At 32.5% G+C, this 67,737-nt stretch overlaps 1 protein-coding gene across 1 annotated transcript; it reads left to right on the plus strand.

The window, feature by feature from the left end:
* The first annotated feature begins 3,600 nt into the window (after nt 1-3,600).
* On the plus strand, nt 3,601-41,271 carry LOC132717713 (uncharacterized). Its single transcript, XM_060701262.1, has 9 exons — nt 3,601-4,448; nt 9,658-9,763; nt 10,388-10,445; nt 13,996-14,310; nt 28,030-28,356; nt 33,926-34,032; nt 34,558-34,795; nt 39,050-39,172; nt 39,623-41,271. Exons 2-9 carry the CDS (start codon nt 9,758-9,760, stop codon nt 39,661-39,663), a joined length of 1,215 nt encoding a protein of 404 aa, XP_060557245.1. The 5' UTR covers nt 3,601-4,448; nt 9,658-9,757; the 3' UTR covers nt 39,664-41,271.
* The last annotated feature ends 26,466 nt before the right edge of the window (nt 41,272-67,737 follow it).

Below are 67,737 nucleotides of genomic sequence, written 5' to 3' on the forward strand. Positions count from 1 at the left end.
GGTAAATGTGTGCAAAATAAGATGTATGCTAAAACAAATTGACCACAGATTGCATTAAATACCAAAGCAAAGATTAGGAACAAGATTGGCCATTTTTACTACTACAACATCTAAAATTCGTTTATTTTACACAGCTTTTTTCGAGCTTTCCATTGTTGACATATCAGAGTAAAAGGTGAAAGCAAATGAATCCTGCAAAGTCATCATTGTTTATAAGGTTAGATACAAGTGAGCGTATGTGTTCAAACATGTAACCCAACCCTTGCAATAAATAACTTCAGTTACCGATTTGTATTTGTTTTCCATACTTGATGTAAGTCTAATACTTATTTATTCATTGATTAGATTACGAAATTGTGAACAATAAAACACGTGTTTTAATTCTTTTTATTCATTTCAAGACACTTCAGTTTTGGCAAAAAAATATGTCTTATCCAAGATATTGTAAATTATCAAATTATATCAGAATGGATTGAAATCAGCTATATCTCTATTACAGTACCACAAAACGCTTGTCACATATATTGGTTGTTTATATTTATTTGTACACTGATTAACGTTACTATGAGGAGTGTTTTTTCTCAACCCGGATGTCTTAAAACATGTAAGGTTGTCTTTCATATTTTTTTTCATTCTTATCGTATGTGAATCATGTCCACGGTTCAACTGTAAGAGAATTTCATTACAATAGAACAAGCCTAAAAGACAAGACGTTTGTTTTCTGTCTCTTGGTGATCTTATTTATATTGCTTTAATCGAAACGAGTGTAAAAGAAAGAGACATGGCATTTTTTAATAGAACTGAAGTTGGACTGAAGGACATATCCACGAGAGCAACAGTTCCAAATGACCCACCAGCAAAATTGATGTACTATTTAAACTGTATGTGTACAGTACTAAAACTGGATGATGACGATGATATCAACAGACTCCGACGCTATAACAACTACTATACCCTCAACCGTACCGATACAAGCGTTCTCCTTCATCTGTGTATACTTTTGAAACCGGACGTGCTCCTAAACAAATGCATTTTTCAGAACGACAGATTATGCGGGGATATGGGAAACAAATTCTATGATCTGGAGACCGTGCGGAATAATTTATTAGTAGCTGGGAGCGTTATGATTGGTGGGAGGCAAAAACGGGTGACGTGATAATTGGGTAAACCCAATGCAAGTTCTCCTCCATCGGCAAAGGCAAGAGAGAGCTGCAGCACTCAGACAACAACAGACAAGTAATGCATGCGTTATTCTTTGACATGTAATACTATAATGTATATAGAACATGTTTGTGACATCGTTTCTACTAAAACTTCTGTGTTATTTGCTATTCTTTTTACAGACAATCTTCATTCAATTGATAATCGGACTTATATAAAGTGACTTACGTGAAATAGCCTGAGTATGTTTCATGTTAAAATGAAATAATTTTAAGTTACTTACCTCATTATGTAATATAACACGATTCTGTGATAACACTGTATATGATATAATAATTACAATTTTTTTTAACGTATCATAATTATGACAAAGTTGATTTTGATGAAACATGATTGGTCTCACTCCAATAATCAAATAATATTTCCTGCCAAGTTATAATAATATTAGTTAAATCAAATCAAGAATATAAGTACAACATCATGTCAGCATTCCAAAAATTCCAAATTTTACAGGAGGGATGAAGGTTACGGTTGAATGTAAACTTTCTTCAATCAAGAAGCTATATTGACTGATATTGAGGTTTCTTTCAGGTGATACAAAATTCTATACCAATGTTAATATGTTTTGAATATTCTTCCAGTTTAAATTCGTGTTTAAAATATCTTGCATAAGATTACAAAAGATGAAACTTTTCACAACTATGAACCGTGAATATTATATTAAGAACTTTTAACTCAAATAATAAAGAAGATGCATGTGAATGAAATTAAATGTGCCAATTCAGATGTAATAAGCAAGTATAAATTTCTCTTATATAGTTTTTTGTTACTGGCTTACCATCCACTGAAATTTCAAATTAATTCTAATCACCTTTGAAGTTTCAAGAATATGTCTCGAATACTTCTGAGTTATGCTTCAGAAAAAAAAACTTCAACAAAAATAAACACATGAATTACATCAAAAGGCAATTACTATAAAATATAAAGATTATAGTTATTGTTCTTACTCACTGCACTCATCCTAAATGAGATTTATCCACCTATAAAGTTTCAAGTTGATATGTCATACGTTTTGTGATATGCCGCGGCTAAATTACAAATAAAAAAGAATAATAAGTCTAAACAATTTATAATAATAATTATCTTTCTTGTGCGAAAATGTTGGGCAGAAAGTTTGACGGGAAAACTATAATAATATGGTCCCTGCCTTTTTGGCTCTAGATAGCCGGACAGACCCCCACAAATCTGTTCAACAATTAACCCTCTTCCAAGAAAAAGAAATATAAATTATAGATTGCCTGTCCCGGAAATTTCTTATTTGTGTAAATAAATAAACTCAACTCCAACATGTATTGGTTTGAAATTGGATAGTCCAGGGACGTAACTTTTAAGGCTATATTGCAAACAAGCAATATATTTATTTTGATACATTTCCCTTGAAACGTTAGATGATCACAAACTATAATCTCGATATAATACGTTTGACTTAATGAGCATTGACATAGAATTATAAATAAATCCAAACTATAAACAACATATGTAGTCGATTGATAAAATATGATGAATATATTAATGTTGTACTTTGACCTAAAATAGAGAAAAACATAATCCCCAAAGAAGATACAACACGGCAAAATTGATTGAGCCTGTTCATGGACGGTACCTAGCACCGGCTTAAGCAGAATTCAACATTTAAGCACGAAAATAGGGACATTTGGAATTAAGATGAAAATCCGCAGATGTTTTCATACGTCGGTTATCATCAAAACTTCAATGTGACACAGTAATGCAATTGCATGAAAAGCGGCGTATGGCCGCCAGGTAAAAGAATGCGTGTGCCCTTAACTAGAAAACGATGGGCGGAACTAAATAAAATTGAATTTTGAAAGGGATCTGAACTTATGAAGCCTGCATATCACAGGCAACACATCTAAAGACAAATTTAAAAAGCAGACAATGCATCCTAAGAGTGATTATAGAGTATTCAAATAGGAACACTGGAACCACCCAAGTAGAAATAGCCAATTGAAGGAAAGACATACAACATCACATGTATACACAACAACAATGTCGTGCTGAACGATGTTCAAGGATCGAAAACATTTTGTTTGTTTGTTTGTTTTGGGTTTTACGTCACATCGACACAGTATAGGTCATATCGCGACGTTCCAGCTTTACGAGTGGAGGAAGACCTCAGGTGCCCTTCCGTGCATTATTTCAGGCACGAACGGGCACCTGAGTAGAACCACTCGGCCACGGACGCCCCTCGATAACATAACATCTTTTATTAAATATATGGGGAGACTTTTTACAGTCGCCACACGTCACAAATAACACTGATGTCACACTCAAATAGAAATATGCAGAATCCCTAAAGAAGGTCCAACACGACAAAATTGAAAATGCTCCAGGCTCGGTACACTCCCCAGCAGTACTTATGCAGCGCCCCTCTGTGTCCCTCAGATGAATGTCTTTGTTGTATCATACTGTTTTGTTGACACATTTGTATGTGTCCCATGTTCTTTCCCCGTTTTGCGGTCCTCCTGGGCTCCTTGCCACTAGTTCTTCTTGCATGGTCATGAGGGGTTGGGTTAATTGAACGTTTGTTGATCTTGTTTACGATATTTGATTGAGCCTGTTCATGGTCGGTACTGGAAAGTGCAACTTACCGTCCACGCCTATAACACCAATTTATATATATTGATTAACATAATTTAGACCGTATTGTACGCAATGTTATAAAAGAACTAACCAAACAAATCCCAGTATTTACTTACTATGTGTTTTAATGTTTAAATTGTAAGACGTCGTAACAGAAATGAAGTCTCCGTTTGATTTATTCATTCGAAAAGAGATACATGTTTAAATTTAGCCTTGACATGGGCTGTTAAATAGTACTGGTTATATGTATCTATTTTCAGTACGCACTATGACGTGAAACGAAAAGGATGTAGAAAGTTTATAAATAATTGTGTGTGTTTGAATATTGGAATAAAAATACAGGGTTTTTCTAGTAATAAATATGTGCCGATATAATGTGTCCTGACAGCAAAAAAGAAAAAATAGTACAAGAAGAAGAAGAAAAAAAGAATAAGAAAGTAGAGATAATAATCAAATTAAAAAATACGCAATTTTAAATTTAATTACTTAAACAGTGTGAAATTAATTGAAGTAAAGATAACACTATAACAGTACATACTACCTATTTAATTTCTACAAGACAGCGATAGATTGAACAAATTGACGGCAGCTATATGGTGATTCTTCATTAAACTATACTTTTAAAGGTAAGACATTCAAAATTAATAATAAAACCAATGTATGCCAGAAATATATACGATTTGATCAGAAAATACGTAATATTTTAATATCCCATAATGCATGTTCATAAATAAACTGAGACACGTGCAAATGAAAAAATACGCACGTGTATTATGACTGTGAAACAGGTAAAAATACTGGAACAAAGATCAACAATGCAAAGCGGCATTAAGAGAATGCAGGCCACGGCAAACCCCAGTCACACTGGGCTACCGCAAAGGCACTCAGAATGGAACTGAACAAAAAGCACGAGAGGGCATTGGGAATGAAGTAGTCGTACCAATAAATTATAACAATTGACAACTAAATAAAGAAACGCCTAAATATCAAAGCAATATAAAAATAATTTTAAACGCAAGTGAAGTAACACAATTGTATAGAATCTTCAAGTAAATATATGTTACTTATCAATATCGTTGAATCCTTTGGTAGTTTAATATTTGACTAAAACAATAAAGTTTGCATTAAAAATGCGCTTTAACAAGATATTTTTGTGTATTGAAACTTTATTTGGAACATACAAATTAAAACATTTACACAGTACTGATAGATACATATTTTGTCTTTTTTTGGTGAACTCAAAAAGTTACAGATGTGACTAAATGAGCTTTAAAACCGCCCTGGATTGTCAGTTTTCAAATCTCAAAATATGTACATAACTTCAATAACGTATTACTATTGACATTGCTTTAAGGAATGTGTATATTAAAGAATTTTAAAAAAACCATCAAACCCACTTAAATTTTTGTTAAATTTATATTCATGACTAGATGGTCATTTTGTCAAATTTGCAACCAATTTTCTCGCTTGCACCAAGTGTGAAACCACTTCACGCCCTTTCCCTACATATCAAGTCTGCTTGACTAGTAACTTGTAACTTGCTACCGTAAAAGTGGGCAAGGCCACCGCGTCACTCTATAATTGTCCTTATTTAGAAGTATTTATCTGTTTATTAGAAATAGATCAGATATAATTAATCAAGCAAAACATAAATATATCTGAACACCAGATTGTTCTGAGATAATTTTTTAAATGATTAAGAATACACAGTCAATCAGTATTACTAAGCTTTTAATAGTTAACAAACTTCTAATGGGCAATCAAATGATATAAAAAGTACATTGAATGAGAGGGTACGATGATTTTTTTGAAGCTGATGCTAAATTTTGAATTCATTTTTCAAAAACATAAAATATACCTACATTGGCAAAAAATGACATCGTAACTAGCACAGAGAGATACATCTTAACCATTGTTTAAACTTTGTAGATCATATAACAAGGAGTGATAAGGAACCTAGCAAGATTAAATATCTCGATTAGAATCAGATACTTCTGGTACTCAAGGTCAAAGCGAGGAAAATGCATCGGTTGGGTTAGCATAAAACTTTATATCATTCAAAGTCATTCAAAGGCTCAATATGCCTCAATACTAATTCACATTAATTATACTAGTTGTCAACAAAGCAATAGTAGCAAAAGATATGTCATGAATATGGCTAAACTGTAACAAGATAACGAAAAAATAAAGCTTAAGAAATAGGATTATTAGCATTTCTGAGGCATAATGGATATTTAAAATACAATGTATATTGATAGATACAAATCCTGATTAACGCTTTAAGAAGATGTGTACGATTATTCTTATATTAGTAATTCACCTAGTAAAAAATATATTTTAGATTTCATATTCTTGAAAAGTTCTTTTACATTCAGCTTTAATCTGCAAAGTGTATAAATTGTGTTAAGGGCGTAAGCTTCCACACAAAGGGTGAAGTTACATAATGAGTAACTAACGATAACACAATGCAGCTTTTCAGCACAAAAATAGGTCATTTCGTTCATAACATGGGTTTCATGTCGATCCCCATTTTTTTGCTGTCCAGATGACCAAAATGAGTTTTGTAAGTGTCAATGTCTGCATCCTACTAGCTGGAAATGGAAAGTACAAATTCTGTTTGAATGACAGTCTCCCTAAGGGTCATTTAAACATCAACATAAAATCAACGACAGTGGCTTTAATATAAAAGGATATTTCCCGTGTTCCGGTTAACAACTAAAATACTTTACATTTTAAATGTCCAGAATTCCACAGGCTCTTACTATAAATTTAATGTTGATTTCCACTCCTTTAAGACAGACCATATAATTCTACTACTGGGTTATTAGTCTCTAAGCGTATGTTGTCAATATTTCATATGGGATTTGTACCGATTTATCCACTGCTAATAATTATAAGTCATCGATTTATTATTTGTCTAAGAATCAAGCCTTCGATGACAGGGGCAGCAGCAGTGATGTTCATTTTGGTGTGATCTTGGTATTATGCTCAGAGCTACTTGTGGCAAAAGATTGATAATTTGGTAGCATTATGCTTGACGATAGAATAGCAAAAGCTTAACAAATATTATTTAGCATGATAAAAGGCAGTCACAGACTGCCAATCCCCAGACAAACAAACAAAAAGTACCCACAATTATTAATTGTTTGATTAAATAAGGCTATGGCCCAATTTTTTCAAGGCATTTCGCATGCTTGCTTTTACAGTTGAACGCAACGCTTTCGCCCTTTGATTGCATCTGATGGACTAAGTGAGGGACGACTCATTGGTGACTTTACACTGAAGTTCCATGACATGACAGAACTAGAACCTGTGTGTAAAATTCATAGGTCATTCGCCTGCTCCGTTTTTTTCAGAATAATTATTCTTTTCTATTCAACGGTTACCAATCAAATTGGTCTTAGAAAATACGATTTTCATTTCTAGTATATTTCATAATCTTTCTGTTTTAGTGTCCATCTAATCTATGCAGTTCATTTATTTTTTTTGGAGTGAATTGTTTTTAATTTTCGTCGTCTGTGTTGTTGGTGATTTTTTTGTTGCTATGCCTCCCTTTAAGACGTCGGGACGGACTTCTTTTAGTTATATATTGCGACTCATTATTGTTGTGTTAACATGTTATGTGGTACTTTTAGTTTCTTCTTTTTGGCCATTTTTAACTTGGGTGGTTCCAGTATTCCTACTTGAATACTGTATTATCACCCTTAGGATATGTTGCCTGCTTTTTAAATTTATCTTTTGACGTCTTATCTGTGATATGCAGGTTTCATAACCTCGGATCCCCTTTCAAAATTCCATTTTATTTAGTTATGCCCATTGTTTTCTCGTTTGGGGCAAAAGCATTCTTTTACTTGGGGACCATACGCCGCTTTTTATGAAATGACACTACTGTGTCACTGTGAAGGTTCTATGATATCCGCCGTATGAACACATCTGCAGATGTCTCTAAATTCAAAATGTCACCATTAAATGTTGAATTCTGCTTAAGCCGGTGCTAGGGGCGTGGACGGTAACTTGCACTTTCAAGTACCGTCCATGAACAGACTCAATCAAACCGAGCCTGCAACATTGTCAATTTTGTTGTGTTGGAATTTCTTTAGGGATTCTGTTTTACTCTATTTTATTTGATAGCCAGGAAAGTAGGCAGTCAAACACATAAACATAAAATCAAACCAACACCATCCAAACAAGTATAAACAGCAGTTATTGTCAATGAACGTGCTTATAAATCAGATTTTTATCGTCTTGAATGGTTAGAAAAGTTTTATTTTGAGATAGAAAAATGTACAATACATTTAGTTATGAAATGATAAACAGGTATATACCATAATGGAAAACAAGATATTGAGTATCAGATATACAGTGGTATTCTTGTTTCAACTTGAATCGTTGTATTTGTATTTTAATCGACAATAAAAACTTGATTTTTTTTTTCATTCTTCAATGTTTTGAAATACTTTATGCAAGGAAATATTCATTTTAAAACGATACTGGAATAGCTGCATATGAATCTTCTAAGGTAAAAAAGATCACATATCAATTCTAATTTTGTTAAACTTAATCACGATGATCACCGTGTATATCCAGTAACGCAGGAATGTGCAAATAACGTAAAAGTAACGCCGAATCTTTGCAACGCTATTGCCAAAACGAATAACACAGTAAGCAAACGCACTAAAATATTTAATTCTAAATCATATTTTAAGAAATGAATTAGCACAAACGGCTATACTTTACCCAGCATTACATTTTGTTAGGAATATGTTTGCCTTTTTAAATCATTCGTGAGAAAGTCAACTTGATTACCGTTTTGAAGGTGACTTTTGTGTTTCGTCAAAAAATATGTACATTTGACACATTTAAAACATTATTTTTTTTCAAATTCTATACATGTATACCTAAAACATTTGTCAAACTACAAGTATCGTATAATAATATAAGGAAGCTCGTAAAATAAGATTTGGCTACTTTTAATGACATAACCGCCGTTGCTTCAGTGCTTCATTCACGAATCCGGCTTTACCTCGTAAAAATGGTCTCAATTACGTTGTATCTGTTAATTAAGTGTAATATGACACGACTAGATTGGAAAATGCTTCAGGTACAACGCATATAAAAATCATAAATTAATATGTATGTTATTGCATTTGAAGAATTAAGATGTCAACGAAACTAAAAATCGCCATCAATACGCTAGTCAGGTCGTCGTTTTCACGAATGATCTTGAAAAATAAACATTTTCAGGGAAATAGTTTTGATAAGGTTTAAAGTTTAATGTCTAAGCAACCGTATGCGCTTATTCATGTCTTCCAATTTTGTGTACAATGAAAATTATTGGTCCATTTTGTTATCGCGATGCTCGTTTTAGCCACTAAATTGTACAATTATGCGTTACATTTGGACTATTCCTACATTGTTTGCACAATCCTGCGTTACTGGATATACACGGTGGTGATGGGTTAAGCATAATTATTGGTTATGTGATATGACACAATTATTCACAAAGCTTAAATAGGGTAAAGATCGAATTAAAGACATTTCTGCAACGTTTATAACCGTTAAATAAATACTGTTTCTTAAGATATTTCTGTAGACACATGCACTACCGCTCAAAAAAAATAAGTAATAATACCAGCCTGAATTATTACACAGCTATGGAGTTTGCTCCTGTTTTCTATGGCGGTTCACTTACTTTATATTCTGTTTGTAACCATTTCATGACATTTGTTCTCAACAGTTGATAATTCAAAAAGAATAGCCGAAACAAAATCGTTTAAAATACGATCACCATAATAACGCCAATATACATGTGAATTATAAAACTTTATATTTCAGAATATCACATTTGGTAAATTCCATAGGTCAAAGTCTGTACATAATCCGAGGCACTTATCATATTCTGTCCAGCTGCCTTTATTTTGCTCCAGTCCCGAAAATGAATGTAAGTATTTAAGAACATGTACAGTTATTAATCTCGACTTACTACTTCATAGTTCATCATATAGACCAACTGTTCTGAAATATAACAATTTACCTATATGTGCTTTCATAATTACTTCTAAATCGTGTTCACGCTTTAACGCCTGGTCAATTTTTACTTAAATTATAATAACACATTATTTCGGAATTTTGTATTTTCTGTCTGAACTTTGAAACTTATGGGATAACATTTACAGGAGTACATATAGGGCATAAAATTGGATATAACATTAAACGCCCTTCCAGCCATATTACATTTTCATTACAAGTTATTACAATGTGTTCTTTAACTTTTATATTATAGTCTGTAATTGACTGAATTAACAGTAGAATATGATGTTTTATTACAGAGGCTCGATATTTAATTTAATTGTTTATGGCCATGTTTGCAGTTCATGACCATGTTTGCAGTTCATGATAACTATTAAAGTTTTTTTCCAATTTTCAAAAAGTTACATAAGAGACGTATGGCAAACAACATAAATATATTAAGATTGACTTCTGATTGAAATAACCTATTAGCATGTATGTAACAAACAAAATATATTCAGCCATACAACCGTTGGACCCGTATTTTACTTTTCAGAGTAAAGCAATCTTTTCACTGCTAGTATTGCCATTAGCACTTGCTGCCATTAAAACAGGTAATATTTATTTTCCTTAAATATTAATATTAAATATCAAAGTATCAACGTTATCAAAACCTAAGAATATGATTTTTTTTAAAGCAAATTTTTTTTTGTTTAGAAATATCATCGTTCACACATTTCACAGACAAACCAAACACGATTAACGTTTTCGCTAACAATAAGATGTCTAGCAGAAAGACGTAATTTTAAGTGATTTTACTTGTTTTATTTCTTAACCCCTGTTCGCTTTTACCCAGTGTACATCAAGGGGCAGGAGGTGAAGTGGTCGCACACTTAGAAGGGAAGCCGGAGAGGGCACAAAAGTCGGGACATGGAGTGGTTCTACCAATAAATTATAACAATTGACAACTAAATTAGGAAACCCTTAAAATCGTCATAGCATATAGAAATAATTTTAAACGCAAGTGAAGTAATACAATTGTATAAAATTTGTAAGGAAATAAAATTATGTGACTAATCAATATCGTTGAATCCTTTGGCCGTTTGAAATTCGACTTAAATAATAAGTTTGCAACCATAAATGCTTGAAGTACAAGTATGCAACCAAAATGCGATTGAAAAAAACAGTTTTGTTTATTCAAACTTAATTTGGAACATACAAATTAAAACAGTTACATAGTATTGATAGATACATATTTTGTCTTGTTTCAAAACTTAAGCTGAGGATAAAAAAGCTAATCACTTCAATAACTTCGCCATATCAGTTAATAGGAAGCTTAAAACCTCTAACCGAGTGTCTTATTTAAATTGCTTTAAGGAATGGGCGTATTAAAGAATTTCTATATAACATACAACCCCACTTACCTGCGGAAAATACGCGCGAGCTTTGTAAATATTTATGACTCGGGAAGCCATTTTGTTAAGTTTGCAACCATTTTTTTTCGCTTTCAAGTTTGCAACAAATACGTCCTGCCCTTTGATAAAGGTGGTATAATCATAATCAAATCGTTAAACCTTCTTCTATGGAACGCCATAGCTGCCTCATGTTGTTACATTTCGTTTTCTTTTTCCCTAAAAGCGTCTTATTATGTATAATAGAAGTGTTGGCTTGCCAACGTTTTATGAGAACCTGTCTTAACGAAGTCTTATTAGGTCAAATGTTCATTTTCTCTTGTCAAAACGTAGTGCTGACTTGTCTAAACACTGTTCTATTATTTCAAAACGTCATGTTATCATGTGCAAATCCGGTGTCAACATGCCGAATGGATCCTCGTATGTTATGGCACTGTTGTATTATGTTACACTGTCGTTTCGTCTTGTCCAAATGTGTTATTGGCTTGTCTAAACACCGTCACATTTCGTCAGACTGCCATGTCATTGTGTGCTGCAAATTCGGTGTTATCTTGCTAAGAGGATGTCTTTTATGTCAAAATAGCATGCTGTCTTGTCCAACTGTGGTGGTAATTTGTCTAGAAATTGTCTTATCATGTGAAACAGTAGTGTTATCTTGTCGGAACATAGTGTCAACTTGTCAAACTCATGTCTTATTATGTCGGGTTGTAGTGATATCTTGTTCAACCGTTATATTAACCTGGCTGAGTGCTGTCATGTTTTGTCAAACTGTTATGTTGCTTTGTATGAGGTGGTGTTATTCTGTCTTATTGTGCCAAAACATCATTCTTTCTTGTCTAAAACTGTTTTAACATGAGTGTCTAAAACATACTTATTATGTGACTTGCCAATGAATTTTGTTTGCTTAAAAAAACGTTATTTGATTATGTCAAACAATATTGTTGACTTTTTTAAAGATGGTATTGACATGTCTAAACACTGCTTTATTTTCTCAGATCGCCATGCTATTTTATCCAAACTTTAACCGGCTTAAACACCGTCCTTTTACGTGAAATAATGGTGGTATCTTTCCAAACTATGGTTTTGAACTGTTAAAACGCTATTTTGATTTGTCAAACTGTCATGATATTGTGTCCAAATGCAGATTCAACTTGTCTATATTCGTCTTATTGTGTCAAATAGTCATATCATCTTGTCGAAACATGGTGATGACTTGTCTTAAATTACTATCTTTTTGCCAGTGTCATTTCATTTTGTCAAGGTTCGGTGTTAATTTTACTAAACTTTTATGGTGAAGTATCATTTTTTCTTTTCAAATGTGGTGTTTTCTTGTTGAAACACAGTATCATTATGTAGTACAGTGGCGATAACTTGCCGGTTTATGACGTTAACATGTCTAAATACCGTCTCATTATGTCAGATAATCGTTTTATCCTGTCCAGATGCGATGTTGTCAAAATTTAGTATCACGTGACAAGAGCCTGTGCGGAGCGTGAAAAGATAGAGCAAAAAGATAACGGGACAGTTTAGCAAAATCAGAGAGCGCTTTATCTAGACAGAGCTAAATTTGAACAACATTACACAAATATCAGACATAATAAGACTGTTTCTGTGTTTTACAAGAAAACATCAAATTTCGACAATATAACACTTCTGTTTTACATTTTAAGAAAGAGTTTAGACAAGTCATTACCACATTTCGACAAGATACCGCAATATTTTGACTTTATAACACTGAGTTTTATTATGACGTTAACATGTCTAAATACCGACTCATTATGTCAGATAATCGTGTTATCCTGTCCAGATGCGATGTTGTCAAAATTTAGTATCACGTGACAAGAGCCTGCGCGGAGCGTGAAAAGATAGAGCAAAAAGATAACGGGACAGTTTAGCAAAATCAGACAGCACTTTCTCAAGACAGAGCTAAATTTGAACAAAATTACACAAATATCAGGCATAATAAGACTGTTTCTGTGTTTTACAAGAAAAACATCAAATTTCGACAATATAACACTTCTGTTTTACATTATAAGAAAGAGTTTAGACAAGTCATTACCACATTTCGACAAGATACCGCAATATTTTGACTTTATAACACTGAGTTTTAACCAGTCAAAACCGCTTTTTAACAAAATAGCATAAAGTTTATCAAAATAAGGCATGATTTAGCCCAGTCAACAGACTCAACACCCCATTTCGGCAAGGTAATTCGAATATTTGATATAAAAAGACAACTAAGTAGTGTACGTTGGCAAATTAACACAGTTGTTTGACACAATAAGACAATGTTAAGGCATTTAAACACCGGATTTTGACAAAATAGCATGGCAGTTTGATAAAAATAAAGCTGTGCTTTTACAAGTCAACACTATATTACCACAATAGAACACTACTGTTTAGAATGATCAGACAGTCTTTAGACAAAAAAGCTCCACAATTTGACCAAATAGCGCGACTAGTTGACATAATATGACACATTTCAGACAAGCCAAAACGACATTTTGACATAACACTTCTGTTTGGAAAAAATAAACAATCTTTACACAAGTCAACATCACATTTTAAAGAGATTAGACTTCTGTTTAGACAATAAGGCATTGTTTAGACAAGTCGACAAATTACAATGGCCTTACAACGCTTATATTTGACATTATAAGACGCTTTCTGAGCAAAATAAAAAGAAATGTAACACCATGAGGCAGCTATTGCGTTCCATATTCTTCCAACGATCTTTCATTTTAATTTGCAGATGTTGTTGTACAAAAGGCAAGCAGTTTGACTGACGACACTCAATATGGTTGTGGCAGAAATATAACATTCATTTGCTCTTTTACGAAGGTCACATCCGCTATCTCATGGAGATATTCAGACGAAGAAACACGAATTGCTCAATGTATAAGAAAAGTTTGTGATGTCAATCCTGTTTATGATAAAGACTTCGAAATTTCAGTCGATATGACAGAAGGTATTTTTAATTTGACGATAATAAAAGTGAAAAACATCGGGAAAAGGTTGGTGTGTTCAGACGGATCACACAGTGATTCTCAAATTATCAGCATCAATGGTAAGACAAATATATCTACTAAATTCCTTTCATTTGTAAAAAAAATGTGTGTTGTTTGTTAACTCACGTAAGCTGGCTCAGGAGTAGATTTAAGAATCGGTGAATGTCCAGCGTCCGTCGTCTGTCGTCCGTCGTTTGTCAACATTTAGTTTGTTTACAATCTAGTGGTTACATTTTTGCCTCAGTTGTCACCAAACTTGGACAGGATTTTGTCCAAGTAATTGCTCGGACGAGATAGAACATGGGTAATCTCGCAGGATGAAAAACTAGGTCACATGAGCTAAAAATATAAAAATCTTGTTAGCATTCTAGCTGCTACTATTTTGGTCCGGATATTCTGAAAATTGGTCAGAAAGATTGTTTTGATGTTATCTAGCTCAAGTGTAAATGTCACCTGGCGTCAAAAACTAGATCACACAGCCCAAATATGGAAACACCTTGTTTACACTTTAGAGGTAATATGTGCAACCAAAACATCCTTAAAATTTGTCAGAAAGGTTGTTTTGGTAATTTACTAGCTCATGTTTGATAATTTTCTAGCTCATATTCGAAAATGGATTATCCTAGGTAAAACATTAGGTCGCACAGACCAAATATGGAGAAATAGAGAAAAACAGAATCCCTAAAGAAAGCCCAACACGGCAAAATTGTAAAATATTGCAGGCTCGGTTTGATTGAGCCTGGTCATGGACTATACTGTCAAGTGTAAACTATTGTCAACGCCCCCTAGCACCGGCTTAAGCAGAATTCAACATTTAAACACAAAAGAAATGAAATTTGAATTTAGAAACATTCGCACATGTGTTCATACTGCGGTTATCAATGAAACCTACAATGTTACACAGTAGTGTTTTGGTCTAAATGTCCTTGAAATTGGTCTAAAATGATTTCTAGATCAACTTCAGAAACTGTATTGTAATATCATTTGAGCAAAAAGTATTTAATACAATCATGTGAATCTTAGTAAGAAAACAATCATGAAATGAAAGTTTGTGTTCAAATATTGTGTATTAATTGCCTGTTATAAGATTTTATAACTTTGGTTCTTCGTTGAAACATTACGAAGATCCTGAAAGATTTAAGCTTTCACTGTTTGAAATGGTAAATGGTTGCACCTGTAATTAAATACATGTTTATGAATTTAAATGCATGCTTGCTAATAATACCCTTTCAATAACACAAGAACAAAACATTATGATATATACAATGGAATGTATAGATCAAAACAATCTGCAACACATATCAGACTGAATGTTAAAAAATAAAATCTTCTTGCCTGTATTTTTATTAATCCATTATTTGTCTGCTTTTAAATTCCTATCATTTCTCCAGTGCCAGTCTTTCCAGATATCCTGGATTATCCAGGAAACAGTGGATAACTAACCAGTAACAGATAAAAAATTCTTTACTATCGCTTTAAGTTAAGCAGGTGGCACTGAGTCTATCAAATTTATTTTGAAATTATAATACTTTCAGAATTCATGCAAAGACCATAATCACATTTGAAAACTTAAAACGTAGATATATACTAGAAATGTGTCCATAGGACACGGGTACGGGTGCCCCCACACATCACTGTTTAGTCAATCTTATGACTCTAGGTCAAATATTTTTAGGCTTGATGTGCCACAAGTTGAAAACTAAAATTCTTTTACTAAGTAAAGGGCAAGAACTTTACAAATACTGAACAATTCCAAGTGAACCCCAAGGTGCATTAGTACACATGCTGACCAACATTCTTGTAAACTTTCAGGCCTACAGGTCAAATACTTTGATCTATGCATAAACAAGTTGAAAACTACAAATTTAAACTAAGTCAAGGGCAAACACTGTTAGACTAACAAAACTGAAAAAACGCATGCAAAATACCAGGTGCATAGCTTCACAGTGAGGTTGATCATTATTCCTGCAAAGTTGATTGATTCTAACTCAAGCACTCAAGGAACAAATAACACAACATAATGAAACGGTTTTTACTAAGTCAAGGGCAATAACTCTACAAATACTTGATAAATGCACAAGCGACATCCAAGGTGCACAACTACATATTCTGACCAACATTTCCGTTAAGGTTCATGAATCTAGGTTAAATACATTTTGAGGTATGCACAACACATATTGAAAATTGCAAATTTTCACTTAGTCAAGGGCAATATCTCTGACAAAACAAGAGAAACCCCAGATGCGAAACTTTACTTTTTGCGTCCTGTGAATGTTGCCTTTGCCCTGTTGATCTTTATTCTTGTCTTTTTACATGCTGATCAACATTCTTGTCAAATTTCATTACCCTATGTCAAATACTTTTTGTACTACATATGACACATGTTGAAAATTGCAAACTTTTACTTAGTCAAGGATTATAACTCTACAAATACTAAATAAATCTAAACGAAAATACCCATGTGCACAACTACACAATGTTGGTCAACATTCCTGTAAAGTTTCATAACATTAGGTAAAACATTTTTTGAGCTATGTGCATCACAAGTTGAAAATTGTAAATTTTTACTAAGTCAAGGGCAATAACTCTGACAAAACAGAATAAATCTACAAGCAAAACCCCAGGTGCACAAGTTCACATGCTGATCAACATTTCGTAAAGTTTCATGACTCTAGGTTAAATACTTTTTGAGTTATGTACGACACAAGTTGAAAATTGTAAATTTTTACTAAGTCAAGAGCAACTTTAAAAATACTAAATCTATCCACACCAAAATACCCAGGAGCACAATTTCACATGCTGATTAACATTCCTGTAAAGTTTCATGATTCTAGGTCAAATACTTTTGAGCTACGTGCGACACAAAAGGAATGGATGGACGGAAGGACGGACGGACAAGGGTAAATCTAAATGACACCCCCCCCCCCCCGCTAAAGTAAGGGCACAATGAAAAAAAAAAAATACCTGCAAGCATTTATTTTTGGTGCATACATCAACAAGTGGTTATTAAACGTTTCCAACTCTGATGTTGTTTCTGTTGTAAAAAATGATAAACCAGTTTTAGTTCAGCACAAATTGTTTAGAGGGGATAGAAATGGACTTTATTTATTCACCTTAGACTAATTTTTTAGGTTATATAATAATATATCCATTCTTAAAATAATTGACAAAAATGATTTTATCCAAAACAAAACAGTGAGTTGAAAAAGTATTGCATTGTTTAATGGATTTGACTTTGTGACCTAGTTTTGACCCAAGATTACCATAATCTATGCTGAAGCTCAAGTGAGTTATCGTTTACTAAAATATCTTTTTGAAACAGTATCACCTCACATTAAATGGGTTACATGGGTTTAACATGACATAAAGTAATGCCACAAAATGCCATAAAATGGTCATCTAAGAGTAATGACCTACTAAACTAAAATCAAAGGATAGTAGAGAAAATATTTCCAAAGTAATAGATTGGAAACCTATATCAAGTGATTGCGTTAACTTCATGTTGTTATCCTACTGCCCAATATTTTTTTCCAAACATTATTTTTCAGGAAAGTAGCACATTTCGATTTACATTGGTAAATAATTCATTGAGAAATCTGTTTAATTTAACAAAAACAACAAAAAAACAACAACAAAAAAAAACAGGAGGGTCATGATGGCCCTGATTCGCTCTCCAGAAACAACTGTTTTTCAGTGTTGTCAATTATTTTTCATATGAACTTGCTGAAAGTTCAGCTCAACGTTAACTTGCCCCTCTAGTAATATATTTTCATAACAATGATTGTTTTTGTTGTTTTCTGTTGTTGTTGGGGTTTTTTTCATAATAAACAAAAGGGCCACTTAGATGGCCAAAGATCACTAATTTACCCATCATTTCATCATTTACTATATTAATTGAAATATTATACCCTAATATTTTGGAAAGGCTTTGTTAGAAATATCTATGTTACAAATGTGTACCTAATAGACTATGTAGAAATAATGCAGAATAAATGACCACTAGAACAGGTCTTGATAAAAGACTACATAAGAATGCTATAGACAAAGTTTGGTGATCATCCATCAATTATTTCAGTAGAAGATGATGTTCAAAGGTTTTTCTATTTTTAGCTAAAGCGGCACCTAAAAGTGGCCAATCAAATTAATATGAGCAAATTTGATAAAAGACTAACTACGAATGCTACGGACAAAAGTTGGTGATCATCCATCAATTAGTTATGTAGAAACAGGCGTTTAACGGTATATCTATTTTTAGCTTAAGCGGCCCTTAAAAGGAGCCAATCAAATTTATATGAGCAAACTTAATAAAAGACTATTCATCAATTAGTTCTGTAGAAAAAGATGTCTAAAGGTTTTCTATTTTTAGCTCTAGAGACCCCTTAAAGGGGCCAATCAAATTAAAATGAGCAAATTTGATAAAAGACTACTTAAGAATGATATAGACACATTTTAATGATCATCAATCATTTAATTTAGTAGTAGACGATGTTTAAATGTTTTTCTATTTTTAGCTCTGTTGACCCCCTAAAAGGGGCTAATTGAAATGACATTAAGTTTGACTGTCACATGGATGCTACAGACCAAATTTGAGGTAAATCTGCTCATCAGTTTCAGAGATGATTGTTGACGCATGACGACAGACGACGGAGTATCCCCCTTTGATACTAATAGCTCACCCTAGACCTTACGTTCTGGTGAGCTAAAAAAACATGCAAGAAAATAAATTACTTTTACAGCAAACTTATTCAAAATTATGAACAAATAAAAATCCTATCAAGTAAAGTAATATGAAGAAAAAACACTTACTGGCAAGTAACATTATATGGAAATGTTCTCAGAAGCCTTTTATCTGTGATTCGTTTGGTAAATGCTTTGTATAGATTTGATGACTGCTTCAGCCATGGTTTATCTTTTTTCTCTTTCTTCTAAGGGCCCATAATTACATTGGCCAAGTACCCAACTATGACAATGTGTTACATGATTAAGGATCGAGACCCACTTTGTCTAAAATCAGATATATCAACATATTTATATATTTACTTGTTGCTTGCATCAGTCTTCTGAATTTCAGTGTTTGACTGCTTAGCAAATAATGCTTTACACTAAGTCAAAAGTGGGCTATGAAGAATTGAAAATACATGTATTGGTTTCATCTTTATTTTAAAAAAATAAAACTGAATCACAAGTATTTTGTGTAACACAATTTATAAACACAATGTTTTTAGAACTTTTACCTTCATATCAAGGACATTTACAGGTTTCTGCACAATGGAAAAATGATTTGTTACATCCTTCATCCATGGTTTCAACTTTTCGTTTCCTTATGAAGTTGCAATCTGTAACATTGAAAAGTTTTATTTAAATATGCTTCGGCAAGAGCAAAAAAACACAACTCTACTTTTCTCTGTGCTGTATTGATAATGTCATATTTTGTACTTTGGAATGGATTCCATCCTGAGGTAAGTAAAGGTCACCCTCAATTGGGTTGGATTATCTGAACACCAAACGTATCAGATATTTTCTCTTCCATTTTCCACCATATTTTATGTTTTAACTCAAAGAATTGATTTTTTAAAAATGAAATTCATGTCAATTCATCCATTACCAATTTGTGACAGTAATATATGAGTTTACAACTTCATCAAAAAAGCACAGCTGCTTTCTTCGAACAAGAGTGTTACAAAGACAAAGGACATTGTTACCTTGACCTTTGATCCAAAACATGTTACGCAGATAGGACATTTATATGTTAACTAATGTTTGAAGCAGATAGGGCATTAATATGTAAACTGAAGTTTGAAGCTCCATGGGCAATAAATGTACTCATAAAAATGATGCAAGTGTCACACTTGTCAGTGTGATGAACATGGAAAGCATATTCATGAGAAATGAAATCATTCAAAATTTTAAGTTTGAACTTTCAATATCATCCAGAAACCATAAAACTGACAGACTAACCAGTTTACTTCTATCTACTCACCAAAATACTGTTTGTGGAGGTAAAACAGACATCTTTATTCAGACCTTGCTGATTATTTCCCCTAGGTTCTTTGCACATTGCCACATGTCATAACTGTGTATCACATCTGAGCAGGATGCTCCTAAAATATGTTAGGACAATAACTTTAAGGTCAATAATAGACCAATTATTCTCTTTCAGAACAGCTTTTGGGTTTCTTAAAATTAGATGCATATTAAGCATACAACAACCAAAATACTATGATACAATGACACCTAACACAATGTGTCCAGTAAATATGAATAAAGAGTAACCATTCTTTTTATTTTGTTTGTTTGATTGGGTTTTACGTCACACCGACACAGTATATGTCAGATGGCGACGTTCTAGCTTTGCTGGTGGAGGAAGACCTCCGGTGTCCTTCTGTAAATTATTTCAGACACGAACGGGCACCTCAGTAGAACCACCAACATTCTGCAAGCTAGCTGCTTAGCTCACATGAAATAATCTAAAGTCCATGTCGAGATTCGAGCACACAGCTGTTAGGGACAAGTGGTTTGAAGTCAACGACCATAACCACTCGACCTTGGACGCCCCAGCCTTCCTTTTTTATAATGTTGGTATTAATACACGGTTATACGCATAGATCTATAAAAGTTTATGTTAATTTCTGTGTGGATTTTTGTCCAAACAACACATTATGCATTTTTATCTTCATATTATTTGTAATATATACCATAGCTTACAACCATTTTGGATAAATAATAAGAATGCATAAACTAAATTCTTTTGTGATATAATTTGATGGAATTCACTCAAAACGTCCCAAAAAACCTTTTTTGATCATTTCAGCTTCACACTTGTTATTCATAGTAAAATGTCTGATATCAGCTACATGATTCAGAATGAAATTAATATTACAATAAGCATGTACCAACATTTCAAAAATAAAAAAGAACAGTAGGTATTTATTACAAGTTTAACAACATTACTTCAATTATGAGTGAAATATAAGCAGGAATAATGTGATTATATTGATTAAAAAAGATCTTACTTATCATTATACGGAAATCTGTGGATGAGCATCAGTGACCACCTCCTCAATTCTGACTCATTAAGGACTGATGGATTTCATTGAACGTTCAAAACAAGTGGCTTCCATCAGCCAAGACTTTATCCAGGTCTCCCTCGTGTCAACTATTTCAAGAGCAATTTGTCAGCCTGATTCATAACTGTGTAGGTACAGTATTTTTCACAATGGCCAGGCGAATCCATACGTCCATCTCCTACATTTGTATTATGATATGATAAGAAGAGAAGATGTGTCCTTTATCATGAACAAAACACCAATTTTAAATCATTTTTGTGTCCTTTAAAAGGGTTTCCCTGTTGACATGACAATTTAACTTCTGCATTGAAAAATAATCATTGAATGTGTTTTCAGGATTTTTTTATATACTTTATACTTAAACTAAGGGATATTTTTGTTCTAATTATTTGAAAATACCTTGCTTAGGTCATACATTGACATTAGATAATCCATTATCAATCTTGACCATATGTTTACAACAGCTCCATTACAAATCAGCAAGGGTCTTCTTACCATAGACAATCACTTCAACAGCTCTATGTTCTTCCAGGGCACTGCTTCAAATCTTCCCAATACCTGTTTACCACTGAACAAACACACTTGTTTTGCAATCTACTAAATGCGGGTTTTCCTGGGAAACCAAGACCAAGAAACTTTGCAAACAGAGCTATTGTGTGAAGTTGTTGCCAGAGAGAATGTTAGAAGACAATGCCTGAAAATTACACAGGCACACTACATTTGGCTGCACTGGAGAGCCTGGCCATCTGTTGGCTTCATAACCTTCTTTACATACCTAAAATACAACATATAAAACAAACGGAAATAGTTTTATAATACAAAACATGATACACATTGCCATAATAAATTGTTAAGATAATTTCATAGCATATAGACCTAACTGTTTCTGTGCACTGCTGAATATTTCTTATTTTAAAAAAAACTGGTTATTGCTCCGCGCCCACATGCGCGGAGCTTTTTGTGTTACCTGTTTTTTGTCCATGGGCCCGGATTTTATCAAATAACCCCTTCGATTTACAGCTAAAAATAAATTCGGATTCAAGAACTCCTTCATTTTTCTACAACTTACCGCAAAAAAATTTAAGTAGGCCATTTTTTAGAAATGTATATTATAGTGTTATCATTTTGAAATTGTCTTCTCCGTAGATTCTTTCCGGTATATAGCTCTTTCCTTTTTACCGCTTTGATTGCTGATTGCACTTCTTACATTTTTCACCGTGAAAATCGACCCCGATTTCTAGAATTTTTTCTGTAAGATGTTGATTCTTTTTTGTTTGAAGGTATTCGGTTTTGTGCCGAATACTGTGACAATTCATCAATAGAAACTTTGGTCTGCAGTTTGAACATTAGGTGTAATGTTTTTTAATGAATGTAAACAAAGAGGGATTTAAAGCAATTCAACAAAATAGTATATTGATCTCCAAATAAATCAATTAACAACAGCTTTTTATATATCACCAATGTCAAGTAGCTTATGACTGTCTACAATACGTTATACATGTATGCGATGCTTTTGTCAATGCTTATCATCAAAGTGACGCCTTTCAACTAATTATTTTTAAGAAAAAGCAAAACTTTGTTCTTGATATAATTCAAAATATAATATTTTCTAAACGCAAAGGCATTTTCCGTTTGGATGTTGACGGAGAGCACGTTTTAGTTCTCAAATGAACAGCCGCTAGTGGGCCGTTTCGTAATTAAACTGTTTTAATTTATCATTCCTGCAACAGCTTGATTTTATGAATCAAGGTTGTGAAAGTGCATGGTATATACGGACAAAAGAGTCCTCAGGAGTTTTTATGCCACCGCAGCATCTGCGATGCATATAGCGATTCACCTGTGTGTGTTTGTATGTATGTATGTATGTACGTATGTATGTATGTATGTGTTCTATAGATTATATAGTGAACTTAAAAAACCTTCTTGTGAAAAACCTCTAGTCCAATTTCAACCAAAATTGGCAGAATTGATCCTCGGTTAAAGGGCTTTCAAAGCTGTTTAAATAATTTTATTCTATGTAGAAATCTGGTTGCTTTGGCAACCAAAAGGAATTATAAGAATAAATTTAAAAATCTTCTTGTAACTACCAACAAGGCCTAGAGCATAGATATTTAGCATAAGGCATTGTGTGGTGACCTCCACCGAGATTGTTCAAATTATAGCCAAGGGGCAAAAATTGGCCCCGCCCCGGGGGTCTTGGTTTTTACTATATGTACATATAGTAAAAACTTAAAATACCTTCTTGTCTGAATGTACAAGGCATAAGCTATAAAGCTTTGATATTTGGTATATGATATCATCTATACGTACTCTATCAAAGTTGTTCAAATTTGGTCTCTAGCGTCAACATTAGCCCCACCCCGGGGTCATAGAATTTCCATTTATGTATATACATGTAGTAAAATCTTAAGAAAATCATCTTCTCAAAATTGACAAAGGCTAGATGTTAGATATTTTGCATGATACATTGTGTAGTAAACCTATAGCAAGATTGTTCAAAGTTAAAATTGGCCCCGCCCCGGGGGTCATTGATTTTCACTATGTACATATAGTTGAAAAAAAATCTTATTGTCTGAAGGTACAGCGTTTAGAGCTTTGATATTTGGTATATGATATCATCTAAAGGTACTCTACCAAAATTGTTCAAATTTTGCCTCTAGTGTCAAAATAAGCCCCGCCCCGGGAGCCATAGGTTTTCCTTATATGTCTATAGTAAAAACTTTAAAAAAATCATCTTCTCTAAATTGACAAATGATAGAGTTTAGATATTTTGCATGAAACATTGTGTAGTGAACCTCAAGCAAGATTATTCAAATTATAGCCCTGGGGTCAAAATTGGCCCCGCCCCGGGGGTCATTGATTTTCAGTCACTATGTACATATAGTGAAAAATTAAAAATCTTATTGTCTGAAGGTACAAGGCTTAGAGCTTTGATGTTTGCTTTATAATACAAATCAGCCATAGGTCCTCTACCATAGCTGTTCAAAGTTTGCCCCTGGTGTCAAAATTGGGATGCCCTGGGGCATTGAGTTTCATTATGTACACATAGTAAAAACTGAAACTAAAACAAAAATTTTCTGAATTGGAGAAAGCTACAACTTAGATATTTGACATGAATGTTGTTTGGTGGGAAATGTTGTTTGGTGGACCTGTATCAAGATTGTTTGAATTAAACCCTTGGGTCAAAATTTTGCCTTGCCCAAGGGGATAGTGACCTTCTATCTTGTCTTTTGATGTACAGCCATGAAATTTGGACTATGTGCACAGTTTAAGTTGTAAAATTGAACTTTGATATCAGGTGACCTAGATTTTTATGATGAGACCTGCATGTACTTTCTTGTCCTTTGATGTGCAGCTATGAAATTTGAACAATGTGCACAGATTAAGATGTCAAGTGAACTTTGATATCAGCTGGCCTAGATTTTGACAAAGTGTTGTCCTTTAATGTACAGTCACGGAATTTTGGCCATGTGAAATATGACCTTCACCACCAAATTCACTAGACTTAACTGCATTGATAGATTCCTACTCTTATCTTTTATTTGAATAATAACCACTAATCTGATAAAAAGAATTAGATAGGTCAGTGATCTATGCACTATGGCAATCTTCAATTGTATAAAACAAAAACAATCTGTTCTTACATCACTATTTAGTGTTGTATTAATGCGGTGGCATAGCATTTTTCACAAATGCAATCTTGTTTTATATTTCTGTCACGGAGCTCGTCGAAAAAAATAAAAAAAACACTCGTCAAAAATGGTAATTTTTATCTTTAAAAGAAAAGTTTGAGCTGCTTAATTAAACTTTAATGATTAATATTGCATTTAATTACACACCCGTGCCGATTTTGCGACTCCGTGATAATGGTTTTGCACGGCCGTGCATATATTTTGACGTGACGTCATTAGCGTTATACAAACATAGATTAAAGACGCACTAAATAATAAGGCTATACTATAGGCGCATAAATAAAAACGACTCTTGTTTTCACTTTGAACGGTCTTTATTTTTTGGGTATTTGATAAATAGAATATTAAATTCGTGCAAATTCATTACTGACTTTTTGGAACTCGTTGAATAAAATAATATTATACGAGCCTTTATAATTTTGTTCAACTCGTGCAATCGTTTCATTATTGACTTTACGCTCATTTAAAATCCTCTATATATATTGTATTATGTGTCAGAAAAAAACTTTTTAGTCCATTTTCCATGACCTCTTGTTTAAAATCAGATTGCTCATCCTGTTCATTTGTGGTCTTCTTCATTGCCATACTTAATTACCTTATTGGAAAGATGCAAACATTTTTACACACTTTCAATAATAAAAAAACGATAAAACGTGCCGTAACTAAACGCAAATAATACACTGACAATAAAAAGAACTTTAGGACATCTTCAGAGTTATCCGAAGAAGAATTCTAGGACATTTAAGAAATCGGACATAAATTTGTTAACCGGTGCTTTATGTTTGCAACCTTCCATCCTTTTTGACGTGGGACTTTGTTCGAAATATTGTTATGAACACTCATCTACCGTTATAGATCTAAACATAATTTTAAAAGTCTGAAATATACATAGTAACAAAATAAGAATTGTAGGTTTATTTTATTGTATTAATGCATTTAAAACCATCCTTTATGCTGTGTTCAATTTAATATATGCTTTATGTGCTACATGACATCGTTCGTTTCACACGGTACTCAATACAAGCAAAATAATATGTTTGTAAACAATATATACCGTTGGTAACCTAAGATACTGATCAGTGAGTCTTAACCTTGAGATTGTGTCATGTTTTCGATTGATCAATACATGTCAAACCCTAATTTAAATCATGATCACGAGAAAGAGTGTGATCAGTCCCGACAATTGTTTACATTTGAATGACTTTTGAGAGCATAATTTTCCCGCTATTTGCCTTTTAATAGTTCAATAACAATAAGTATGTTTAACAGAGGTAGACATGTATGTTGCTGTAGGTGAGTTGTGGTAACTTATTTTGATATTTGTCTCTAAAAAGAGAGTAATCTACAAAGAAGCAATGATTCTGACATATACATGCATGAGGCAGTATTAGTTTAATTTATAAAATATTGCGAAACGACACTAAACTATTCATGTTAATTTTATTTGATAATATAATTATAAGTTGGGTGTTTGAGTTTTGCAATTAAGTCACATTTTCTAACTTCAACAAAATCATAAACCTTTTCAAAGTTAACATTTGGATCAGGATTGAGACTTGTTAACTCAATTGTTCTGTCAAGGCGGCGTTCATTGAACTTTCAATTTGATATTTAAGAAAAATATATATTTTCATAGCAAACACCTTTAGGCATATCACCACGCTCATTTTTTATTATTTGCAGTGTTTTTTATTTATTCAATTTTGTATATCACACTATGTTTTCATTATTGACTGATTGCGTTCTTCAATTATTTTTTTAATATTCGAATCATCGGACAAAAGTGTTTGAAAGTGTGGTAAATATTTTTTAAATATTTTTGGAATTGTAGTGGTACAAAAATTGTAATCTTTCCTTGACACTTTACCTTGCTGAAAATATTTAAAAGGAAGTATTGTTTTGTTTATTAACCTGTCAAATGCAAACTGATAATACGGTCAATGCACACAATATATTAATCTTCGTAAGACTTTCGATACGTTTCGTGAGATGTACGCAATAAGATAGGATTGCGTCTATGAAATAATTAAAATGAGCGTTAAAGCGCGGGAGGGTAAACTACGGGTTTATAATTTTTATGTCCTACGTGTTATGTTATATCCATGAATTTTGATATTTATATATTCAACATCATAATCCAATAGCATTAATTACAGGTTTTAAATTTCTACATGTTCTACCTGTTTAAAGATCAAGATCGAGATGATCTATAATTTTTTTTTATATATTTACATTTTCAACATTATCGAAGCTGTGTTTTCATGTTGTTCGTTTGTTAACTATGTTTTGCACTTATTTTGGTAAACTGTATTTGAAAGACATTGTTTAAGAACTTATATTTAAAAAAATTTCGGATAAAGATCAATAAGTGACATTTTAATGCCGTAAAACACAATACAAATCGAGGCAAAAGGGTGTTTCTGAGTTTTCCTTATCCGTGTTGGCAATTTTATAAACACTCGACATTCTGCAAAAATAAACTAGGAAGAGTTATTTAAAATCAATGGGAATGCAAGGGACAAAACTACATACCTCTCATATATACGTAAGTCAAACACCTAACCGATTGAGCTATTGCGGATGTGATGACGACAAACTTTACATAAAGTTAATGTGACTTTTCAAAATATTAGTAATATACTCCATATTAATTCTCGTTAACTACATTGACAGAACCGAGGTAGGATCGAATATTAAAACGCGTGCTTTAATGTATTCAAAATTTACAAGTAAATAAAATCAGACTATACACGTAATATTATTTTGCAATTCCTAATAAAATTTGAGCATATATATTTGATTTCGTCAATGTTGAACGCCTGTTGTAAAGAACGCAAATTGATTTAAAATTCCATTTATTTAATATTAAATTTGTTCGATATTTCACCCGGTCCATACACTGTACAATATCATTTTTACAATATCATTTATATGCTTCGTAATCAAGTATGCTCATAATTTGTACGTTCTACTTTTTCTTCAAATGTACACTTTATAATGCAATTCCGTTTAAATTCAGGTCCAGATGTTGTCATACAAAGAGCAGACACTCTGGCCTATGAAACACCATCAGAATGTGGCAGAAACCTAACATTAACGTGCATTTCAAAGAAGGATACATTTGCAATTGTATGGAAGAATGGAAATGATAATATAAAAATTGCTGAATGCGTACAAAATGTTTGCAGCATTAATCCGGACTTTGAAAGACAATACAATATTTCATTTGATAGTGCACGGTGTATTTTCAATTTGACAATAATGAAAGTGGCTATGAAAGATAACGGAAGAAATTTGGTTTGTTCAGACGGATCTCATAGTGACTCGTACAATATAACAGTCAAAGGTAAGCATAAATTTTTGATATTTAAACCGTCTTTTTTGCGCAAATGTTCCATAATGCATGTGCACACTGCTGTAACAATTTAAGGACCACATTTTAAATAGATATTGATACTTGGTTGTTGCTCGCCAAAGTGCGATAACGGCCTAAAGATGCCTGTTATGACCTGGGGCAGCCTTTGTCGGATCTGCAATAAAATACGGCGTAAAACATCGTCCTTTCTAACACAGTAACAGTTGAAATTGTAAACAAATATATATCGTTCTGTATAGAAACCATGATAACACATATTAAAGAATAGAAATTGTTGTTTAATTATTGTTTATGTTCTTTATTTGTTAGGGTTATATTAGTTGTAGTTTCATTTGTGAAATTGTGCGCTTGATCTGATAAATAATAGACCATTATTCCTGTACTGTTGATGGTTATTGTGCCTCATTTAGTTCACATTGTCATGCATATTAATCTGGAGATGAAGCCCATTCTTTGGCGGCTTAGGCATATACACTTTATCCACGAACAAGTCACGTGACTGTAGTGGGTAAACACACACACGGCTGCTGTAGTTAATACTACAATTTCATATGAAAAAGAATAAACAATTTGACCACATTAATAACTGATAAGCCCAAGTATCACATAACATTACAAAGCTTTCTCTAAGTTGTACTTATCATTTAATAATTTTCATTACGTAAATAAATAATATAAATATAATTCAAACTATCGTTTTGTCTTTAGTCTTTAGATATCAAGTATTAATAACCACAAGAATTCTGTTTTTTTTTAATTATGGATATAAAGTACATTATAACTTAAAGTAAAAATGGAATCACTATAAATAACCTTCTAGCTTCATTTATCATATTTTTAAGAAATAACATCTTATGGGGAGATACCCTTACCAAAATAAAAAAGAGAAGAAAATTGATCCATGTTTTAAACATTTAGGTAGGGGATGATAAATCCAAAGACCAAATATTTATTGATGAATTAATCTAGGTTTCAATTTCAGATTCAGTCTTGATTAAGTATGGAGGCTATTGGTTGCCAAAATCCAGTCTTGTTGATCTGAGTTGAACAGTTTGTTTACGGACAAAATACTATTGTATTTCTTTGTATGTAAACTCCAATGTTACATTCTTGGATTGAGTTTGCTAACTTTACATTGTAAACATGTATTTCAACAAAATACATTTTGTTAAACAGCAGTCCCAAGTGTTCATCATAACATGCGGAATACTCATTGCTGATGTATACGTCGACAAAAGAGAAGTTACTTTCTTAGCTTTAGATTGTCAAACATCATTATTCGTATCAGCATAATCCAGCTGTACACGTTTTGCATTAGGAGAAAAAATAAGCTCCGCCCATTTTCCCGCCCACTACATCATCGTAAATAAACGTATGTATCCGCTCATTTCCGGTATTTACCGTCAGCGACTGGTCAGCAAGGAAACAAGAACACGCACCGGCGTAGTAACTGTTTACAACACCTTTTAGATGTTTAGTTATTCACCAAACATAATTCACTTGCATGGTTGCCAGTCTATGCCTTTATTCAATCAACATCAGCGAACTTTTTTAAATGATTATATAAAAAAATAACTCGCGAGGTTACTTACTGTCTCAATCTTACTTTAAATGGGGTTGTTTGAGGTTAAATATTTTTTCAAGGGACAAGGGAGTAAAAATTATTGATAAGACTACATGTATATTCAACATGTTTTTATTAAACACAATAAATTTTACTGAGGTGATTCCAATTTGCATAGGAAAGAGTAATAGTGACAGTTAAGCTGCTATCTTACCACTTTCAAACTTTCAAATCAAAATCTAAGAGAGATTTTGATACGATCAAAAACTAATACAGACCTAATTCTGGCTGTTGTCTTTCCTAGTAGTAGCACTTACTATTACATTTATTTTAGTAATCTTAATTCTAGCGTATGACTTGAAAAGAAAAATCTTTTAACAATAGTAAAATTAAAACCAAAGTTGTGTGTACCCTTTCGTACATAGCTTTTAATTTTTACCAAACTGTATAGATAAGTTTTCCCATTTTAACTATTTTTTTCAATAATAATATTCAAATGAGGTCAAAGGTATGTATATGTTGATTATCAATTTATGCATACTTTGTTTATTTTATCTCTAAGAAAGGCATCACTTACAAAACTTAATAAAAAGTCTATTTCTAATCAGAAAGACAGCAAGTCTCAGTAACAGCTATTGACAGCATATATACACAGATTTTAGAGCTGTCACCGATAAAGTTAAATGCATAAAAAGGGGTTCGCTGAAGACCTTAACCTATGTCAGCTTACATATATCTAATAATAAAAGCTAGGCCTAAAAATATCTCCCAATGGGAAATAGATATGCTAGGATACACTAAATATTTTTTTCAACATCAAAATGGGACAAATTCACAAGTTTTTGGTTATACAACGGAATTATCGATAGTAAACTTTGAATAGTTCGCTGGTTATACACTCGGTCGAAAATTTGGGGTTTTTCTACAACCCAATTTCGTCCTTTAACGAAAGAGGACACAGACTTGCTCGTCAGTTATCTTTACGTATTTTGCCAAAAGTGAAATCCATGAATCGAATTCTAATACTAATTACTGAATGTAAAACAAATGTTTACGAATACTTCATCAGTACCTGATGGCACACAAACCCTGTCGGTAGATGTGGTTTGTGTCCTCATATATGGGAAACACTCCCTTATTTTATTTCAACAACTTTAGTTTTTACATATTTTTATGCTCATCATCAGTATAAACGTTGTTATATTATGATATTATATCTTATTCAATTTTGCATTACTTGAATATCCTGTGCTAAAATACAATTTTACAAAATCAGAGGATATTCAAAGTAAACCGAAATGCAGTTGATGTATGTGACATTTTAATTTAAAATAGTTGTGTACTCATTATTATTGTACAGTAAGAGTTGTATCTCTTTATATTCTGCTCTCGTGAAAATTGGCTCCGCCTACTAATTTTCGTCTATTTCCGTGATAATGCCATGTATGGAAGTTGCAAAATTGTTTACAAATGTTAATCGCGTTAGAATATAAACGGAAAATGTGGTGTTGTCAACCCGAGAGTGTTAACTGATGCAGATATATTCTCAACATCATGATGTACGGAATAAAACGTGTTGTGTACGTTCTATCGTTTACATTTCTGCATGTCGCACATTTGAAGTTTAACATTTCTAAATACAGGATGCAATTTATCTAAGTTGCATTTTAACAGCACCCATTTTATCAAATCGAGACAAGCAAAACGCTTTAAACCAGTGCATTGTGTAATTTTCGGATCGACAATTACATTTTAACTTATCTGTTTAGTAGAACCGTAGTATGCATAGGCTGGATTTTTTTGCAACGAATAGCCTCCATAAGTAAGAGGTAAGAAATGTTTTTGTTACAACAGAATGAGTATACTGTAGTTGACTTACGTCTTAGAATGCACATCATCAATTCCTTAGATGATGCCATGTAAGTCTCATTACTATTATGTAGGAGCAGTAGTCCAGTGGTAGGACGCGCGCTTAGGGATCGAGAGGTCCCGGGTTCGAACCCCACCAGGGGCACTGCTAATTTCCTTGTGCAAGAAATTTACCTGCGATTGCTTCACTTCACCCAGGTGTAAATGGGTACCTGCGAGGGTGGTATAACTTCGTTGCGCCAAATTGTCGGCTGCACTAAGCGGAGTTAAAAGACTCCCCAGGGAGATTGATAGATAGATACCAGTAGCCCGATGACCAGGGGTAATAGCTGTAAAGTCGGTGAACGTGCGTAAGCATAAAACTTAGACTATAAAATGCAATTACTTTACTTTACTATTATGATGACACATTATTCGGAGAATTCCTCTTAAATAAAGTTGTCCAGTAAAACATTAAAATGCAATTGGTCAAAAAAATGACTTCTTTTAATAAGATAAGCCAGTTTTTTTATTACTAACTTGAGGTCACATGATTGCCATCGTCGATACAGTGTATATATTGTTTTTAATAATAAGAACGGCTGTCTTTATGTCTGCAGATGTTACGACATCTAACGTCATCTCAGGAGATTCTATAAGTCATTTTTGACTTAGGTACAGTCAATGATTTTTTCCGAGTTTATAAACCTACAGTCTTGAACTTTGTTAATGTCGCTTGATTGTGTCATCTACATTAAAACAGTTCATTCAGCGGCAGCACCCAATTGTCATGACTGAGTGTTGTTTACGTCATTTTGCACTTGCGACCATGCACTCGCCCAATATGAAAGAAATATGTCGTGTAACAAAGTGGCAAAATTCAATTGACCTAGATCTTTCTATAATAGTTATGAAATACGCTAAAGTTTGTAAGTATGTATATAAGCATGGATATTAATGTAAGATAATGCCCGTCCACTGGTACAGTAAACATGGACTACCTTTGTAAAAAGAACATTAAAGCAATGGACTAGCTAGCGCCTTCTCCCAACAGTATTCCTATAGAACATGCGTGGGACTACATTTAATGACGTTTTTTTCAGAGCAGGTTGTGTATGTTTCAATTGAAACTGGGAGAAAGTACGGTCGGGTCATACACTTTACTAACAAACACTATTTGTTGTTATTCAATGCTCTATGGAAATGTTCATTTCATTCTATTTGCGTATTCAGTTGTTAAGGAAGTTAATGTTTTCGGTTGTTTTGAAATTTTCACTGTGATTTACTTTCAGGATCTTTTTCCTGATGTTGCTTAGTTGAATAAATATAGTATATAATACTTCAATTACCCATTTGGATTTGTTATTTAATAAGGACACTTGAAATTCAAATAGGTACATCTTTCTTTAAATTTTGAGCAGTGAATTATAGACAGTTCGAATAATTTTTCGTGATTAATGTTCCTTTGCATGTAGATCAAGATCGAAAACTTGTGTGCTAAATTTCAGATCATTTGCTCGCTCTGTTTTTCAAGAATAATTATTCCATTGGTGAAAACTTACCAAATATTGAAAAGCGTTGCAACGCATTTCGCTTACATTAGGCTATAACTAGCATAAAAAAGTGAGTTTCAATTTATTTCTGAATATATTGCTTTACTATATTTTGCATATATTTCTGTTTTAAGTGCCCTTGCTTATCTATATTAGAAATTCGAATTTTATGTTTAAGGACCTCAGTGAATTCCTTTTACCTAATGAAATTTATTTTTCTTGAGGAAAAAACATACATAATGTGAAAGCTCTCCCGAAAGCCTTTAATCACTTTTCCCGTTTGTTACAAATAAGGACTGATTTCCATAATTGAATGATTTTTATAATGTCATTTCGACCGTTGCAACAGTGTGAAACAAACACGTCCCATTGGTGAGACATCATTTAAACTTGGCTGATATAGAATATTTTAGCAATGTTAACTATAGTAGAAAAGCTGGCAGTAACATTGATACTTGATCGATTGCCTAAAATTTAGTTACAGGTTATTAAATATTTCACGCATATTAATCACATTATATATAAAAAGCAACAACAACAAACAAAAACTGTTAAAATATGGCATTTGTTACAGATAACGAGCCTCACCTAGTTGAAAACACAACATCTGGGACCATTCTAGCAACGTCTGGCTGCATTTCACAGGACACGAACGTTTCTTTTAAATGGATTCTGATCTCCGTATGTTCTTTGATATTAATATATATTTTTCTAACGGTACGTTTTTATAAGAAGTTATATATCATATACTTGTATAGATTTAAATCCAATAATCAAAATGGTGATTATAATCTATAGTGAGTTCATCAAATCGTTATTAAATTGCAAGAAAGAAACAAATAGAATTTAATGTAAACAGAAACATCCTGATATTCATGCAATCAGGCAGATCCTTTCGCATCAACTTGAAGCAAAAGAACCAAATGATACAGTTATATGCTACAAAATTACGACCAAATTAAGTAAAGAGTCTTGAGACTGTTCGAAACGTTAATCTCATGAATATCGTCGTCATCTTAGTACAGTAACGGTTAATTCCAATTGAAATACTTTAGAAGTTAACATGTTACATGTACTTCACTAAGGTGACAATGTCATAATTGAAAATTGTAAAGCTCCTCCTTAAAAAGCAAAACAGAAAGCACTGGTTTTAAAGTATGATATTGATTTTAATGTGTATCTTAAGTTTTTTATGTGTATTTGTAGGAAAGTAGTAATATTGAAACAGAATTTAACCCAGAAATCAGTAACAAATATGCAACAAATTGTAAAAATAATTCTGATTGTGGAAATAACAAGCACGTATACTATACAGAGATAATTTTGGCCAATGGTAGTATCACTGGAAAATACTATCTGAAAGTTGCAGCGATATACGGGAATGAAAGCAAAGATTCATACTATTCATACAAGTCTGTTATGAAATACATGATTGGAGAGCAAGGTAGTGTTTTCTTTTGTTTCTCATTCATTGTAGCTAAAGTTTTTGGACGTTTTCTTTAAGAATGTATATTGTAAAATGCACATGGTATTTAATTTGATTTCTTTCACATTTATATAGAAATAGATTTAATATGACGTAACCACACCAATCAGTCTTTATTGATGAAATTATCATTTTGTCAATTAAGTTTGAAGTGAAGTGTCAGAGCCGTTGTCACAATTTTATGGAACGAATATTGGAACCATTCATGCATATATTTTTGCGCTTTTTTCCGGCATTGGTGAGCAGTTAATTTTTTTAACGGTAATAAATACAATAAATGGGAAAATTTCCTTCAAGTTATTTTTGTACATGTTTCAGTCTCCTTTTAATATATTAAAATTAATGATGATAAAACCAAAGATTTTATTAGTTCTATCCGGTGCATAGTATTTCAAATAATAAGATTGAAGGCGACATATCTATAGAATTATCTAAGTATTAAACCTGTCAACGCCCTTGTAGATAAGAAAAGTTTAGGATAGTTTACTGAATAAGGAAATGATGAATTAGAGTGAATGGGCATCACATATTCTAAATGATATTTTTGCATGGTAAATAAACACAAGTTTCAAGTATTAACACTAAATACGTGGGACCAAATTCATATGGTCCATCGGAAATGGCATCGGCTTAAAAGATATATTGATTTCCAATAAAAAAAATATGTTGGTTTAAATCCTTTATGACGACGATATTACAATGTAAAAAAGTCATTTTGTTACATATGTACTATAATTGAACCCATATAAAGTTCCTTCATAGTAACCAATTTATGTCACTTGGTGTAGTCTTTTTATAGAAATGTTTTTGTGGCCGTAACTTTCGGTGTGTGTAACATTCAACGTGAGGATAATGAAAATGACCGAAGATAAGCTCAACACACTTTAAAAATAGACGATCTTGATTTATGGTGATGAAAAGCATACACACACGAACTCTTGTTTGGGCAATTATTTGTAAATCAGCAAAATCTGATAGGAATAATGATCAAAGTGTATCTGAAGTTCCACATCCACCATAAGATATATTGAACTGGATGAACTATAAGCAGTAAAAACACTACATTTATAACAATGTCTTATAAAAGTAAAACCTATACCTGTCCAGTAAGATTGAAATATCAATATTCCCAGTGTAATACCGTCATAAGTGTATGGGTTTTTTATATTTGATATAGACCCGAAAACACGGGACTATATTGGGACGAGTATACATATAGAGAAACCAGTTATGGATGACGATGCACGCGAGAAAGGCAATGCAGGGTCTCCCATCCGGAAAGAAAGAGGGAGATTACGGGCACCTTCCCCTTAAAAACTGAAAATGTTTGTGCAAAATGATGGATTCTGGGACTTTCGTATTGTGTTCAGTTACTCAAATATTTTTTTATGATAAACTGAAAATATTTGCAATTTAACGTTAGAATAACATCACGAGTCGGTGTTGCTCTTACATCCCAGAATGTTTTCCCATTTTATCAGTATTAGGTGATTTTGAAAATACAGGTCTGGGACGACCAGGAATGAAAGAAAATGCTTCATGTTGAGTATTTAAAATTCGTTCATAGAATATGCGAGTTTCTTTCTATAGAAGTCTTTTAGCTAATTAGATGATAAGTTGTATTATATTTGCGAGCGATCGAGACGAAACAATGTAATCACACATATCAATTTTTCATTTATTGAACATGACCATTGTAGTATGTTATATCAGATTTTATCAGGTTTATATCAAATATTTCTGACATAACTAAGGGTTTTATTGAATAACAACACAAGGGATGAATTCAATTATAGCTCATATTCATACAAAAATCAAAACTGTAAAACTTACCGTTCAATTTCTTGAAATGGGTCATCATACGAAGTTTTAACCAACGTACATTTTACCGCCATCCAATTTATCTTTCTAACCGATACACATTTTGTAATTCATATCAAGTTGGTTCACATGATAAAATGTAAATGATAAAATAACAAGAAGAATACGTTTCAGTATTAACTTAGATATTGAAGAAAAGAAAAGGTCCATATTAACATTCGTCATGCCAGTTAAGCTGGAAAAAGACATACAATATAGTTCTAGAATAAAATTAACATTCATAACCGCATTTGCAATGATAGCACCTTCAGGCTTCCATGCATTTCGAATGTCTTGCGATCAAGCTCAAGAACAAATTTTGAACATCGCTATGTCTATTTTAATACGTGTTTCTTTGCGAATTCGACAACATAAAATAAATGAGTTATACCACGGATACATATTTCTGAGAAGTTGTCTCAACGTAAGTTCCTGTAAAAATACATCAAAAGTAAATTATCCAATGTTCGATAGACATGTTAATCAGAGGACTTAAACGCCCGTTTTCTTTTTAATGTTTTCCTCGCATACATTATTATGGCGTCTTGCACATGACATACACTCAACGAATCATAGGCTATGACACACCCATTTGTGTGTCTAATCACTATAGCCAATAGTGTAAAAGGATTGTTATCATATCAAACGTACATTGAGAAGTGTTCCGGGTTTCAAATGGCATTGCTATGGGATTTCAGAAATTGAACTATGTTCCATAATAAAGCAGAGTGCAAAATAAATAATATTTTGGATAATGAGTACTATCTAAAAAAGCAACGACTTAGACTCGTTGTACCATCTCTCGAACAATAATTTCGTTTAACTGTTATTGTTTTCGGACTTTGAATTTCTTTAAACTTATTAAAGTTCATGACTGTACAAGCATGTATTGTGTCCGTTTTTACATACTTAAAAATTTGCCGACATGTCCTTCGGCTGTCGTGAACTCATTTGGATGTTTGATAAGAACAAGAAAGCTGACCACACGCTACCGATTATCGAACCAATTCATTCACAGTGAGTGTACGAATAACATGAAAAAATAGGAGAACATTTATATTGACATTTGAAGCATTAATTACGTTTTCTACTGTTACTTAAAAGAAAAGCAAACACAGTTTTCATTTATTTTCATGTAATGTCACAGTACTGGAGTTTTTATTTGACTTTTTAAGTACAGCAGCTTCGCAAATCACAAGTAGCAATACATTGTCAACCAAAATTTGATTAGCCCTTTTAAACCTTGTTGAAAATCAATCACATTAAGGGAAATGTGGAAGAAATATATGCAGTGGTGTTCAACTTGATATAGAAATTGTATTCGATTAAATATTTAATTGAACAAAATGATAAATCAAGAAACGAGGTCAACGTTGGCTGTCAAAAATATACTAAAATAACGTCGATATTTTCTTGAAACAAAGATTCATAATGTAATTATTGTACCGATTTGTTCCACAAATCGACATAAGTAAAGTGGTAAATTTCCAAGAATGCACAATTTCAAAAATGTTATAAGACATTGTCTTAAAATTGAACGTTCGTCTGCTATTTAAATGGTAATAAAGGGTGTAAGTTTAAAGCTTTGCCAAAACAAAACAAAGTAAATGATTGACATTTTATTAAACTTTCTATTGTTACACAACATAAATTTAATGTGTAAAATATAAAATTTATCACTTTTGTCGATGGTGTCATTCGAGAGAGTGTATCAAAAGGCTAATTGACTGTTATATATATACGTATATTGCAGTTCTAAAACTTTGTTTACATCCATATCGTGAAATGATGTTGCAAGAAAACTTTTCTTCGTCATTTAATTTTTTTAATTTATGATTTCAAACTTTAAAAAAGACTTGCGAGTTACTTTATTTAGTAAAAGATATTACATTCATATTTGAACTCCATGCTATTAGTATGTATTTAAAGATCTATTCTAGTCTAAGAAACCGTTTAGTCTAGTACACTGTTGTCTTTTGTTAACATTTTATTTTGAATACGTACAATCTTGTGCATAATGCATAACAAGATTCATTCTTTCCCCAACTATTTCGAGAATCGATTATATGATTGTGGAAATCACATAAAGTAGCCTATTAAAACTTTTTTGAGAAAAAAATCACTGGAAAAAAACGTCTTTTGATCCACTCTTTAATACATACAAAGGCCTTTTAGTATCTAGATAAATAAACGATTTTTCATTCGATAATGCCGGTTGACAAGCCATGTTAAATGTTATTGACTTTCAGATTTTGAATCAGATAAAGCTATAATTGACTTGTAATATCTTAACAATTCAATATTTTTTTCAAATCATAATTACAAAAGACGACTTAACGTTTCTCTTTGCAGATGAAGAACATTTAAACCCTGTAAGCAAAAATATTGGGACATTTAATGTGGTGATGATGGCGATGCTGTTTATTTTTATAATGATTATACTATGTGCAATGGTCCTTTACAAATTACACGCACGTAAGTGAGATTTGTGATTTTCAGCAGTTACTTTTTTTAATCAGTTCGAAATAAAACACTATCAAAAATAAGTAAATACTTTTTTTATAAATAATAATTGAGCAGTTAACATCCTTACAAATTGGCAATATTTAAATTTTGATTCTTTAACATTAAAAATCTGTTTATGCTTTTAAAAGTTTTAATGCAATAACTCTCAATGAATTTTAACGGATATTTTTTGTTGAGGTTTGCCTACTATTAATATACAATGTGTATTTAAACTGAATTGTCTAGTTTTTAGGAGATTTTAAATGTTTTGTTAGTGATCTTTATGTTAATTAACCTAAAGGTGAAAATCATTGTTTTCACTGTCTTAGTATTATTATTATTATTATGTCTTCACAACATCGCATTCATTATTAATCTCTAAATGTCCTTTTTTATCTTAAACTTTTATTTTTGGAACAGAAAAATATCGCCCGAAAGGGAAGATAATGGAGATAACATAATAATTCGACGACTCGATGATTCACCAGGTGGTTTTACAAGCTCGGGTTTTAACTATGGATTCATTTTCTTATCATACTATTTTCCCTTTTGATTTTATCTGATGTAAACAAATTATAGTTAGATCATCACTGATTAGAAAACAATAATTCGATTTCAGTTAATATTATGTATAAGAAAGGATGAAAGCATAATTAGTCGGGATGATTTATAGAAGCATGAAGTATATATCATATAACTGCATATGCTGAAACAACGTGCACTATGTGATACAAATATGTGAAGTAAAAAAGAATACATGTACTTCGTATACATAATCATTTTTCAAGGTTTTTCTATGCAATTAAAATATTTTTCTCTAATTTTAAGGTTTAATGATTTAAAAAAAAAAAATTATTGGATGATCAACCTTATTTGAAATTTGAAGTTTTATTTATTGGAAACTTATCAACTTGTGTATATGTCCGGTATAAACTTTTAGAGTTGCGTAAGAAATCACTTCATAAACAGGAAACTAAGGAAGCGCAGAGTGGACTTCTGATTTTTTTCTTTCTATCTTGTAGCCACGAGATATAGACTAGAAAAAACGTGCATTTAAATCAAATAAAAAAAAAGTGCAATCTCGTGACCACGAGTAATCCGACCTATTAGAGGAACATCATGGTAACGAGTTCGCTGAACAATAAAATCGAAGATAAGTCCGAAAGCGTTACCTCCCTTCTAATTGTGGGATTTGTTTTATTTTAAGCTTGACTGCTCCTCTGATATCATTAATGTAATTTAAATGAATCTTGTCAGGAATTGATCGATAGCTCATGTGCTTGAACACATTTTTGTCTGAGTTATGGCCCTTAAGTAAAAGATGTTTTTTTTTTACAATTGATGATTTTTGTGTTGCTAACTACACAGATGCTGACACATGCAACAAATAGCCACAACTAATAGGGATCTCATTTTGGTGGTCTGTCTGTCCGTCCGTTCGTTTTCATAAAATTTGTCCTAAGAAACTACTTGTGCAATTTCATCAAAACTTTACAGGAACGATCAAAAGCAAGTCTAGTTTTGCTAACCAACAGCATTTTCCAGTTAAATGATTATTTACCGGATTCGAAAGTGTTTCAATAAGCTAATAGCTTCCAACACAATCGGACTAAAATAAATTTTCATAAACTAAAACTAAGCATTTTTGTCAGAGTATAATGATTTTTTTTAAGTTTTTTTTCTTTCGGGCTACTTCTCGTATACTACTTATGCAAATTAAAATATCTTTTACTATATTTTTCTGTACTTCAAGTACTTGCAAATGATTTTGGCAGATTTATGTCTCTTGTAATATGCCATTGGCTATCATCAGGCGACACATGTGATCACTGATCACTCTTTTTAGATACCTAATGACATAATACCAAGAAAGAGTCAAAATAAAAGTACATGGTTGGATTCTTTTAAAAATCTACCGGATTAAAAATAACTTACTGGTAGTTCTGATTCACATTAAACATCGGCAAAGTGTTGGTAAATTGTACAAGTACATGTATATATTAGAAATGTATATTATTCTTTGCATCTTGTGTGTGTGTGTGTGTGTGTGTGTGTGTGTGTGTGCGTGTGCGTGTGCGTATGTTTGCGCGTGCGCGTGCGCGTGCGTGTGCGTGTGCGTGTGCGTGTGTGTGTGTTTTGTTGTTGTTGTTTTTTTGTTTGTTTTCTTTTTGTTGTTGTTTTGTATACGCTTATCGACGTTATTACAACTGTGATATGAATAGAATTACTGGAAATATTATAACTCAATATGTGTTTATATCTTATATGCTTTGGTATACAGCCCATATATATTTATGGAATAAACTCTTTACAAACCTGTATTAAGTTTGAAGTTTATGACACGTATCGTGTTTTATTAATGCTCAAAACCTGAACCATAAACCATTTAAAATCCTTCCTCAACGTGTTGCCCCTCTGTAAACCTTTTCAATATCCCACAGTTACTGTAGTCGAATCACATGTAAACATTTTTGAAAGGACATAGCTGTGCCCGAAACACGTCCTTGGCCGGGATTACGGATTACACCATGTCCATGTTTCAATATCTAATAATAATAAAATTGGAAAGAAATAATGCTCCCAGAGAATACATTTAACTACGCTATGGTAATTAAAATAGATAAAGGTTATTATTTTTTATGGCTTACGGGAATGCATTTATCGGATAATCTTTATTGAAAAGTGTTCACTATTTTAAACATCGGCGATACAAAACAACTCTCTTCAAATTGTGTAAAGTTTAGCGTGTGTGCTTTGAAATAAATACCTTTAAGTAAGATTATATTCAACGTATATTTCAACCAATATGAATTAATTTTATTTCCATTTGAATTTATTTGAAACCCAACGCGAATGAATCCGATGGCAACAGCGCATTGTTTAAAGGTGGTGTAATCTATCAAATTCTAGAATAATTAAGTCATTTGTCCGACGTAATTCTTAATCGAACTATTCTGTTTCAGAATCAACACACTTATCATGTATGTTATGTAAATACTTTACAAAAATATCAGAAAGGTTTACTTTACTCGCCGACTCTGTCTCCATAATGGTAAGTCATCAGTAACACGTGATCAGCCACTTGACACATCCTTAAAGTAGAACATAACAAACATGAATGCCGAAGTCAGCAGTTCATCAAGCACAGTAGGTTAATTTTATAATTTAACTTTTGTTTTTCCTTTAAGAGAATAATCTGACCTGTAGTTTAAACGCAAAAGAAGCGACTTTTCCCTCAATGCCATTTTTGTTTACAAGCTGTGCGAGAGTGAAATCTGTTAATTAACAAATAAAGGATGAAACTTAGTGATACAATCAGGGTTTTTTTCCGACAATAACTTTGCGACTTAAAACATTCTGAATTTTGGAATAGTTTTGTTATTCGTTTGAAGACAATCTTAATCACATACAAAACTTTTTTTTCTTATGTTAGACGAATTTGAAATGTTACAGAATCTAAGGTGCTGGTATGATAAAGACATAATTATGTTGATCAAAACAGGCACAACACTTTTTATGAAAATAATTAAGACTTAAGTAATAAAACAGATCAACTGAATGACAAATTTTTACTTTGTTAAAAATATAGCACAAATATTCACAATTTTCGCATAAGATTATCTTGTTGTTTTGAAGGATTCTACGACACTGAGAGCGATGCCTTATTTTCTCTAAACTTCAAGACATAATGAACACGATATTTTTCCTTCCACTTTATAGTCCTATTAAACCAGTAAGCCATTATGGCCCTTCAGACCTTTGATTTTTATTTTTTTATTATTTTTGGTCACTGTACCTTTATTTGTTGTCAAACATTTTAAGACATTACCTTGTGAAATTGTATAGTAATGCTTCAGACAAAAAAGGTTGAACTGAAAAAAACGGACGGACACTGTAATGATGCACTTAACTACATTTTTGGTGGGGGATAATAGCAACTGATTTTTGTTTTGCTGCTTCATCACACGCAATGCTAATTTACAAAACAAATATAATACAGCACTCCATTATCGTTGAGAGAAATATTGTTCATATAACAGAAATCTGATATCCTATGAATAATTTGAATCTTAAAGTAGACTAAGAACGCTTGAATACACTGTAAAATGAAACTTTTTATAATTATAACAACAACTTCACCGAAAGCTGTGTTCATATCAGTTCATTCAATGAATATAAAGAATAAATATTTTGGATTGAAGAGTTTTAAAATATATAATCATTATTTATGTGCATCTGTTGGCCGATAAGCAGAAAAACTGTGTACTAGTATGGGGAGATCAATAAAACCAACTACAGTATATGAAGTTGAAAATGGGCAAAATTTATTATGCCATTAAAACAAATATCTATTAAGCAAAAGATATCCCCATATCTGGTTGAAAAAATTCCGCAATTACAATAACATTCTGAAATACGAAATAAAAGACACATAGGAAGCAATAAAAAAAATCAAAATAATTGCCAAACAGAAACATGTGTTACAATTAATTAACGAAGAGGTGGAAGGGAGGTGGTGGATGAAAAATTAGTCAAAAAGCAGGAATGTGTCGAGCGATATGAAACACACAAGAACGTTCTGAAAAATTTCTTCACGTTTAAGCAGAATACTTTCTGACTGGCTATTGAACTAAATAATTAATTAACAGAAAAGCAAAGTGGTGTATAATTACCGAACTGATGACTTGTGTTTAATTTCTTTTTTTTCGGGTGGGGGGGGGGGTTACGACACATCGACACAGTATAGGTCATATCGCGACGTTCCAGCTTTACTGGTGGCGGGATTCCTCAGATGCACTTCCGTGCATTATTTCAAGCACGAACGAGCACCTGAGTAGAAAACTCAAGGTTAGGGTTATCAAACAAAATCAAATTTATACTATTTCAACTTGGAGTTTTTAAGCGTTATTTATATGTATGAATGGTGAATGATTGATATAACTGCCATTTTCCTTACCAGTTCCAAAATTCTTCAAGATGACCTGAAAAATGTTGAATTTTGGGAAATAGAGTGTTGTGTAGCACTCTCATTTTCTGAAAGACATTTGACCTAGTATCTCTCAAAATTCTACATTTTCAATTTTCAACTTCATAAGCCGGTGCTAGGAAGCGTGGACGGTAGCTTGCACTTTCCAGTTCAGTTCATGAACAGGCTAATTTAAAATCAAACATAGCACGCAATATTTTCGATTGTGCATTTTAGGAAGTTGTCTAGGGATTCTATTTTCACATTTTTTCTCCACATGAGTGTGGAGACCGTAAAAGGTTTTCTCATACATGCAATCAGAAAGGTTATATTTCTCGTGCTTCAACACGACGTTTTTGTGTTGGTGATACTTTAAATGTTTTCCTTTTTACACTTTGCATGGTTCAATTATTTCTTAATAATAATAACCTTTAGGTTATATCTCCATTTGAAATGCAGACTTAATAACTTCTGATCCACTTTCAAAATTCTATTTTTTAAGTTCCACCCTTTTTGTTCTCGCTTAGGACATGAACATTCTTATTCTTTGGGAATATGCCATTTTCATTGAATGACACTTACGTATCACATTAACGTTTCCATGATCATTGTCATATGAAGAGACTCAGTCAAACCGAGCCTGCAACATTTATCAATTTTGTAATTGTATAATTTCTTTAGGAATTGTGTCTCCCTCTGTTTAAATTTATCTTCCACTTGTGGCGTACGCATCATTCTCAATACGCTAGCAGTATTTTATTTAGAAAATATAAAAATTGTTTATTCGCATACATAATCCTTTCTAATGCCATACCTGCTAAGTTCTAAAACATCTGGTTTAGAGTCAACTTTTAATTAATAAATCGAATATTAAAGATGTGATGATTCTATTTCTCTACCACTAATCCTTTTTACTGAGACTGAAAAGTTCATGAAAATGTTAAACATTAATGCACCATATTTTTCAAGTCTTTCTTGAAATAAGTTTTCTTCTAAAATACAACACTACACCCACCTTCAGCTCGGAGTACTTTTTTTAAAATTATGGGTCTTCCCATATAGATTGCCTATGCCCCGCAGTTGGGTCAATCTTGACACCAGGGGCATGATTAAAGAGGACTTAAAGGTGATGGTATATTCATAATTTCTTAGCTCTAGGCTTTGTAAGCTTTTAGGAAGAATTGTTTAAAAGATTTAATTTCTAAGTATATCTTATTCATGTGACATGAAAGTACTTACACGTCAGACTGGAACTGTTGGAGAAGGCAATTTTTTATCATTCCTGCGATGTGTAGTTAACAGCTTATCTCAAAGCACTTTTTACTCTGACGAGCTGAACTATTGTATAAATTCATTGTTGGTTCTGTTCAAACTATAACATATTAACTAAAACGTTTATATTGGTTAGGACTATTATCAATAGTGTCTTAAAATGCTTTGTCAAGGTCATAATCCGAAGCAGAAATTGCAGATTGACATAAAAACGCGACACTAAAAACTCCATGGCTGGTATCCCTGCCATAACTGTAAGACATTTCTCCGTCATTCTAACAGGAGCTCCAGTAATCATTCATATATGACAAGGTATGGGTCGTATTCGTTAAAGAATATTCCAAATTTAATTGTCCTCCTCCAGAATGTTGACAAAAATCTGCCGGCATTGGACATAGACTTCGTAGTTTTGTCTCGGTCAAAACACCGAGCGACATGACTTTGGTCCTACAACTTGTTAAAGATATCAAATGGCCATATAAGGTATCCTACTTCTCATTATAAAACTATTTTTACATTTAAAGAACAATTGTTTTTATGTAAATGCTGATGAGACTTTAATAAATTATCTTCCATTATCTTATTGAGAATCAAACAAAAAAAACATTAAAAAGTTAATAACTTTACTTTTAAATTAACTGATTGTAAACTATCTTGGAAAAGAATGTGTAAAAAAGGTTGCATCCACAGGTCCAGATATGTGCATGTAAGTCTTTAAAATACTGTTCACACAATGAAACATAACGTATGCTTCGTAATACGAAAAACGTTTAACGTATTATATCATTTCATGTAGATCAGCTGAAATAACCATAAATCTTAGTCAATTAGGCCGAAAAAAAGATCTTTATGATTTTGAAACTGAAACTATAGTTAAGGTGAAGTCTAAAAATAGATTCATTTCACCTTTGCTCTTTATTTTAAGATAAACAAAAGTATGGGACCTTCTCATGTTATATCTTTTTTTTTGGGGGGGGGGGGGGGGGCAAAAGAAACTTAAAGCCTGGAGCGATGAGTTTACACGAGCACCACAAATTCGCTATTCCTTTCATTATCTGTGTACATCAATATTGACAAATAGGGGTGTCGATAATTCTTTAATGAATGCATACTATTTATCGCTTAAATCTTTACCACCTGATCAATAACTATTTCTCTATGGCGTAGTGGTAGAGTGTTCGCTCTGTGGGTGTAGAGACCCTGTTTCGAATTCTGAAAAAAAAATGTCTTTTATTTTTTGTTTTAGGAATTTTTACAACGAACTGGATTTTAGTTCCCCGTGAATTACATTCACACATTGCTATTTGAGAACATTTAGTTATACATACATTCGCATTAAACAGCAACACAGTCGTGATTAGAGTAATAAATGAGCAAAAAAATGGAAAACATATACAATATATACAAATGAGCCAAAATCGTTTAAAAAAATGTGGCGAAAGGAATTCAGTGTTAAAACAGAAAAAAATTGATAATACTGTTTAATCTGTTCAATAACAGTTAACAATCAAATAATTCAACTTTTCTTTACCGTCATAATTTTAACTTTAAATTGTGCAAAAACATTATTAAAGAGAAAAAGGAAAGTTACGTGACACACAATGAACATATTTTGAAAGTAAAAACCCTACTAAAAATGTGGACAAGTAAAACAACTCGGAAAACATAATGTGAGATCTTCATAATCTTAATATAAACTCTCTAACCACAACGCTACTCGATATCCACGTGTATCCTTCTTCATTGCAATAAAAATGCAAAACGTAATAATTGAGAACTTGAACAACCCACTATCCCATTATATCATAATGGTGCGACCGACTAATGTAAACGTTATCGTGTTCCACTAATACATATTATCTAGTATCTTTGTTATTATTGCGAATACGCACTATAATGTTTAACACTATTAAAATTACATTTATTATTCACGCCTGGTAAATGATAGAGCTACCTCTTTTGGAGGTATATGATAAATCGCTCTATCGCTACTTCCGAGCTAGTGCATGTCGCTAAAATCAAGTGTCAAATGTTTTCTTTTTTTTTCGTAAACTCTACACCAAAAATCGAAATTCGGAGAATGCTATGCCATGTAGATTTGATTAAAGTTTCCAGAAAACGTAAAGTTGTTATAATTAAGTTTAAAATGTAGTTGTGTCGGCGTTTCCAGGTGAGCGAATTTAGCGTTGAAATGGACATTTTTATCATGAAACAGGATATTTTTCCTCCAATTTTCATCTAAACAGCGATTTAGATTAAAGACAAATACATTTTAAGAAGAAGTTTTATTGGAAAAAATAAAATTTCAACTACTAATGAATGGTAAATGTTTGATATAGTAAAAGTATAAATTAAAATTATAGTTGTGTCTTGAAATTCAATATATACTGCCCGGTTTTTATTTCAACATATACTATCATTTATGAGATTTAGTGACAGAGGTTTGAAGATGTAAACACACACACAAAAATAAAAACATAGACATATGTTTACCTTGTCAAATAAAAATTGGCAATTGACAAATATGATCCCACATAACAAAATTTAAGAGTCAAATTCTTATTTTTTACAAAATACGTAAACGTCTGTAACTTAAGCAGATCAGACTTAAATAATAAGAACAAAGAGAATGTAAATTTGAAAAGCCAGATAGCGTTATAAACAGGTTTAAAATCTTACTTTCTTGTCTACCCTATAGTACCAGGAAAAGAAGAAAAGAACCTTCAATCTATAATAGCTTCATCAGATTAAAAATAAAACAGATACAGAATGTAGGTAAGAGATCCCACATTAAAGCCTATAAATTTATTTTTATGTACTAAGGACAATTTTTACATAACAATTTTTGTAAACGAGATAACCAATAAAGTATAGTTCTACATTTAAATGGTTGCACATGCACCAATTGAGTTTTCTGACGGTACAAACAAAAATTGACACGTGGCTTAAAAGTTTAAACGATGATCAATGAAACAACAACCAACCACGCAACTAAAATATTAATAATATTTGGCCGGTGTGCATAGGTGCAACCCGGGTTATAGTATGGTGAATATTGGGCGGCGGGCGGGAAAATTTTAGTATGGTGAATGTTGGACGGCGGGCGGGCAAATTTTTGTCTCAGTTTTCTCAGCAACTTTTTATTACAGCCTCTTGATATTTGGCATGCTGCATTAACCCATAACTGTAATCCTATACCGTGGGATTCAATTTCACTGTCTGTCGCTTATCCACTTCATACACTTCCTGTTTACTGACTTAGTTAAATATTCGACATTAATGGTCAATGGTAGGAAATTTTCGCAACAGTTTTTCCAGCAACAACTTATCACAGCCTCTTGATTTTGGCATACATCACTAACATGTTATCTCATACCGTGGGATTCAATTTCAGGTCTGTCGCTCATCCACTTCAAATGTTCGACATTTACGGTCAATGGTAGGAAATTTTCGTGACAGTTTCTCTGCAACTACTTATCAAAGCTTCTTGATTATTTATGGTATACAGCATGAACACGTTGTCCCTTATTGTGGTACTCGATTTCAGGTATGTCGTTCATCCACTTCCTGTTTACCGACTTAATTAAATTTTCGACATTGATGGTAAATGGTAAAAAATGTTCATAACATCACAGCCTCATATTTGATATACAAATGCAACCTGCCCCATTTAATGTACTATTATTTACAAATAAACCTAACATGAATTGTGTAATGGTAATTTTAGGACAAAATTACTATAAAAGTCTGAATAATTAAGGTGATCCTCATTCCCAAAACCTGGGGTTATTTTTCTCATTTGGGACTTGGTTCATCATGATTTTGTACTGAACTATCAGTCAATGTTTAAGGCTTAAATATTTACTAAAATTATAAGCTCTGTAGTTTTACACAACGAATGTGTTTTTAAATAAGAGTATATTTTCTCAGGAAGAGCTTATTTCGACATAGGGCTTTGTTTTATAAAAGTTAAAAATATAATCTCTCAGCTTTGACTGTTCAGTTATTGATGAAAACACTGATCATCATATTCACTTTACAAGTGAATGTTACCGAAGTTACTCTAGGTTAGCGCTATTTTGAGCACCAGGAACATGTGGTATATAAAACTTTAGCAAATTTTATTCATGTTAATTATCCCATCTCTTAGTATAGGCGATTACCTCATGAAAATTTAAATATGTGTTTAGCCAAAGGTCATCAAAAATTAGTTTGACTTCCTGTAAAATTGACAGGGAAAAACTTCATATAAAAAGAATTTTCATTGATCATTGATAATTACAAACTGAATTCAGTGAATCTAATTGGCCATTCTAAAATAATAGTTCTTTCTGTTCTTAAATAAAATTTTAAGGATAGATCTAAAATAAAATGTAAAGGATATTTCTAAAATTAAATGAACAGGATGGTTCTTTAAATTTCTAGTTAAATTTCTGAGATATCTAAGTTCTGTTAAAATGTACTTTGTCCTACAAACTATTTTACACTGCGTTCTGACCTCACTGCATTTTCCAGAGAACAGTTTTGTACATACGAACTTACTCAGTTATTTTACATAAGAACTAACTGAGATATGAATTTTGTCCAAAATAGCAAGGTCACCAATAATGTTTATTATTTTGTAAGTTTACTCATGCACACGAAAAATATCGAAAAAAAAAACAACCAAGGTACCCTCAGTTTATGATGTTCAATAATTTTCTAAAGTATTATATGAACATTGATGTGTTCACGTGGTATAAAGTTTATAATGTGCATATACGTATGTTTGCATATTTATCAGGTATTCATAAATATAATTGCCTACCGACTGTGTAGATGTTGGTATAAGAAATCGAGTAACTCACTTACTGAGACACGACATATTCATTTTGGAATACATACAACATTCTTACAGTGTTTCATATTCAAGATAAAACCCTATTGTTTATTCTATAAAGAAATGTGTATCGAAAACTTAGAAATAACACATACAAGTTACCCAGGTTTACTTCGCCAAGTATAATTTTAAAGATACTTCTTGTTATATATAAATTAAAAAAAAGTAAATGACGCTTAGGAGAAGATTAGTTCTGAACAACTTATGTAATTTATGTACACTTTCATAATGCACTGTCAAATATATAAGAACTAGGCATGGTAGTTTTTTTTTTTCAGAAAACTTGAATGTTTTTAGCAGTGTAAGTCTATATTAAGGTAATGACCCGAGGGTCGTGGCTATTTTTTTTATCCATGACATGTTTTAAATGGTTTTTGAAGAATACTTTATCTGCATGTCATATATCTTAGTCTTGGGCAGGGTTAGTTTAAACATTTTAAACCTAAATGCATGAACATGTAGTTATGAGAAATATTATCAAATACTGTGTGTTTTTCATATGGAAGACCTAGCCATACAAATACTCAAAGTTCTCATATAATTGATGTTGTTAAGTACTTTTTTCTGTCATAATAGGGCTTTAAATGTTTAAATTAAAAAAACACTTTGTAAATTATTTGATACCTTATCGAATGCTGTCTTATTGATTAACTACATCACATTATTACTCAATGAGTGTAGCAGCTATGTACAATATCTTAATTCTTACAGCCTTGAATGTTTTGTTGATGTACATGATTGTGAGAATTTCAATAATTATCTTATCTATCTTATTGAGTATCAAAAAAGATAAAATGTGGCTTAAGGCAATAATACTTTTACATTATTTAAACTATTTGTATATTTTTGTTTTCATTCTAAACAAGATTTGAGAAATACTGTGTATATTTATATACAGGCAGTGGAGCCTGGCACAAGTAAAATTACATGTATCAAAGATGTACGCCTTCATGTAACGTGCTTTGGAATAATGTGAGCATATTCTATATCTTATTACAACAGAACATAATGCATGTTGATTTCTACACTAGTTATTTAAAGTGTATAAAGCTGTATATCTGATGCAAAAAATTATTGTTTGAATGTTAAAAAAGTATACTTCCAAAATGCTTGTGGTAATCTATTGCATTAAATGCGAATGTCGCATGCACAAAATTATTTCTTAACGAATACAACCCTACTTAAAATAGCAAAATAATATTTTGTTGCGGAACATTTTATTCTGTTTACGTACATTATTCATGTGTGTTAAATATCAGGCACATTCTGTGTTATAACTTTTTCGGTAATCAACCATATAATAATGGAACCAACATAATTTTACTGTGGATAAATTTTATCAAAATAGTTCATGATACATAGCTTCATACCCTTTAAATTGTTTGAATCACCTTATTCCGCCATACATACATGTATTTACCACATGAAGTCAATTTGATTGACGAAATACGCAAGTACGCTTAGTCTGAATATAATAGAAGTCGGTGATAAATTTCACCTAACTATATTCATTCATTTAGACCTTAAAACTCGTGGGAACTTCTCAAAGTATATAAGAATTATTTCGTCGGCGGATTTTAAAACAGGAAGCGATTTCTTTAGGATAATTTTATTATCTAATATTTTAAATATGTATGTGAATGTTTAAGGAAATGTTAATCAAGGTTAAGAATGCAGAAATTATTAAATATATGCTGTGGTTTCTATGCATCTTGAAATGATCCCCATTAATGTAGGTCGCCTAACTTGATGGAGATAAAACACAGACAAACAATATGTTATTGCTCTAGATTTTAACTGCATGAATTCGCGTATTTTAGTCTTATGATTATGTGCACAATGATTCATCTGGCAGTAAATAAATTTATGAATATCGTTCAAATCTCAAACGTTCCTGTTGCATGCCTAAATAGGGCCTTACTCGTTCTTTAAATACCATACTTAGGTAACTATTAATCTTAAAACTATCCACATTATTGAAGGTCGCCTAACTTGACGCACATTATTGAAGGTCCCCTAACTTTTCTCACAATTTAAAAGTTAAACAGACAGATAAAAAATGTAACTGTTTTTATAAAAATTAAAATATGCATTGACCTTGACAATATCAAACTGGATGTAAAGATTTGTAAACAAGACGCATTTAAAAGGCTTGTATGTCCTGATTTGCATGTGTCCGTAATTTTATCGTCAACGATGAAATAATATCTCTTTGGAATTTAAATACTTGCAAATGACACATCGAATGTTTTTATACAAATGATTGTTATCAACTTGAATTAAGTCATCTTGCTTGTGTATGTTTATTGCATTTTGCCACCTGTATGTGTTTAGCTATTACAGTGCCATACTGAGTGTCATTCTTGGCCCAATTTGAACGAATATCACTTTGTTTGGTGCAGTATTGATTAAATTATCTATAAGACCTCTCATAGGTATTATTATTATTATTATTATTATTATTATTATTATTATTATTATTATTATTATTATTATTATGCAATAAAGGCTACAAGAAATGTTGTTTATTTTTTCAAAAACAAACAAGCTTAAATTCTTCAGATAAGAAGATTTACTTTGGAAAACTACAGACCTTGGGATCATTTTGTCCGAGCTTGTCAGATACTGCAGTGAGGGCATCATAAAAAAATCAGTTAACTAAGGCCGATTCCTTTAATCAGGCACCACAGTCAACACAATATAATGAAGTTATTTGTTAAATATAATATTTTATGTATGGAACCCCAAAATCCTCGCAGAATAGTTTATATAGCATAGATACATCGAGGTTCAGACAAATCCCATGACACGATTGAAATTTATTTTTTCTGAACCTTTGCTTATTTGCAACTGATCGGTCTTATGAACGGAACCACCCAAGTGATTAATGTAGGGTATAGTTTAATATTGAAAAGGTCGAAAAAAGAGAAAAGAAAGAAAGAAAAGAAATAAGTGTAACACATTTTTCCATTCTGTCATTCTAAAAGGGGCTTCCGTTATTTGAACCTACAATATTGCGATAACAATTCGTCGTATTTAGCACTATGCAAATGAGCATTCAGGACTAGTAAAATATGAAAACCTGTACAACTAATACCAAATGTACTCATTCGTGAAAAGATACGAAAACCTGACAAATATTGTTTACAAGTTTTAATACTGATATCATTTAAGACATTAAATAACCTTCTATCAGCTCAACCACCAATAAACATGAGCTACATTGTAACTGATATGGCTATCCTTACAAAACGTCAAAAATATTTTGTAAAGATTTTTGAAACGTAATTCAAGTTTTCTTGACCAGTACTAGAGAATGCAGCGCTTCCATAACATATATTGTGCATAAATTTATTGTATTATTCAAATCAGACATATTCATTCAGAGTTTCTAGGATTTCAAAAATATCCGGCAATAACTAAAGATGAGCATATCATTGAGCATTTAATCAAAATACTAAAACACCGTCTTTAAGTTTAAAGGTAGAATAAAACATGTTAAAGTAGTCATTTGATACCAATCTTATGCAATATGGCTTACAGAGTTATCCGCCTTAACAGAAAGTAAGCTTATAGTATCATTGTTAACACTCACTTCAACAGACACTTTGTAAATGATGATACACACTTATAAACTTAAAGTTAAACAACAATGCATATTGAACATGAAACATGTCAATTTTAGAACTTAAAAAAGATCTAGCAAAACCAAATAAACGTATAAAAATTAGTTTTTAGCAAAAAGCTACATGTACAAGTTTAGCGTGATAAATACTTTTTTCAAAATAAAGTTTTACGGTGTTTGGTGTTTAAAGTGACAATTTTGATTTAAGCAATTTACAAGTATAGTTCAGTAACATATTTGTCATTGTTACATACATTTACCAGGAATATGTAAAAACGTATGAAAACCGCTTTTTATACCGCGTTACTCAATAACCATGATCTGTTCCAATGGGACTTTCAATTCCGATCAGGTACATATGTTAAATCAATAAAATTATTCTATGTTTGTAAACAGATATGACTAACTTATAAATGTTCCAAAGAATACATTTGATGTAACTGTTCTTCTCCTTTCCCTTCTCCTGTCTTCCGTACCCCGACAGCAGTGGCCTTGTTTGAGAATTGGACATAAATATTGTCACATGAATTTACAGTTATGTCACATGCATTTAATATAAATATACATATCCAAATATTCCGCGCAAAAATATTTAAAAAAAATAACATATCTGACATCTGTTACGTACAGCATTTCTTAAACTATATCGAAGTATGTTTCACTGCAAATATCTTCTAACAAAGAATCGTAGTTAACAGTTTAGACCCTTAATTGTTGTCACACTATTGTATATTTTGGCATAAAAACGGTTTTTGAAATTTCGAAAGTAATTTGCTCAAAATCAAATGTGTATTGCTTGTCTTCAAAGTCAGTATCAGTTACGACTCTTAATAGCCAAATAATGTCAATCATACATTGCTTGTAGCTTATTCAAAAGTAATATCAAGTCTACAGTTATATAGTTAACTTAACATGAAATTTGAAACTTAAAAGTTTTTAGAAGGTTCTTATAAAACGTGCGTTTTGACAATAATATCATATACATGTAATTAGTGTTGATATGTTTAGAGTGGATATTTATCTTGCTTATAATTAGGCATTTATTGGAACTTTTAAAAGATTTCTTATCGAATTTATTGGCCAAACACATGAAACAGAAATTGTAAAAAATATTTGCCGGACTCAGCCTCTTTCATCACATATTTTTGATTTTTTCGGCTTGTTTTGTTGAACTATTTTAACTTGCCACTGGACCTTGGAATGAATGAAAAATTATTCATCCAAGAAAACAAAGAAGAATGTCATGATGTGTGTTATTAATCATGCTTTGTTACATCAGAGTTCCTCATGCCAACACTAAAATTAGATTTCACAAAACAAAACAAATAAAAGCACCGCTTGGCGGAGCATTATATGCCCTAAAGTGTTTTTTTTAGTATGGATGAAGCATTTGTAAGACATGGGAATAAGCTGTTCATCCTATAAGATTTTACAGCTGTAGGTTGATTATAACTTAAATTATAAATAGTGACCTTGACCTTTAACCTTGTGACCAAAAAATCAATAGGGGTCTTCTACCCAATATGGACAATTATCCTAAGAAGTTTGAATATAGTGGGCCACATGGAACATACGTTATGCTTCCGAAACTTTTTTTTTTTGGTTTTAACGTTATTGTGACCTTCACCTTTGACCTTTTGATTCCAAAATCAATAGGAATCATCTACCCATTATGGACAATAATCCCATGAAGTTTAAATATTGTGGATCAAATGGAACTTAAGTAATGCTCCGGAAACTGTTTTCAGTATCAAGGTAAAAGTGACCTTGACCTTTGACCTTGTGACCCCAAAATCAATAGGGGTCTCCTACCTAATATGGACAATCATTCTATGAAGTTTGAATATTGTAGGTCAAATGGAACGTAAGTTATGCTCTGGAAACTGTTTTCAGACTTAAGGTAATAGTGACCTTGACCTTTGACATTGTGACCCAAAAATCATTAGGGATCTTCTATCCAATATGCACAATCATACTATGACGTTTGAATATTGTGGGCCAAATGGAACTTAAGTTATGCTCTAGAAACTGTTTTCAGTATTAAGGTAAAAGTGACTTTAACCTTTGACCTTGTGACCCCAAAAGCAATAGGGTCTTCTACCCAATATAGACAATCATCCTAAGAAGTTTGAATATAGTTGGCCACAAGGAACATACGTTATGCTTCCGAAACTTTTTTTGTTTTTAAGGTAATTGTGACCTTGACCTTTGACCTTTTGAAGTTTGAATATTGTGGGCCAAATGGAACTTAAGTAATGCTCTGGAAACTGTTTTCAGTACCAAGGTAATAGTGACATTGACCTTTGACGTTGTGACCCCAAAATCAATAGGGGTCTCCTACCTAATATGGACAATCATTCTATGAAGTTTGAATATTGTGGGTCAAATGGAACTTAAGTTATGTTCCGGAAACTGTTTTCAATTTTAAGGTAAAAGTGACCTTGACCTTTGACCTTTTGACCCTAAAATCAACAGGGGTCTTCTACCCATTATGGACAATAATCCCATGAAGTTTAATATTGTGGACCAAATTGAACTTAAGTTATGTTCCGGAAACTGTTTTCAATTTTAAGGTAAAAGTGACCTTGACCTTTGACCTTCTGACCCCAAAATCAATAGGGGTCTTCTACCCATTATGGACAATAATCCCATGAAGTTTAAATATTGTGGGCCAAATGGAACTTAAGTTATGCTCCGGAAACTGTTTTAAGTGTCAATGTAATAGTGACTTTGACCTTGTGACCCCAAAATCAAAAGGGGTCTTCTACCCAATTTGGACAACCATCCTGTTAAGTTTGAACATTGTGGGCCAAATGGAACTTAAGTTATGCTCCGGAAACCAAATTGCTAACGGACGGACCTGTTTTCAGTTTTAAGGTAATAGTGACCTTGACCTTTGACCTTTTGACCCCAAAATCAATAGGGGTCTTCTAACCAATATGGACAATCATCCTATGAAGTTTGAACATTGTGGGCCAAATGGAACTTAAGTTATGCTCCGGAAACCAAATTGCTAACGGACGGACCTGTTTTCAGTTTTAAGGTAACAGTGACCTTGACCTTTGACCTTTAGACCCCAAAATCAATAGGGTTCTTCTACCCAATATTGACAATCATCCTATGAAGTTTGAACATTGTGGGCCAAATGGAACTTAAGTTATGCTCCGGAAACCAAATTGCTAACGGACGGACCTGATTTCAGTTTTTAGGTAATAATGACCTTGACCTTTAACCTTTAGACCCCAAGATCAATAGGAGTCTTCTACCCAACATGGGCAATCATCCTATGAAGTTTGATCATTGTGGGCCAAATAGAACTTAAGTTATGCTCCGGAAACCTAATTGCTACTGGACGGACCTGTTTTCAGTTTTAAGTTAATAGTGACCTTGACCTTTAACCTTTAGACCCCAAAATCAATAGGAGTCTTCTACCTAATATGGGCAATCATCCTATGAAGTTTGATCATTGTGGGCTAAATAGAACTTAAGTTATGCTCCGGAAACCTAATTGCTAATGGACGGATTGTTTTCAGTTTTAAGGTAATAGTGACCTTGACCTTTGACCTTTTGACCCCAAAATCAATAAGGGTCTTCTACCTAATATGGACAATCATCCTATGAAGTTTGAACATTGTGGGCCAAATGGAACTTAAGTTATGCTCCGGAAACCAAATTGCTAACGGACGGACTTGTTTTCAGTTTTAAGGTAATAGTGACCTTGACCTTTGACCTTTTGACCCCAAAATCAATAAGGGTCTTCTACCCAATATGGACAATCATCCTATGAAGTTTGAACATTGTGGGCCAAATGGAACTTAAGTTATGCTCCGGAAACCAAATTACGGACGGACGGACGCCAGGGGGTATAGCATAATATGCCCTTTCGGGCATATAAAAAGGAATTCGTACCCTTTTTAAAAAGTCTAAATAAGTCGGTATGTTAATCTTACATTTGATCCGGTATTAAATGGAATCGGCGCTGTCAAGTAATTATAGTCATTCTTGCTTTTTTGGTGGAAGAAACCCAGGTGCATTATTTCAGACATGAGAAGGCACCTCAGAAAAAAAATATTATTAAGAGTTCAGTCAAATGCATTTTTTACTAGCATCAATGAAAACTTATTTCTGAAAATAAGTCGATGAAAAATTTAATTCATTTTATATCTATACTTCAACATGATATATAAAATTAATTAACGGGAGTTAAATTTGATGTAATATAATGCTTTCATATTCATGTATTACATACGATTTCACATTTGTTTCGATATACATGTATTATCAAATGTTATTTTACGATGACAAGAAATTGTTATAAAGCGGTTTTGTACACAGTAACATGTCGGTAAGTTGAAAACTTTTTTGTCAATGTTCATTTGCAAGATGTATAACAAGATTATATTGATGTTACCCAACGTACAGTATAAAAATAAACTTTTCCAGTATTAACCGGTTAAGTTATTTCTTGCATTGGGGATGGGGTTTTTTTTGTTGTTTTGTTGTTGTTGTTTTTTTGTAATCAAGTGTTTTATACAATGTTTTCTTTTTTTAAACACAAATCTTAAAATAACAGATTAAGATTATAGGAGAGAGGAACGAAACAAAACTAAACAGAAGTCGTAAATTGTTGATACTAAATGTACTTGAATCAACGACCTAAAGACACGTTTCTAATTACCAATATTTAATTTCGTATTTAAAAATTTGCATTTATTTAGAAAATAATCACTGATTATGATATGTAGAATTTAACTTTACTTTTTGCCTTATTTTAATAATAAATCTATATAATTTAGCCTGATAGATCCACTTCTTTTGTATAAATCCTTAACAGACACTTTTAATATTTCAACAAGAAATATAATATATTGCTGCATTCAAAATTTAAAACAATAATGATAATAATGGATTGGTTTTGAGGTAAGATAAGGAAACTAATTACTTTGTACCTTTTTAAATGCACAGATTATATGATTTGGTGTATATTTAAACACTAAAGCTCGGTACATTTATTCCTGTAATTATTTTAAGCATAATATTTGTAAGACGTTTAAATTTTACATGGAAAATACACAATGGTGTATATTTATTCAGTTAGGGTACGCATGAGTTTATGAAATAAGATGGAATTTATTGTAATAATATTATTAGCTTTTGTGTCCATGGCTCATTGTGACTGTAATGAGTACAAAGATTGTCATTCTTGTGCGAGTTCAAACATCTTCTTTAAGAAAATGTAAATGGTATGAAAATAACAAAGTTCATGTCTTTCTGCGGAGTCATCAATGCATACTTGCAAAATGCAGTGCAGTGACAGCTTGATATCGAACTTTTGCTTTGTTATTTCAAACAGAAAAGTGTGGTAGGAAACGTCGTTGATGGAATAAAAAGTGGTCAATTTGAACCATACGAGACTTTCAACGCTACGTTATATTCTGCCATTGCTTACACAGATGAACCTGCAAAATGTGCAAACAAAATTATGGCAGCTGGCGTAATAGAAATCGTCGAAGTCATTGGCCGAAAGTGTAATTATCTCTTCAAATACAAAAGAGTGTTTCGCAATAACCGCAATTTCTCATTTTATGAAGAAAATAATCCTTTTCTCACCGCGGAACAACAAGTCAGAAAAAACGTTAATAGATGAATTTGCAACGGTCCTTTGTAAAGTTGGGGTTTCTTTAAAAAGGGGGTTAATATAAAAAGAGTTTCAGAACGAAAATATCAGTTTTATCCGTGTTGCAAAGTCCTCCTGAAGGATTGTCAATAAATATCAACGTATGGCGGGGATAAATCGATATTTTTTTGGGGGGGTATTGCATCCATAGTTCGCTAAAACGGGTTTTTGATAATGTCATTGCAATTTGAGAAAACACACTAACAATTGGTATGCAAGACCTGGCGACCGCACCTATGCCTTTAGTCATGACAAATTTATAACTAAGAGTTGGCGAATTGTACATTATAGAGATCTTGTTCCCAAACTGCCTGGTAGGACCTTTTTGGCCAACAGTCCGTATCATCATCTATGGGAGATACTTTACGGACTGAACATGCGAATGCTAAGTGACTACACTGAATGATTTAACTACGAAGACGCCAGTTGTAGCAATGGTTTACTACCATCAACATCATCTGAAGATTATCACAAAATATACTACGGAATCAATGTAGGATCATACTGTGATGAAAAGATGCAAAAAAGAAGAAAAAGAGCTGATGCAGATTCGGATATGAGTCACCTCTTTACTAATGCAACTTGCAAAAGGATACGCGTCTCTGATATTGTTACAAGCGATGCTGTGACATTTATTTACGACTTTGAGAAAAGAACCCTTATGTTGTTGCTTCTGTCAGCTCAAATAATATCAAAAGCTTTACAAGGCACAGTTAATGTCTGAAATAGTTATTGAAATAGCAAACTATGTTTGGGTACTTTTAATTGCCCATCACTTCAAAATCAGTCCAATTTGCCCTCCTGACATAGTGTTTCATATTAAAGCAAAACTGTAGAATGACCACAAAAGACCTGAAAATCTAACTTGATCCTCACACAGAGAAGTCAAGATTTTTTTCAACCTAGTAATTATCATCTTAAAAAAAGGAATTTCAAAATCAAAATGAGGCAGACTTAAAGACAAACAGTCGTGTATTATATTTTGTAATTTTTACCAATAGGGTTTAGCTCTCAAAATGATACAATAATAATCAATCCAAATCCTAAATATATTCTCATTATAACTTTTCCTATTTCTAATTTTTAATATCTATACATTTTGTTTATCACACATACACACACGCACGCACGCACGCAAGCACGCACGCGAGCGATGTTTCATCTTTGTAACGCTTGTAAACCGCTTATAAGCTTGTTATGATCTGATGTATATCATTGTAATATTTTACTGAACATTATCTTATGTCAATGCATTAGTTAATATTTTGTCTTATTTTATTTTTATGTATCATGTAATGTGTAATTTTATCAATATTACAAAAGAGTATTAGCACCACAAGACGAACGTTTGATATCAAAATAAATATTGTGTAGAAAGCTATATGTTAACATACAAAATTGTAAGGTTTTTTATTTTCTTGTTTAAATGTTGATTCTGCTGAAGAACGTGACCGATAGCTTAAAATTACCATTTACAATTTTGCCATGATGGACTTTTTAGGGATACTGTTTTTCTCTATTTAATGTACTGCATCTGTATATGTACTATATACATTAGTGTATAAAGATATAAAGATAGTGGGGAGTGTGGCCTTTGACACCTGTTTATAGAGCTCATCGTAAAGTAAGGGGTTCTAAAGACTCCCGACCACCACTAGGATATGTACGTACGTACGTTCGTACGTGGCCCCGAAGCGAAAAAACATCATGTAAACGCTTTTCCCCCATCCGCTTTTTCCTTTACCAAAAACTTGATATTTGCTTAACTAATGAGTTTAACGTACAATTAAGACTTAAAGGTATTAAGTTTAATTTCTTTTGAATATAATTTGTCAAATGAATACCAATAACTAATTCAAATGTCTCATTGATTTTAGTTATATCACATACTCCTATTGATATTTGTTCAATTCTGTAGCAGTCTATCGCTTAAAATCAATTGAACGACGGTTTGACTTGAATAGTTTTGAAAAAAGATAGACCTCCTTGTGGATAAAAATGTGTTTCTCAGATGAGCGATAGAAGAGGTGTAAAATGTGGGACTTTTGACAAGTCTTATTGAAATTTGATACACAAGTCTATATTTACCGGCTCTTTTATTAAAAACGGTCTAAAAAATCACTTACCGACTGCATAAATAGACGAACTTGTTTTTGTTCATTTTCCTTTGTACAAAAGAAAATGTGTTAAGTCGAGAAACTCGGGCGCACAAAGTTAAGCATTATATGCGGATTACATAATAATTACCGTAGATATCCTTAACGCGTGAATGTTAAAATTATGAAAGAAATGCACAACAATAACGCTTAACTGTGCAAATTAATGGGTAAAATGACAACTTCGAATAGTAAAAGGACCGATCTATATCTTAAAGTACATGTCAATCAAATTAAAAGAAATGAATTAGTGCATACAGCTGTTAGGGCATTATCTTTCAATTATCATAAATGTTTCTATGAAAGTAATTGTTTTTCGAGATTATTTTGTGAGAAAAATGGCCTGGCTTCTTTTCTCGGGTAGAGTGTTCTATAATAATAATTAGTATAATAACGCCACATATTATAGGAGTTTTTTGTAGTTTTCTTTCGTTACATCTGATACTTTTCCCTAAACTACTATAAACTTTCATATAATACTGGTTTTTGTCATAGATATGCACAATTCTACCAGACTTTTTTGCACAACTATGCATTATTACAACAATTTTGTATTCTAGGGTATAAACGGCGATGATTGGTGCTTATCGAATCAAAGTAAAATTTTCTGCAACTTTCTTCCCTAAATATTACTTTCAGTTCAAATGGTTTATTGGCATTATGCAAACACATTTCCCTTTAGCCATTTACACATATAGCGTTATGGTAAAGACAATACATGTGATATAAATACAAACAAACGAAAATAGATATATGTACAAAATAATATTAACGATCAGTGTACATTTATAAGTCAAAAGTATCTGTACATAAAGATAAAGCATCCGTTATGATTTTTTAAATATTTAATATGTTTTTCCTATTTTTTGAATATATTAATTTATAAAATATATGTACGGTTGGCCATGGGAATTCATAGGTAGCAGTATCAGTGTTTGGACACCCAAACCCTATCTGCCCCTGGACCCCTACTTCAACACTGTGTGATATATGCGATATGATTGGACGTCCAATTTGGCTCGTCGAATCAGATTGCGTATTACAACCCAGGTATCAGACTGCAAAATGGCTACGACAAGTCAAATAATACTGTGAAACAGAAAAAAAAATCGGAATGATATTGACATTCGTTCAAAATGAAGGGAAATCACGAGGTATTTTTAACATCAGCTACCTTTAAAACGCCCACAGTAAAGTTTTTTTACATTAACTTGTATTTGTTCATAGAGGCCTGTCATTATTTTCCTTTGAAAATGATCGTATTTTTAAAATTAAAAAAAAGCAAGGCTGTTCATCTTATTTCCGTGAAATTAGCTGTTTACAAAAAGAATTCCATTTTAAGAATAAGAAATTTTTTTATGTTAAAGTTTACAATATATATATGTTTGTTTATATATTACAAAATAATAATTCTTACCTTTTGCCTTGTATATAATAGAATATCGTCAAGTTCTGTTTCCATTTGCTGTAACAATTTAACCAGTATATCTACCTCTGACCTTATTACTTTATGAAACCCCACGAAGAACACGAGAATTTTCAAATAGCATGTGATTTAAGACCCTTTTAAATTACAAGAGCGTTGCGTTCTGTATCTTTTACACGAAAGGGTACATAGAGATTATAAGCTTCTTGCGATCAATATTGATAAATGCTGAGTTACAAACTGATGTTTGGTTAGAAAACAAAAGAGCATGTAGGTTAGATAGCTACCGCACTAGGAATTTACATAGTATTTACACACACGGGTTGCCTTTTAAACAGCTCTATTGCTAAGCTTTTTTCATTTTCATTGAACGCCGCCTTTCCCCTTGTTGGTCTTGTTCATCATATTTTTCCAAATTGACACCCGGGACTGTAAAAAGCATATTTATTTATTTATCTATTTATTTATCTATTTATCTATCTATTTATTTATCATATATAGTATGCAGCGGTAACTATTACTTACCGGTTTATCCAGTGTTTGTGCATTTGCTCAAAACGTCAGCTAACACCAAACCCTGTTACATACGTAATCAAAGCACAGAAGGCGCTGAATTTGTTTGGGTCTCAGAATGTCAGAAAGGAGAAGGTTGTGAGATTATAAACCAATTTGTTTTTGTATAGTGCCACCAATGCTTTCAAGCGTTTTAATTGTAGTAAATTGGCTATAAGACTAATTGCAACACTGATATTCAATTCAATGTTTATTTGTCTTAAACAATTTGAAAAAAAATGAGTTGCCTTATCTGGGACTTGGACTCCAGACCTCTCGCTTCCTAAGCGACCGCGCAAATCCCTTGGCCACGGTGAAGTTATAGGTTAACGCCCCGAAAAAACTTTATTATTCTAAATTAGGGTTTGTAACGACGCTAACTGTTATTTAACACGGATGTAAATAATCAAGAAGCTTACTATAAGCATGTGTATCTATAAAGAATAAAACAGTATTAGAAATCTTCGACCATTCGGGAACTATGTTGCTTGAGAATTAATGCGCCTGTCATTTGACTATCTTTACGCAGTGATCTCCTCTTAATTTTTCGGCGTTAGTGTACTTAAAAGGGAAGTAACCGCTTCAAAAAAGCGGACTACTTTCGGCATTTACAATTAACAGCCTCAGGGTCTGATATTTCGCTACCATTATTTGTTTGGTCTGACGACCCAAACAAATAAAAAACGGCATTCCGCCACCTTCATGAATAAGTCACAAGCTAATGATGACGTAATTTCGCCGTTATTTTTGAAGTTACAAAATAAATAGATTGTGTTATAAAAATACTAATTTTCTTTATTTCATTCTTGAATTCTAAAAAAGAAAAATGCTATTAGATTAATCAAAAGTTGGCTGCCATCATCATCGATGGGTATTAATATCATAGTCATGATACTGTTAAATGGACAGAGCTATACATGTATAACCATCTTTAGAAGTTACCTGTAGTGCAAGATATTTAAAATCTTTACAAGCCATTTCACTTGTTTTGCATTCAATTTGCTTAAAAGGGCTAATTGTGTATGCGAATTTTGTTTGCCTATTCCTGTTCATGTTTCTTTATTGGTTTCTGTTTTGTTTGGTTTTAAGTCATTCCAAAACGTTAGAGTTCAAATGACGAGTGCCCAGTTTTACTTGTGGATGAAGACCTTCTACGCCCCTCTGTGCATTATTTCATACACGAACGGTCACCTAAGTAAAGAGAGTTAGCAAGATCCCTTATCATTCGTTGCTCAATCATAAATGATGAACAACTACTCACATACGTACATTATTGCAAGAAAAAGACAATCAGCAACTTCTAGCACTACTTCGACACAGTTCGAAACTGAGATACATGTACCCGTAAGAACGGATAAGTTCATTACCATGATGAAGTCAAGCGCCAATCAATCTTTGAAGTTGGGAGAAAATAAAGAACCTTTCACACCGTATGGAATGGAATATAAAGATATATATTATTCTGTTAAGGTCGAATATTCATGTGTGATAAATAACACACAAATTACATGTTACAGCGTTTTAGAGAATCGACCATAAAATTACCGAAGCAACTTTAGTTAATGCTTCGTATGTTATTTGAAATATTTCATAAGATATAGCTTTATACCTTGTAGATTTTAAGATAACCTTCTTCAGCATACCCAATAAATTGTCTGCAATATGAAGATATGCAAATGCGTTGCGTAATTCGAATTTATATTTAACTGAAAACAAGCAATACGGTTACAATAAAAAGTTGGTGTTTCAGGAAAGATTATTCTATTTCTTATTTTAATTAGAGTTGTAGTTCCTCGTATAAAAATCTGGAAACAAAGTGATCCCTCAGAAGCATTAATCACAACAAAATTACATAAGAATTGCAGGCTCGGTTTGATACATGAGGGATAATGAATAAGTGCAACATCCCTCATGCCCCCTAGCACCGGCTTGAGCGGTACTCAATTCTCAACACTTAATAGTGCTGGCATCAATGATCCCGAAGGACCAGAAAAAATAAAATATGATGAACAAGATCAACAAGGAAAGGCGGCGTTCAATGAATGCAACCCCGCCACGACCCAGCAACAAGAACCAGTGGCAAGAAACCCAGGCGGACCCCAAACAAAAACAGGACAGGGCACAAGACAGAGCTCGGACAGGTCAATCACTAAATGATAAATAAATTGTAACTGATTAGGAATCCTAAGAAACAAATAAATGCAGAATAATAGGCCCACAAAGGGCACAGGGAAGGGGACAGGAAACCGAAGGAAGGGGGGGGGGTAATCAAAGAAATATAAACTAGGGGTAAAGGGGGGAGATATTTACCGTAGACGAGAAAACAACAAGGGACACAAGCAAAAGTGTCACCAAAACAGTTAGAAACAACATAGACATACATCTGAGGAACACAGGGGGGCGCCGCCTTGGAACGGTCAGCAGCATAATAATGACTGCTGGGGAGTTTAGACCGGTTAATGGTGCACCAAACCTAGCTCTTAGCCCCACCATGTTCCTATAAACGAGACAGTGTAAATAAAATGAATCCCCGCCAAGTGAAATTCTAGCAGTTGTTATGGTTACAAAGGGTTAAATAAGTAAAACACTAAAATGATCATGTAGAAACATATAAAAGTAAACCCAATGACCATAACAAAAGTACTCAATGTCCTAAAGGAAGACAGAGCAACAAGAAAATCACCTACAAGGGCCCGACGAAGCAAGGTAGAAGACGAACATTAAGGCAATTCTGTCCCAAAGGGCTTAAAGAACAGTCCATTATAGAGGCTCCCACTTGGTCCGTCAGATGTAATCAAAAGAGGAAAGCGTAGTGTCCAACTGTAAAAGGGTTGAACACTAAACATGTAGTATGTCTGAAAATAGTAGGGTCATAACCCATTATAATAAAACGTTTAATGATTTTAGTAAAAACAGCAAAAAATTACCATGACCCAAAATCTTAATATCTTAAAGACTTGCGGTACCTGTTGAACTTGATTTAGGCTGGCAAAAAATGAATTTCCGCACATATTTTAGGCTAAAAAATAACTTCTGCTGAAAATTGATTTCACAAAACAACAAAAAAATACAACGAACAGCAAAGATATCGTACCCCTATTAAATAGTCGAATTTAATGGAAATCATCATTATAATTTGATAGTATGTTTAGTCATCTAGGTACTGTCAATATTATACGGAGTCTATTCTAGCTGTCTTGGTGGACATAGATCTCAGTTGTCCCTCTATGCTTGTTCTCTCAGCACTTGTGGGCACCTGAATAGAAATCAACGACCTCCCGTTATTAATTGAATATAGATAGATAATTAAAAAAAACTTATAGATAAACATTAGAGGATTATATCTCATTTTATATATGATTTGTAAAAACGTAATTGAATATTTTATCGCTGGCTATCGTAAAGGAAGTAAATACCAAACTAATTGTTACCTATTTACCGTCTGCTAGGGAACACAGCTATATCATATGAATTATTTGTATAAAATTTATCAATCGTAAAATTTTATCGCTTTCACAATCTCATGGTCGATTATCGAAATACATGTAGTTTACAAAGAATGTCTTTGTTATATAGTACTCATGAATATTGTAGGTAAACAGATAAAATGTTCCGCGGAACAAAATATTATTCTGCAATTTAAAGTTAGGTTTTACCCGTTTAGCAATGATTTCATACATGCGCCATTCGCCTTAAAGCAATTTACTGCCACATTTATTCCATACAAGCATTTAAGAAGTAATCATTCGTTTTCAAAATGGAACACTAATTATAGCTTTATATTCGTACATTTTAAACAGGTACAGTCAAGACAGTTTTAATGTCTAGACATGCTGTTTCGGTAATTATGCTTTAAATTTATACTGCATTTTTATGTAGAAAGATTGAAACTCAATTTATAAATAGAGGATATTGAATGAGTGTAGTTTAATACTAAATTTATTGAACGAGTTGAATAAAATCATATTATGCGAGCCTCTGG

This window comes from Ruditapes philippinarum, unplaced genomic scaffold (genome assembly GCF_026571515.1).
Source record: "Ruditapes philippinarum isolate M1 unplaced genomic scaffold, ASM2657151v2 ctg4634_1_1_1_1, whole genome shotgun sequence".
NCBI lineage: Eukaryota > Metazoa > Mollusca > Bivalvia > Venerida > Veneridae > Ruditapes > Ruditapes philippinarum.

What these genes read in the sequence shown, in the direction of transcription:
- LOC132717713 (XM_060701262.1), top strand. An exon ending in GTACAATATAACAGTCAAAG is followed by an intron (nt 28,357 to 33,925) that starts GTAAGCATAAAT and finishes CATTTGTTACAG; the next exon opens with ATAACGAGCCTCACCTAGTT. An exon ending in ATACATGATTGGAGAGCAAG is followed by an intron (nt 34,796 to 39,049) that starts GTAGTGTTTTCT and finishes TTCTCTTTGCAG; the next exon opens with ATGAAGAACATTTAAACCCT.